We start from the raw sequence: 72,089 nt of genomic DNA on the forward strand, positions 1-72,089 counted from the left end.
GGATTTCTGTGGGTAGCCGATGAAAATACATCGCTCACTTCGAGGTTCGAGCTTGTTGTGAGTTTCTTTTCTCACAAAAGCCTCACAAACTCAAACCTTGATGTGTGTTAACAAGGGAACCTTCCCTGTCCACGTCTCGTGAGGTGTTTTGGAAACCTTTTTAGTTGGGACTAGATTAAGGATATGGGCGGCAGTCTCTAAGGCATACCCCCATAATGAGATAGGTAACGAAGCTCGACTCATCATAGAACGAACCATGTCCAACAAGGTTCGATTGCGCCTCTCAGCCACACCATTAAGTTTTGGTGTCCTAGGTGGCGTCAATTGTGAAACAATTCCACATTCCTTAAGATAGTTGTGGAAATCGATACTAAGATACTCTCCTCCTCGATCGGATCAGAGCATCTTTATCTTCCTGCCGAGCTGATTCTCCACTTCTTTTTTAAACTCTTTGAACTTTTCAAAGGTTTCTGACTTATGCTTGATTAAGTAGACATACCCATATCTACTATAATCATCAGTGAAAGTCACATAGAAGCAGTTAGCATCCCTTGTGGCGGTTCTGAAGGGTCCACACACATCTGTGTGTGTGAGATCCAACAAACCCTCACCCCTTTCACATGAACCAGTGAAGGGTGACTTGGTCATCTTTCCAAGCAAACAAGATTCACAAGTTTCATCTAACTTTAAGTCAAACGACTCCAACACTCCATCCTTTTGGAGTTGAGCTATGCGCTTCTTGTTAACATGTCCAAGACGAAAATGCCATAAGCATGCTTTATCCAAACTATTGGACGAATCGATATGCAACACATTATTTCCTAAGTTATCTACAACCATCACAGTTTCATATATACCATTACAAGGTAATGCTTCAAAATAAAATGTACCATTATAATAAGCATTAATACTACCAGTTTCATTATTAAAAGAAAAGGTAAAACCTTGTTTATACAAACTATGAAAGGAAATAATATTTCTCGCCATATCAGACGAGTAGCAACAATTATTCAGTTCTAAATTTAACCCACTACTAAGCAATAAAGTATAAACTCCAATCTTGGTGACATACGACTTTTTCCTATTCCATATGATCAAGTTCATCTTCCCATGCTCCACATCCCTACTTCTTTTTAGTCCCTGCAAATCAGAACAAATGTGAAAACCACATCCGGTATCAAGGACCCAAGAATTAGCATGTGATGAGTTATTAGACAGAATAGTGTAAATACCTGCGAAGCCGGAGGGTTTGATCTTCCCATCCTTTAGGTCCTACAAGTATTTGGGGCAGCTTCGCTTCCAGTGCCCTTTTTCATGACAATAGAAACACTCTGCTTCCTTTGGGTTTAAGGAGGTTGTAGCAAGACCACCTTTGGACCCACTAGAAGAAGATCCAACATGGGACTTTCCCTTGTGGCTCTTTAAGGAAGCTTTCCTCTTCTTTTCCTTCCAATGTCCAATTTCCAGGACAGGGGCAGTAGCAGTAGGAGTAGAAACAACAGATTTTTCTTTAAGACTACTTTCAGCAGTCCTTAAAAGGCCTTGAATCTTTGCATCTTCTACAAGTGGGTCATGATAAACTCTCCATTCTTTATTTTGGTAGTAATCATGGAGGCTATGATTTCATACCTTTCCTGCCTAGCACTTTGATGGTACCTTTCCAGCAAGTCTTGGTGCATTTCATAAGGCCAAAAGTCCTCATAGGACTTCGGAAGCTCAACAGTCATGGTAGCAATCATAATACACGACACTTTGGTCACGTCACTCTCATGGGCCTTGTATTCAACAATCTGTTCGGGAGTAGCGGTAGATTCATCAATCTCCTTAAGTTCTTTATCCGAGACATATTTTTTGTCCTCGTAGAGAATGGCCATGCAGATGTTTCGAATCCAATCATTGAAGTTCGAACCATCAAAAATGACCCTCCCGCATAGGTTCATGAGGGAGAAAGAGCCTAAAGGGTTTGGGTTTGAAGCAGTGTTGGAAGACATCTGAAAGGAAAGAGAAAGTTTAGATTAGATAATGATCCTTAATATAGCACCCAAATGAAATATTAAGGCTAGGACCCAACACAATAATTTACAATTCGGAAGAGGGATGTCGTAATCCAATTGCAAAATATTTGAAGGTAGGTAAATGACGATTTAGCAATTTCCACCATGAAAAACGAAATAGATTATTAAGTTTTAAATGAATTGAAATTCCTAGATTCTTTTGAGATTCATTGAACTTTTCAATGGCATGTTTAAATCTCGATTGTTCCCTTCAAGTTTGTGACTGGGATACCGATGATCACAAACAAGGTGTGAATAACCATGCAAATGTGCTTGGTACACTTAATGTTACAAATAACCTAATCAATGTGTCGGTTAACCACTCACGCTCCATTGATCCATGATTTACATCAAGCTACCCTTTGCAACACATTGTTAGTCCCAAATTAGTATGTCGGTTAACCACACACGCTCCACTAACGACTTAACAAGGTGCAAAGTGCAATTTCATGGAATAGCACCATTTTCACATTATTCCTAAAGTAACTAAGATTGGGAATTAATAAAAGTTTAGTTACTTTATAATTTCATTATACTTATTAATGAGGATTAATGTCATATCCTACCCGTTCGACTAACGACCCTCCACCAGTCAAGGAAGCGGTGGGTGAGAGTGGAAACCCATTAAACCACCATTTTATAGGTAGTAACCTTATACCCCCCTTATAGACCGACTTTGTGAATGAGGCCTACTAACGGTAAGACTGACTTGTCTTATACGTATATATATATATATATATATATATATATATATATATATATATATATATATATATATATATATATATAAATATATAAGTATTAAACTTTAATATTATAATAGTATAGGGTTGAATTTTAAACTTTTAAAATTCTAGGGTTTGGAATTAAAGTTTCATAAATGTAACTTTTCAAGTTCCAAAACTTGAGGGAAAGTTTTGTAACTTGTCAAAACTTTTGAAATCCATAACTTATGAACTTTTATGTTCCATCAATGAGACCTTTAAAATTCCAAACTTGTGTACTGAAACCTTTCAAGACTCTTGAATTCTATAACTTACATGAGTTAATAGTTTCATAAATAATGACTTTTCATATTCCATAACTTGAGGACAAGTTATGGAACCTTTCAAGAAACACATAAAGATCAAATTAACTAATCCAATTATCATATAATTAATCATTTACCAATTTGACCTAATTTGATTCATACCACATAATAACTTCAAATTTTACAAATAACTAGTTTTCACAAAATCAAGTAATCATTTTAAAATTTGACAAGCATCATGTTATTGGATGGGGATAAACATTACCATATCATTAAAATCGAATTTTATGAACCAAAACAATTTGTGGTAATGATCCTAATCCAAAACAAGCCAAAAACTCGAGAATTCTGCCATCTGAAGATCCAACTCGTCGAGTACCATCATGGACTCGACGAGTTCATGGCAAAAATCATTCAACTCGTCGAGTTCAATGATGGACTCGGCAAGTTGGCCCTGGCAGAATCCTGAAATGCAGTTTTTTCAGCTTTGAAAATCACACAATTACATCAATACAAAAGAAAACACCCACGGCTCTGATACCACTGTTGGGTTTTATGTACTATAACATTTCTATGGTGCACATACAACCCTAATGCTTTGGATCTAAGTTTTCTCTAATTATACATGCAATATTGGTATCCAAAGCATGAAGCCTAAACTAGCATACAAAATTTAACATATGAATCATAAAATTAGATAAAAGGTTACCTCTTAATAAGACTTTGGCCTTGTGAGAACTTAGCACCCCAAGTGTTGTACCTCAAACAAGTCACAAACACCAATAAACAACTAAATGGATATGAGAGAGGCTAAGGAGACTAAAAATCGAATTCTCTTCTTAGAATACAAGTAGTGGTCGATTTTAGGGTTTAGGATAACATATTTATATGTGTAGAAATCCAAGAGTCATGTGTAACCGTAATCTACACATATAAGCTTATGATCCATGCATTTGATTTGGACTAACACTTCATGGACTATCCATAAGCTTAACCCATCACAAATCAATTATAGATCATTAGCCCAATCCATATGTATCAATTTAATTAGTCTCTTTTGATCACTAAATTAATTCTTGATCAATACTAATTAAATAATATGATTCCTCAATTAATATATTATACTTATAATATATTAAAAATCATAAATAACCTCTTACTCAAATATCCATATATCAAGTTGTTCTGGTGAAGGCAACCCGAAATGGAACATGCTACTATCGGGTCAAGTACATACCAATTATAGTTATGGGCTTAGACACCTAATATATATATATATATATATATATATATATATATATATATATATATATATATATATATATATATATATAGACACACACACACACGACAAAACGGTAAAATTTTTGTCGGTGGTATGTCGAAAATTGTCACTTTTGTCCAAAAATGTTTAGACAAGTACCAGAGGTCCAAAACTTTTATTTTGTTGTGAGTTTGGTCCAATTTTTGTTGAATTTTTTTTCAAATGATGATTTTGAGTTTTGTATTTTCTTTTTTTAATTATTCATATTACACAAATAAAAAGAAGGAAAAAAGATACCCACCCACCCCCATCTTGTATAGCTATCTCTCTCTCTCTCTCTCACATACACACACTCTCTCTCTCTCTTATAACCCATCTTTATAGTTTTAATTTTCTGAAAAATTCAATATCACCACCATAATCAAAAGATTTGAACAAGATTCGTACATACTTTTTCGCGCTCTCTCTCTCTCTCTATCTCTCTTCCTAATTCGTACACATACAGACAAAGCTGAACGAGATGGAGATCTGGGAACCAGATGAAGATGTAGATTTGAACTAGATTCAATACAAACTCACAAAAAGATCAAACTATTTTTCCATAGTCTGTGTATTTCATTAATATTTAACAGATAACACACAAACCCTATACTTTTCATAGAAAGTTTTTTGTTCATCTCATGGATAATATACAAATGCCAGAAATTAGGGAAAGAAATTGATATCTTTCCTTCAAACACGAACATGAATATACACTATAGAAGTCGATATCTTGCTTTCAAATCTCGTTTCGTCTTCAAATATCTAAGCATATATGATGCGGCAGAGAGACGGATTTCGACTTTTTGTTGATATTTTTTCGGCAAGGGACCCTATTTAGCTCAAACAAACAGGTTGTTGGTCTGGAACCTCAGACCGATTTGTCTTCCGTCAATTATCGTAGATTTGATATACAATGACAACAATGTAGAGCTAGCATTTGCAGCGCCGTCTTCACCGGTGTAAGTAAACAAACGATGTAAGATGTGAGAAAGGGATGAGCTGGGGTTTGCATCGATGATCCTTCTTCTCTGGTGCTAGGTTTCATAAAGAGGTGGTGGTCCGATTGTAAGAGCAGGGAGGCACAACAGTGGTAGTGATGGTTTTGCTGCTTCATCCTTGTTTCAAATCTCCATCTCCTCCGATCGAAGATGAAGTCTGGTGGAAGATTATGAGGGAAAGAGATGGTGAAATGGTTATGGTGATGAAGGACATGGCCTGAAGATAGTGGGGGTGTATGGTCAGCATTCTAAAAACAACTAATTTTAGGGTTTGATTGTTTTTGTTTTTTATAATAAGCAGGTTACTTTCTAATATCAGAGAGAGAGAGAGGTGGGGTTGGTATTTTATTTTTTCTCTTTTATTTATGTAATAAAAAAATTGAAAAGAGAAAATACAAAGGGAAAAATTTTCATTTTAAAAAGACAAAAAATGCAAAAATGGTCCCTGTGGTTTGTCATTTTTTGTGGATATGGTCCGAACCTTTTAAAAATTGTATTTTTGGTCCTTATTGAGAGGTTTGTTTGTGGAACAAGTCCCCAGAGTTAACTTACGTTTGTTTGTGGCTGTTAAACCCCTCACGTGCATTGCACACGAGGGCATAAATGTATTTTTACTTGAGGGACCATTTTTACAGCTCCTGAAATAAACCCACTTGTTACTGTCTTAGCGCCATATTACACAAAAAATATTTTAGTTACCTCTTCCACTTCCATCTTCTTCGTCATTCATTTTGAACGCAAAAACCCTAATCAAGATTTGGTCCAAGGTGTTTACTTGTTTTTGCTTTTCAACTGTAAATGGTGTTCGTAATGTGGGCGATTAGGCCAAAAGGCGAGACGTATGACATCACAAATGAATATGGTTAGTTTCACTTATCCTCTGTTTACGAAATTTTCTTGGGTTTCTTGATGATATGAAGAACAGAGCCAAAAATACAAACATCTGATAATTTTTTACTTAATGTTTTTTGTATCTTGTAGAGCGTGTACCAACAATGTTCACCATAAAGCTACACCATGGTGGAAATTTTACCAAGCTTCCAAACACGAAATATGTTAAAGGTGAAGTGCGATATATTGATTTAGTAGACATTGATGAGTTCTCATTTCATGAACCAGACGCAATGATGCTAGAGCTAGGTTACTCCGTACCCCCAGTAATATATTACCATTTTAGGATTCCTCATGAAGACTTGGATTTTGGTCTTAGAGCTTTAGGGAATGATAATGATGTCTTGAATTTGGCTCAATATATTGGAGATAACAAGGTCATTAAAGTGTATACAGAACATGGACAAACTAATTTGCTGGCCTATTTTATGTCTCCAAAAGGAAAGCAAAAAGGTATTATTAAGGAGTTCTGTGATGGTGATCTTCCAAAAGAAGCAAATGTACCTCAAGTACCAGCAAAGGATAAAACCCCAATAATAAATGAAGCTAATGATCAAACACAGTTGGCAGGGTATATGTCCTTGATACTCTTTGACAGAGTCCCTACACAAGTTTCACCAGAGTATAGAAGAAATGGAAGGGTGAACTCAATAGTTGGTCAAAGTTCTTGTGCCAAGAAGCTTCGTTTAGTTGAATTGGATGATGTTGTAGAAGATCAAGGTGGTGATCATGCTAAATTGGATGATGTTGTACAAGATCAAGGTGGTGAGAATCCTAAATTAGATGATGGGGTACAAGATCAAGATGGTGAGCATGCTAACATGGATGATGTGGTACAAGATCAAGATGGTGAACATGCTAACAAGGATGATGTGGTACAAGATCAAGGTGGTGACCATGATAACTTTGATTATGATGACTTTCATTATGAGAACTTTTCTCATGATCACTTTGATCCTTTTGATGGAGAGCATTATCAACCACCAAAAGATGAGAATGTTGAAGACCATCAGTCTGAACATGAAAAGTCTGCTGATAGTGATGATCTTGGGCAACAATCAGAAGAACATTATGATGAGTTTGTTGATGATGAAAACAATGTATCAGAAGTGGAGGTGGATATGACTGACTTTAACTTCAATCTTGATAGGGATGATGGATGTGTTCAAATGGATGGGTTTCATAACGGGGTTGGGACAAATGATGAACATGAGGACATAGAAGTCATTGACAATGATAAATGGGATTCTTTAGATGAAGGGTCAGAAGATGAGAGAAAAAGAAGACGTGTTCTTAAAAATTTGGCTAAGGAGAAAAGATGCAGTCTTGGCAATGTCCATAAGGTCAGCTTTTATGTTGGGCAAAAGTTTAAATCAAAGAAAGATTTGAAAGAAAAAATTGACATGCACGCATTAGAAACTAGGAAGAATTTATATTATAAAAAAATGACAAGCTTAGACTTTGGGCATTGTGTAGAGGCGTAGTCCCTGTCATGAATGCAAGTGGGGTGGTGGGCCTTAATACCAAAAATAAAAGCAAGGGCAAAGAGGTAAATTCAGATAAAGTAAACTGTAGTTGGTTCCTTCATGCTTCTAGGTCAAACACAGAATCTCCCTGGTTTGTAAGGACATTAAATGACAACCATACTTGCCTTCAAAGTAGGAAGATTAGAGCTTGCACTGCTACTTTTATATCCAAGCGAATCATGGACCAAATCGACACGAATCCAGGGATTCCTCTTCGAGCATTGCAGGAACAACTTCAAAAGGACTTCGAGGTTGGTGTTTATATTGACAAAGTATTCAGGGCCAAGGCTATTGCAACTAAGATCGTGGAAGGTGACTATACGAAACAATATGAGATCTTGAGGGACTATGTTCTTGAATTGCAAGCAACCAATGTTGAAACAACTGTCAAGATTGATGTTTACAGTGAACATAACCCATCAAACCCAACGAGGAGGTTTAAAAGAATCTACATTTGCTTAGGTCCTCTGAAAAAATGTTTTAAGGTTGGCCTCAGGGATCTTTTGGGTTTCGATGGTGCGCATATGAAAGGACCATTTCCTGGGAAGGTTCTAACAGCAGTTGGGTTGGACTCTAACAATGGCATTTACCCCATTGCTTATGCCATTGTTGAGACAGAGAACAAAAGTAGTTGGATATGGTTCTTGCAGTGTTTAGGAGAAGACTTGGATCTTGGTTCAAACTCAAACTTTACTTTTATCACAGATCGACAAAAGGTATCTCTTTCTTACTTGTATTATTAATTACTTATTATTATATAAACTAAATACTTAATTATTGTTATTGTTTTAGGGTTTAATACCAAAAATAGCCCAACTATTCCCATGTGCTGAGCACAGGTATTGTCTCAGGCACATACATCAGAACATGAGAGTGAAATGGAAATTGAAAGAGTACAAGTATCATTTATAGAGATGTGCAACTGCAACCACTATACCTGAATTTGAACATTGCATGAGAGAATTTACCTAAACCTAAACAAACCTTATGAACAAAATCACAAAAAACACCCAACTAGCCAACAACATAATCTTTAGAGCTGTGCACCAAGCTTGCATTCGGTTCATATTTCTCAATACTCCAGGAATAATGACTTTAGACCTTTCACACATGGGGGGGATCAAGCCATCCGATGAAGCAAAAAGCAGAATCCTTCAAAAGGGGGAAAAACAAATGTTATTAGATTACAAATCAAAATGGGTGCAAACGGATTTCTTTACCTTTTGAGGGAAAGCATAGAAACGTCTGCCTGGGTTCTTCGGTGTCCATGAGCATTTAACAACAACAAACTTACCACAAAAACAGAGAACCATCGTGTGATTAACTGACAAGACGACCGATAACAAAGAGATACGAGAGAAGGAAGAACAACTTGAAAGTTGCAGAACAACGTTTGGGGAAGAACTTGAACGTTGGGGAAGAACGTTGGGGAAGTCTCTATATACTAGTCCAGGAATTGTAAAAATGGTCCCTCAAGTACAAATACATTTATGCCCTCGTGTGCAATGCACGTGAGGGGTTTAACAGCCACAAACAAACGGAATTTAACTCCAGGGACTTGTTCCACAAACAAACCTCTCAATAAGGACCAAAAATCCAATTTTTAAAAGGTTTGGACCATATCCACAAAAAATGACAAACCACAGGGACCATTTTTGTATTTTTGCCTTTTAAAAAATTTAAAACAAATTGGACCAAACTCGCAACAAAATCAAAATTTTGGACCATTGGTGCTAGTTCAAACCTTTTTGGACCAAAGTGGAAATTTTTGACATACCATAAGGACTATTTTTGCAGTTTCGTAATATATAGACTAAACTGCACAAATGGTCCCTGTGGTTTGCTCCAAATTGCCACATTGGTCCAAAAATGTTTGGACTAGCACCATAGGTCCAAAGTTTTCATTTTGTTTCGAGTTTGGTCCAATTAGTTTTGAACTTTTTTATAATGACAATTTTGCCCTTACTTTTTCTTTCTTATATTTTTATTTATTTAAATGTTTTTCTGATTAAAAGAAAAAAAAAGTTTGCCTTTTCTATTTTATTTTTATAAATTTTTATAAAGAAATAAAAATAAATAAATAAATTATGCAATCTTTCTCTCTCTCTCTCTGTCTCTTTTCTTGGTATAAGAGCACAATTCCTCTTTTCTTTCATCGTAACAAAAAAAAATCACTCATTTGAAGAAAATAATCACCATAGCACGTTATCAATCCCACCCCTCCATGCATCAATTCATCATGAGTTCACCATCAACAGATCCATCACCAATTTGATTAGAACCAACTGTTATACAAGTGCAATTGATGTTTTAAAAGTAAAGAGTGGTTTAATCGATACTCTAAAGATGGAGAAGATAAGATGTAAGCTAGGTTTACTGAAGGAGAAGACTTCAAAAATCAACCCTTTCCCCTTCGATTTTGAGTTTCAAGTCTAAATGAGAAGAGTACAGGGAATTGAAGATGGAGAGATGGGATTTTTGTGTGCCGGTCAAACAAACCCACACACACGAGGATTTTTGTGCGCCGTTGATTAAATCACACATACCTTTTGTGCGTCGTTGATTAAATCACACATACCTGTTTTTGTTCGAAATTGATCTGTCGGTGAGAAGAAAGGGGGATTACCACTGTACGAAGGAAGAAAGTGTAGGAAACGTATCAATAGCGTCGGCGGTGAAGAAGGCACTCCAACTCAGATTTGTGCAGATGAAGAACCTTCGATATTCTGATTTGCCTTCGATCTACTGATTCGTATTACCACCTCCCTATTATCGGATATGGAAAAGAGATTGTGCTCCAACGCAGATCTATGAGAAGAAGAAAATGGTGTTACTGCCAAATCTATGATGACGGCGTTGTTTTACAAATACATGTGTTGACCGGTGGTGGTGGTGGTTGTGTTGGCTAGTGCTGGTGGTTGTTTTGTTGACTGATGATTATGTGTAAAGATGAAACAGATCCAATAGATAAGAGAGAAAGAGAGATCAACTGGGAAAGTGATGGTGATGGAAATGACAGTGATTGACACTGGTGACGACGGTGGCTGACGGTGGTACATCAACATTCATATATTACAGAAATTGGGGGTGCGTTGGTGTTTATATGAAAAATGGAAGAAGATGGGTTGTTGTAACATCCCAAAAAGTCAGAGTAAAATTTTCATTTTAAAAGCAACAAGCCATACAAATAATGTTGTTCCAAAACCAATCAAAGTGATTACATCATGTGAACATCATCGTAAAAATTGTAAGTAGTCAATTCGGAAACTCTGGGGGATGCAGTGAAGTTACGTTGGTTCCTTCCCTTTAGAACTGAAAGTACCTGAAATCATAAACATAGAACCGTAAGCATAAAGCTTAGTGAGTTCCCCAAACTACCACATACCATACATACAATAGAGATTGCTATACGCCAACCATAGTCTTACAATTGCCATTATGCCATGAGTCGTATCATGGTCTTTCTTTGCCAAGCAAGGAGGCATAACCGGGGTCTTACAAACAAGTGCCAAGAGCCACGTCCTAGTCTTTTATGCAAGTATCACAAAGACAACTAGCATTCTACATATAACTGCCAAGGTCTAGACCCTAGTCTTGCATACAATTTGTCGGGAGCCATATCCAGGTCTTTCATGCAATTTCTAAGTGCCACCACCTGGTATTTCTACATAACATAATCCAGTGGGTTGGCATTGGTGCCTTCGACCCACAAGTACAGTGAGGAGACTCACCTGACTCACAAAGCCGACTAGAACTCAACTCAATACCGCATCGACCATAGCTAACTACTCTCTCTCTCTCTTTCTCTCTTTCTCTACCAAATGATAGGCGCTAAAAACCTCCTACCAATCCACACAAGGTAAACCCTAAGTCTACCTTCTAGCAACCCATAATGACAACTATCCAGCCTCACATCGTGACCAATCCTTGGTCATGTTGTGACAGTCCCCTCAGTCCGATTCCAACTCGTCTCAACCCAACTCAGTCATGGAAAATCATCTGGGCTGACCTCACAATGTGAGCAGCCTTCTGTCACGTCGTGAGCCTTAGATAACTCAACAGAAAACGGGGTCTTCTATTCTTATGTCGTGAAACTGTAACACCCTTTATTCACGTAATTTCATTTTTGACCCTTAAGTATCTAAATTGTTGCAAATTGGTCCCATTGTAATTTAAGCGAGAAATGCATGATCTGTTGAGTACGTTGGGCATAGTCAAACGTACACAAGGCGTACGTGGATGGGGGTCAAAACCTAATTTTTAGGGTTTAAGCCCTATTTAAGCCTCATTAACTTCTCAAAACCTTTTCCCCCCATCAACCTCCACCTCCCAAATCGTCCCTTGCAAATCCTAATTCATTGTGTGATCATTTTTGAAGTTGAGAGTGCATTTTTGGTGTTCTTGAAGGAAGAAGGAGGAAAGGAAATCATCTTGGAAGCTCAAGGCATCTTGTATCCAAAAGTGTTTCACCCTCAAGCATCCTTTGGAGGTATAAAGTTTGAAACTTGATGAGTTATTTGTTTAGATCTTGTTAGCCTGGAGTTTGTGTTCATTTTTGGTCCAATAATCTTGGTGTTCATGATTATGGATTACTCCAACCAGAAGATTTGTCCTTTCAAACGTATTTAGGTGTTAGGAACCATAAAAACGTGATGTTGGTCCTTCTATCCCTTCCATGCAAGAGTTATGATGTCTTAATGGATTATTAAGTTAGGGTTTTAGCTTTTGGACTTGTCTAGCCATGGAAAGTCATAAAGGTGGAAAGTTTATGACTTAGAATGATGTTTTTGGGTCTAGATATGAGTTTGGATGAAAGGTATTTAGGGAATAAGCACTTAATGAGAAGAATTGGACCAAGGCAGAGTAGGTTGGGTGTACCAGAAGTACCTTGCATGCATTGGTTTTGAAACCCATAGTTTGGATTTAGTCACGACTACGCCCAACGTAGTGACTGAGTACATTGGGCGTACTCAGTCATTTTGACTTTCCTTGACTTTTTGACTTAATGACTTTGACCTTTGACCTGCGGTTTAACCAAGTTTGACCTAGGGGCATTTTGGATATTTTGAGTTGTAGTTTGAGTTGAGGTCACTGATTGTTGTATAAGTGACTTGTAGAGTTGGCATTGGGAGTAGCTTTCTTTTCTGCTATCTTTTCAGGTTGTGAAGTGAGTTTTCCTCACTATAATTATGGGTCGAAGGCACCAATACCGGCCCACTGGATTATGTATCCTGGTATATTGGATGATATTATGTTGGCTATATGATAGACTGGTAGATCTATATGATTACCTGTGTTTACTGGGTATGTGTTAGATTGGTAGACCTGTATGATTACATATATTTATTAGTTATTGATTCTTATTATATATGTCGACATGTTATGGTTGGTTGGGGTGAGGCGGTCCTGCTTTGTGCTGAAGGTCAAGATACCCGGAGAGCGGTCCGGATACGCTGTAGGCCCTGCGAGGTGGTCCACTCAGGCCGAAGGATCGGAGAGCGGTCCATAAAGGTTAAAGACTTGCGAGGCGGTCCAATCATGCTGAAGGCTCATGTATGCATGTTGTTATATGTTTGTGTGGTGGTATTTTGGGTAACTCACTAAGATTTGGCTTACGGATTAAGTGTTATGTTTCAGGTAATTCTGATGATTGAGGCAAGGTGAAGTCATGATCGTACACATCCTTTAGTGACATGTTTTGGAGATTTTATGATACTCTGATTTTGGGATATTTGTATTTGACATTTGGTTTTTAACTTGGGTTTTGATTGGAAACAATGATTTTACCTTAATTAAAAAATGAAAAATTTTATCGTGATTTTTGGGATATTACAAGTTGGTATCAGAGCAATGGTTTGAGCGAATTGGATAAGCACTCGTGTGAATCAAAGCTCAAACTATGGATCTATAAGGTTTTCAAAATCGATTTCCAAACTGTTTTCAATTTTTTTCAAAAGTAACGAGAGAAGGATGATGTATACGATCAGCCGAAGCAAGAAAGTATACCCCAATATACCCACACTGTTATTTGTTATGATGTTTATAATATAACTACATGCTAGTGGTAGGCTAGGGATCTTCACGAATTGCATGATAGAATTTCTTGATGTATGATGTCTGATAGCCTAGGAGGAATTCTTGTATGTTAGATGAAATTGACATCATTATTGTAGTTGCTTAGTGTGTGAATCATAGTTGTACATAACTAAGATTCAGGCTATCCTGGGAATGTTTGGTTTAGCCTTATTTCCAGTTTATTTTTTGGTTGTGGGCTTAGGGTAGAATCAAGTATTCGACTGTATTTGGAATCCAACGTTATGTATAATTAGCATGCACAAGCGGCTGCAGGGTTGGTGGAAGTTTTGTGAGTAAAGTTATAGCAGGTCAGTGTGAGGAACGATTAGCCACTCTTGAGAGAGTAGATACATGATGTATGTGTACCATTGATGCTTGGGCCTAGTGGTCCGAAATTTATGTGTAAGGATATGCCTAATTTTATGGTGACTTAGTGCCAGATGGTTTCACTGCTTGAATGTTGCTTGCTTTGTGCGTTGTGGGACTCATATTGATGTGAGTTAACTATTAAATAAATATGTTAAGTTACATGCTGCAAAGGTTAAATAATTTTAGAATGATTGATTCGACCCTATTGTGCAGCTCTCGTTTGAGTCTAACCGTTGTAGGGTTGGGTCTTTTAGTTGAAAGATTATTTAAGTTTTGTTGCATGTAGTAGTATTCATGAAGTGGTTAGATGACATTAATAACGGTTTTTCAGCAGCTGATGGCAGGGTGATGTGGGGATCCTAGGAGAGCCTAGGAAGTGATTTAGTGTGGTTGCTACGCTGTTTAGCGTGTATTAGGAGTATCATTATAAGTAAGTGATTTAGAGGACCCGAGATGCTTCTTGAGAAAATTATGGATATATGTGAAAGGTAGTGTTGGGCATGTACTACTGGAAGCACATGATCCATACTCGAATCGATTGAAGTAACGAGGATTCTAAGGAACTGGTTGAGGTTAGATAGCATGGTTGATACCATGATACATAACAGTGTTTCGGTATCTGTCGATCTTTTGGTCATGGTTGTTCAGGATGAGGATGAGTCTGGTGATTGTTTGGGCTTTAGTTTCCTTGTCAATTTGGATTTGAATGGTGCAGACCTAGGTGAGTTAATTGATTTTGAGGTCTCAAGAGCCTTGCTCGAGGTAGTGCCAGTTAAGTCGTGGGACTTAAGAAAGAAGCGATTGTTATGATCGGCTCGAGGATTGCAGCCGGAGGCTGAGTAATTGGTAGATGGATCGAAATGTCACTATCTTTGGCAGAGGCTATGTTCTTTCAACTTTTCGTATTCATAGGAGAGAGAGATCATACATGTGATTTTTAGATTTGGGATGTAGACAGAACATGGGGATATAAGGCTACGGTTTTCGCGGCAGTATGGTAGTGTGGGAATACACAAGAGGATTCTTGTGGTATGGTTTCCTTGAGATGAGATCATGGGTCTACTTTCTTTGGATATAGGCAGGTCAGGTTTTAGCTGATGGTTCCAGGCGATCAGGGAAGTGAATCGGGACTGACAACTTTTGTTGTCTCTAATGTATCCCGACTATGAGAATTCTACCTTTTGTATTTATGAATGATTCTCACGATGAATTGAAGGTTGGGGATTTGCAGGTGAAGAGTGTGTTAGTCCATTTATTTCTAGATAGGAAGTTAGTGTTATGAATGGACTGTCAAAATTGTTGCTTGTGCATCTGCATGGGATTCTTGATGATAGAAACATTCATTATTGGAGAGTTCCCAAGATCAATGTCTGAGATTCAGACTCTCTTTGAGTTTGCTTGATCTTTATATGGAAGATCATCTTGTGTGGTGTTATACATTCAAGGGTCAGGGAATCATATGTATTTGGGTGAGTCGGTTTGAGTTTTGGTCTGTTTGCAATGTTAGTTAGTGGTAGTTCGAACCCTAAGTGGGGGAGAGTTGGATATTCTGCTTGGAGAATCATCGATCTGTCAAGTTATGGTTTCAGAAGAATGGGTCATATGGATTTGCGGTTCGGGTATAGGAAAATTTGGTTCAGAGTTTGGTCAAGACGGAGGTGTGGAGCAAGTTTCCATCAGATGTATGTGTTCAGGAATGCAAGAGTCGTCTTTACGGCAAGAAGTTGTTGGACAAGGAGCTCGCTGTAGCCAGTGGTTCCTATCGGGGACGACGAGAAATAGGTCAAGAGGCGTTTGGGTCACTCAGGTTGAGTATTGATTATTGATGGATTTGTTAGCTTGTTGTATAGATTTATATCTATAGTCTAGGATAGGCAGTTGCTGATCGGTCAATCAGTTTCAGAGTTTGGTATGTTTTGGCTCCTCTTGGGCTTTGTCCAGTTGTGTATTGGATCAATGGATTAGTTGTCAATGCACTCTCGATCGTTGGTCTTTTCGTTCATGGTCAATAGCATAGGTTCTTTGGAAATTTAGAGTTTTATCAGTTAGAGTTAAAAGGATGCATCAACCTATTGTGAAGATCTGTACATTTTACATTTTGGTTTCTGGGTATGGGTACCCTCAATGGTTGGTTGTGAAATTATTATTCATATTAGGCTCGATTTTGGCAAATGTCCTTAGTTATTGGAAGTTCAGGTGTTGGGGCAGCGTTTATTAGTTTTCAGGTGTGGCTTTGGATCTGTGCAGAATTCAATTTTTTGTGTGTCGCGTCGGCAGGATTGGTAGCTGGATTGAGCTAACCAGGGTTTGACAGCATTTCTGATGGATTTGGAAGTTTATCGACCTAGTTGTGTATTCGTAGGATCTATTATGTTTCAATCAAGGTGTGGGATCTTAGTTTTGGATATTCATGAGGATGTTTTTGTTAGTGGTTGAGGTTCGTCATTTCAGTTAGATCTACTGGTACCACATCCGGTAGGTAAGGGTTGTGAGGAAGAAGGAGTGCAGTAGATCTAGGGTCAGTTACGTGTCTTCCCTTGGGGATATATGTAGGTTAAATAAGATAGCACGAGAACACTTGACATGAGTTATTAGCATGGTGCTTAATTGGTTTGTAGCCCTTAATTGGAACAAAAGTGTAACCGCCTATCTCATTCTCTAGTTGTGTGCGACCATGTCGTCGCCTGATTTTGCATTGGTAGACGTCTGTACTATGAAAGGAATTATGTGTGATAGAAATGTATGGCCATATTTGTGTTCGCTTAGCATTGATAGAGATGTTGATTGGGTTCACGCAAGTCGGCAGATTGATGGTTGGGTATCTTTAGGCCCCCGTAGTTGTTAGGGTGCAAAGTGACTATTGGATGTCATGTGTTTTTACTCCTTTGTATGTGTATAATGAGTTGTTTTTCCTTTATAAGGAACTGCGTGACACTCATTTTATGTAAGGAAGAACTTTATGAGAGATTAGTTTAGAGAGAGAATTATTGCAAACCTACTTCTACTCTTTCTAAAAACTAATGAGAGCTTAAACCCGGATTTATTTACTCTTGTGTTCTTCATGTTCACAATTCTTACATGATTCACTAGATCATTTCATATTCCGCATTCGTCATCATGATTAACACCACTACAATTGGTATCAGAGTGGGTGTTCTTGATTTGATCAATAATTGATCCATGATGACATTTTTGATTTGGTGATTTTTCATTGTGTTTTGACCTTCGTGTTTTGGATTCTAGAAATCGAATTGTACATTGATTCTATTCATAATTCGATTTTCTTCACTAGAATTCAAGTGATTTTTGCTTTCTCTCTCTAGAAACCCATTCAAAATCACTTTCTCTCTCTAGAAAAACCCAAGATCTTATTGATTGATCAAAGATGGTGTACTTCCGTTATGATTCTAGGATTGTGATCAATTAAGATGTCAAATACAAAGTCAATGAATATCAATTATATCGATTGTTGTTGAAAGGCGGGTTAATTTCATGGAATAGTTTGATTGCTTATGGAGGCTTGAAGGATGATCATGGAAGGTTGATATTTCAACCACTTTCGAAGATTGAATGCTTGCTTTAAATTTCCAGGCTCATGTTATCTTGTAGTGAAAATCAAAAGGATGAAAAAGAAAGATATTTGTTTAATAAGAGATACATTTCTCTTATTGAATACCCAAATGGTCTTCATGCTCTTAAGTTTGTTGAAGTTCAAGACTGTGGAATTCAATGTGATGTTCTTGATGTTCTTGAAGTTCATGATAAGAAGATTCAAGTTGATTCTCATGAAGATGAAAAAGTTTTTTGCTCAATTGGAGTTCAGACCAATGATATTTTGTGTTCTTGTGATTCGTTTGAAGGAATGATTCCTTATCGAAAGCCATCGATCCAAGAAATTCACAAGTATCAAACTCCAAAAGATTTGGTTCAAACTTGCAAAGTTGAAGTTGTCAAGAATGAAGTTGTTCTTGAAATCAAATCTTCAAGATGCAAAAAGATGAGAAAGAAAAAGAAGAAGAAGATCAAACGTAAGAACAAGCGGGTTTATTCACAAAAATCATCAAATGTTGTTATGAAGCCGAAATCCATGAAGCAAATTTGGGTTCCAAAGCAACAATCTCCATATCTTGCAATGAATTTGAATTAAAAACCAAAAAGTGTTGATGGTTCTTATGAAGATGGTGTTAGATCGTTGAAGAAAACGAAGAACGAGTTGTACAACACGCATTATGGGTGGTATAATGTTCAAATTTGAGATTTTCTTGTTCCAACAAAAGAACCAAGATCTTCAAAATTTGATTCGATCGTTGAAAATGGAACTCGAATCATCAAAAAGGTATCTCAAATTCTCAAATGGATTCCAAAACGTTCATGAATTCGATTTGTGCTTTGCGTTTTTCATTTTTGATCGATTTGTCTCAGTGGATCAAATCCGTTTCTACCCCATTGTTGATCCAATTATATTTCTGTTTAGATCAATCCAAAATCAAAATCATATTCTCATAATTTTTTTATTTTGAAATTCACTGTTCATAATATGTGTTTTAGCCCACATTTCATTCATTGATCTAAGATTTTGAAACCTATGATGTTAATCAATTCAATTTTCTAAGCCCAAATAACTTTGATCCAAGTCACATTGATTCAAATTCGTTCAGATACTGTTCATCTACCCAAATCAAATGTCCATTAATGTTCATCGATTTTTTCTTAAACCAAATCAGGTGTTTCGAAGGTCAACTCAAAAAGTCAAAATCAGATAGTTGGAGTTTGAATCGGTGATTGAAACAAGGGATGTGAATCGGTGATTTTTTCTTAAGCCAAATCAGGTGTTTTTGGGTTTGATAGTCAAAAATCGTGTTGCTTGGAGTCGACATCGCATTTGTGTGGTATTGTGTTAGAATAATTCGAATTGCACCTTGCAATTTCGACTGATGTAAGTTAAGGTCAAATCGAACTCGCATCTAAGAAAGTATTTCCAGTCCATGATCTAATGACAAGTATTTGGCTTCGAAATCTGATGTTTGGGTTAGGAGTTTGACTGACTTGGGGTCGAATTTACTTTTGATTGGGTGTTGATTTTTGTGAGGTGTCGATGATTGATACTTGTGTATCGATGTTATTAGTCGACTGAACTAAGAGGAACTGGAGCCGAACAATATTGGAATTAGAGTCAATTGTGACTAGAAACTGAATCGATATGAAAATTGAAGTTTTGGGGATAGTGGAATCGAAGTCAATGGTCGTAAGCTCTTAATTTCGAAGGTTGTTAATCGAGAATCGAATGAGAGAGTTCGATTGTATGCAAGATTGATTTGGAATCGTTATTTACTTGAGGGTCGACTGATTGTGGAATCAAAATCGAAGGGTCATTTACTGTTAAACGAAGGCTATGATTTCGATGTCAAGTGTTGATTTGGGATCGATGTCGATGGGCCTAAACTGAAGTCGAAGTTGAGTGATTGAAAGCGAAGGCTGAGTCTTGGAGGTTGATTGATAACGAAAGGGAAGAAGGATCGATTTTGAAGGGTTGAATATTGATTTTCAAATGACAGTGAATGGGAAAGTTTGTTGATTTTGATGTCGATGGTCGTAAGATCAATTTCGAAGCTTAGGAGTCGATGGTCGAGGATCGAGTGGCTGAAATCGAACATATCGAGGTCAATACCTTGAGGTCGATAGTCGAAACCGAGTGGTTCACTTGCGAAGGGTTGATAACGAGTGGACTCCTGTTCGATTTGTTGATGACGAATGGATAATGGGTATTTGCAATAGTGATAGGCGTTGCTGTACAATTCGACATGGGTAACTGGTAACAAGAATTGGGGAAGAACATGAATACTTTTCGATTTGAGTCACTCAAATTTCAAAGAAGTGACAGTTCCTACCCGATTTCGAAATGATGTAAACATTTTGTGAAGTGTGAAGAAGTTCGCATTGAGTCCCTGAAGTTTCGAAATGCTGGCAGAATTTACCCAACTTTGAAATTGAGATAAAAAATTCTGAGAAAGGGAGAATTTACATTTTAGACCCCTGCAGTTAATGCGAATTGTCACTTTATGCCCAGTTTCGCAATTCGGGTAAAGTTTCACATCTGAGACTGTTATTGGCGTAACGGATCCCTGCATAATTCTGATACTGGCAGTTTTTACCCGGATTTTCGAAATTCTTGCAACTCTCACCCAAAAGTCAAAAAATTTCATAAATTTGGAAATTTTTCGTGACTTTTTCGTGATTGTTTTTTCATGCAAGTTTTTTGCGGTTTCATTTTTGGCACACATCAAGGGGGAGTTTTGTGAAGATTATTCCTCGGGCGCTTCTCAACCTTAGTGGGTTTTATAATGACTTTTTGATTATCAAAAGGGGAGAATGTAGAGTGGGTATTCGAAGCTTCTCGGGTATTCATTTGCGGATTTGAAGACCGATATTACTACGAGGGGGAGCTAGTTTTGATCGCACGAGCTTGTTGGATATTGAAGCCGGGACATCCAATCCTAACTTGAAGGGAGAATGTTAGGGTGCAAAGTCACTCTTAGATGTCATGTGTGCTTACTCCTTTGTATGTGTGTAATGAGTTGTCTTTCCTTTATAAGGAAGTGAGTGACACTCATTTTATGTAAGGAAGAACTTTATGAGAGACTAGTTTAGAGAGAAAATTATTGTAAACCCAATTGTACTATTTCTAAAAACTAATAAGAGCTTAAACCCGGATTTATTTACTCTTGTGTTCTTCGTGTTCATAATTCTTACATGATTCACTAGATCATTTTTTATTCTGCATTCGTCATCATAATTAACACCACTACAGTATGTTGGATAAGGTGCCTAAGTCCATAACTATTTCTGGTATGTACTTGACCCGACCCGGCATGGTCCATTTGGGTTGCATGGCACCATGCAATTGGATAAACTACAATGAGAGAAATAACACTTATGGTTTATTAATATATTATAAGTTCTAATATATTAATAATATTATTTAATTAGTTTGATCAAGAATTAATTTAGAATTAATTAAGTGATCAAAAGATAACTAATTAAATATATGGGTAGATTATGTAAATCTTCCATATCTTATATAGTGGGCTAAGAGGCTCCATGGATTATCAAGTTGGGTTCCACCCATAGGATGCTCCATGGATGCTCCATGGGAGTTACAAACCCATGGGTCATGGAAATGAAGAGTCATGACACATTAGGGTTTACATGGTGTAACCCTAGATGTGTCAACACTATATAAGAAACCCATTCTCCACCAAAATCGGCGACACATAAGAAACAAGAGGGCTAGAGCCGATTTTGCAAGTGTAAGATTCTCTCAAAGTTTACTCCTTTGCATTTGGTGTTGTGTGAAGCATTTGAGGCATCACACTTGGGGTGCTAGGCTCACAAGGTTTCAAGGATCATAATCAACAACAAGGTAAGTTATTCTATCTTTCATTCAAGTTAAAAATGTTCCCCATGTATGCTAGATAGGAATATAACCTTGGAATTCAACTTTGCATGATTATTAGACAAACATAGATCCAAGGTTATTAGGGTTGCATGTACACTTAGGAAGTGTTAGAATGCTCAAAACCCATCAGTCTCAACCCCAAACCCAATTGCTAATGCCAAAAAAATCTCATCATGTCCTCCAACGTTTGTATTCTCGATCAATCCGAGATCTCCCTGGTCGAAGTACCTGTTTTCCAACCGGTTGCTAAAGTTGATAGCCTCCCGAATGACCATACCAAGAGACTCTGATCGAGAGTCTAGCCGACAAAAGCTATCCTAGCCTGAATTCCAATATGGCTCCAACTGTCATCCTGTTCCAACCAAGGATAACATAGCCAACCATCACATGGATGTAAGATAATCCACTTCACTCTAGGTGAATGTTATTTTGGATTAGGTGTCTAAGCCCATAACCATAATTGATATAAACTTGAATTGATAGTAGCAATCCTTTTGGGTTGCCCTCAAACCTAGTAACTGGACATAATGATTTTGGAGAGAGAGAGAGAGAGAGAGGTTGATTTATTATTTGAGTAATAAATTGAAATAAATGGTTTATTAATGTATTTTGAAAATAATATATTAATTAGAAATCATATTATTTAATTAATAATTAATCAGAAATTAATTGGAATTAATTTTGAGATTAATTGGATTAATTAAAAGTGCATGGTCTATTTGGTTATTTATTGAAAGTTGAGGAAAGAAGCCCATAGACCTCATCGGATGAGGTGGACGAAAATCACTTGTGCAAGCCCAAGGAATTTCCGTACAAGCCCTTTGGATGAGGGGAATGGGCTGCTTGGCAAAAATTTCTTCTCCTCTCTCCTTTCATCCTCTTGCTTGTGTTGGGTGTGATTCCATTAAAGGCACGACAATTATGGTGCTTGCTTCTAAAGGATCAAAAAGAAGGTGTTCATTGTCATTTACAACAATAACAATCAAGGTATACATTCCTAACCCTAATTTGGTATTTTCGAAAATAGCCTAGTGTTCTTAGGGTTCTTGATTTGTTGTTCATAGTTATATATTCAATAGAGAAAACATATATCTTTATTAGGGTTGCATGCACACTTAAGGGTTTAAGTTTATGGTTTTGCATAAAACTCATCAGTGGTATCAGAGCATATGTGACCTGCGAATTCGTTCGACCACGACGTGGTGGACGATCAGATCCATAAATATTGGATTTTTTTTGTGTATCTCATGAGTTGACTAGGATAATTACCTTAAATAATGTTTTAATTATGTAAAACTGAATAATTATCTAAGTAATTAGATATCCTTATCTTGAATTCATGATTGGTTTATTTTTAAATTGAAATTAATTTCTTATCCTTCAAAATTTAAAATATAAACCCTAATATTTTGAAAAGTTTAAAATACACCTTATACTATATGTAAAATTAAATGTTTACTTATTAATATATGTATAAGACTAAGTCAGTTGAACCGCTAGTACGCCTGATTCACGAAGCTAGTCTATAAGGGGGTATAAGGAATCTGCCTATAAAATAGTAGTTGAGTGGGTGTGCACTCTTACCCACCGCTTCCTTGATTAGTGGAGGGTCATTAGCCGAACGGGTTTGATAGGATAATTAATTCTCATTAATAAGTATAATGTGATTAAAAAGTAACTAAAGTATTTTACTTTGAATCTCAATCTTAGTTACTTTAGGAAAATGTGAATTTGTATGCTAACCCATGAAATTGCACATTATACTTTATAGTAGTTAGTGGAGCGTGTGTGGTTAACCGGCATACTGTTGCATAAGGTGTCTAAGTCCATAACTATTTTTGGTATGTACTTGACCCGACCCGGCACGGTCCATTTGGGTTGCATGGCACCATGCAATTGGATAAACTAAAATGAGAGAAATAACACTTATGGTTTATTAATATATTATAAGTTCTAATATATTAATAATATTATTTAATTAGTTTGATCAAGAATTAATTTAGAATTAATTAAGTGATCAAAAGATAACTAATTAAATATATGGGTAGATTATGTAAATCTTCCATATCTTATATAGTGGGCTAAGAGGCTCCATGGATTATCAAGTTGGGTTCCACCCATAGGATGCTCCATGGATGCTCCATGGGAGTTACAAACCCATGGGTCATGGAAATGAAGAGTCATGACACATTAGGGTTTACATGGTGTAACCCTAGATGTGTCAACACTATATAAGAAACCCATTCTCCACCAAAATTGGCTACACATAAGAAACAAGAGGGCTAGGCCGATTTTAGAAGTGTGTATTCTCTCTAAAGTCATTCCAAAAGCATTTGGTGTTGTGTGAAGCATTTGAGGCATCACACTTGGGGTGCTAGGCTCACAAGGTTTCAAGGATCATAAGCAACAACAAGGTAAGTTATTCTATCTTTCATGCAAGTTAAAATTTGTTCCCCATGTATGCTAGATAGGAATATAACCTTGGAATTCAACTTTGCATGATAATTAGACAAACATAGATCCAAGGTTATTACGGTTGCATGTACACTTAGGAAGTGTTAGAATGCTCAAAACCCATCAGTGGTATCAGAGCCAGGTTCGTTTGTTTTTTTTTTGTGTGCAAACAGCTTGAAAAAAAAATCGTTTTTCTGTTTTCTGCTCGTATGAAAGTTTGCACATTTGTTGCTGGAAATGGACTAGAAACATTACCCTAAACTGTTTTGATGTTTTAAAGCTTGTTTTAGATGGTGTAATGTTTATGCTAATCCATTTACAATGGCGATTATTAAAATTACAAGTTTTTTTAAGTGTAATTTTTGATTCTTGAAAGTGTTCATATTCATGTTCTTGAACTTATGAAGATTAGATGATCATAGGAATTGTTTGTAACCTTCATGGTAGTTTAATTCATGATCATAATGTGTTTTAATGGAGTCCATGACTTGTCCTCAAGTTATGGAAAACCAAAAGTCTCACTTTTATTAAAGCCATTAAAAGAACACAAGAGTTATAAAAATGAAGAGTCTTCATTTTTATTACTCAATTAATCCATAAGTTATAAGAAATGAAAAGTTTTGGAAGTTTACAAAACTTGCCCTCAAGTTTTGGAACATGTAAAGTCTTGATTAAAACTTTAGTTCCAACCCTTAGAATTTTAAAAGTTAAAATTCAACCCTTATACTTTATAATATTATAAGTTACTAATATATATATGTATAACGTCAAGTCGTCTTACCGCTAGTACGCCTCATTCACGAAGCCGGTCTATAAGGGGAGTATAAGGTTGTTGCCTATAAAATGGCAACTTAATGGGTGTCCACTCTCACCCACCGCTTCCTTGATCGGTGGAGGGTCGTTAGCCGAACGGGTAAGACAAGGACTTATAAATTCTCATTAAAAGTATGATGAATATTATAAAGTAACTAAATGCTTTTATTAAATTCCCAATATTAGTTACTTTAGGAAAATGTGAATAAGGTGCTAATCCATGAAATTACACTTTACACTTTGTTTAAGTCGTTGGTGGAGCGTGTGTGGTTAACCGGCACACTAACTTGGACTTAACAAGGTAGGTAAAGGGTGACTTAAGGTTTACCATAGCATCGGTGGAGCGTGTGTGGTTTACCGGCACATCGATTGAGTGATAAACCTTGAGGGTACCAAGTGATTTGCATGGTTACTTCACACCTCGTTTTGTGATCCTCGGTATCCCAGTCACAAAACTTGGAGGGCACACTCGAGATTGAAACATGCCTTTGAAAAGTTCATTGAATCTCAAAAGAATCTAGGAATTTCTAAGAACCAATTAAAAACCTAATATTTATATTTCGTTTTTCATGGTGGAAATTGGTGAATCGTCATTCACCTACCTTTCAAATATATTATAGCTTGGATTACAGCATACCTCTTCTAAGTTATAATATATTGTGATTGGATCCTAGCCTTAATATTACATTTGGGTGTTTTATTAAGGACTCTCTTAATATCTAAACTAATCTTGTCCTCTTCTTTCAGATATCATCAAACAATGCTGCTTCTGGCTCTAATCCTAATGGCTCCTTTACCCTTATGAACTTGTGTGGGAAAGTCACTTTTGATGGATCCAACTTCAATGAATGGATCAGAAACATCAGGATGATTACCCGCTACGAGGACAAAGAATATGTCCTTGACAAGGAGCTTAAGGAGATTGATGAGACCACTGCAACTCCCCGGGAGATCGCTGACTTCCGGGCACATGAAAGGGATGCTACAAAAGTGGCATGCATCATGTTGGCCACCATGACAGCGGAACTCCAAAAGTCCTATGAGGACTTCTACCCTTTTGAAATGCACCAAGATCTGATGGAAAGATACCATCAAAGTGCACGACAAGAGAGGTATGAAATCATATGCTCTATCATAACAACCATGATGAAGGACGGGGAATCCGTCACGAGCCACATGCAGAAAATGCAAAGGTATGTGGATCGGTTGCTGAAGCTTAATGTGAACTTCCCTGAGGAGCTTGCAATAGATATCATTTTGCACTCCTTACCATCGTGCTATGATCAATTCCGCATGACATATCACATGAATAAGGAAGAGGTCACACTCAGCAAACTTTAGGGACTCCTCAAGACCGCAGAAACAGGTCTTAAGGGTAAGTCGGTTGTTAACACTCCTACTCCAAACTCCGCCCCGGTTTTGGCAATCGGGAAAGGTAGAGGGAAGAAGAGGAAGAGCTCTTCGAAGGGTACCAAGGCTAGGACCCTTGATGGCTCTTCTTCAAGTGGAACCAAGAAAGGTTTTGTCACTCCTTCTTCTGACCCTAAAGAGGCTGAATGCTTCTATTGCCATGAAAAGTCACATTGGAAGCGGAACTTCCCAAAGTACCAGCAAGATGTGAAGGATGGGAAAGTTAAACCCAACCATGCAGGTATTTACACTATCTTATCTAATAACTCACCCCATTCTAACTGTATGCTATGACGTGTACTCGACCTGATGTAGCCTTTGCTTTGAGCATGGTTAGCAGGTATCAGGGGAACCCTGGCAAGGCACACTGGACTGCGGTAAAGAATATCCTCAAGTACCTACGGAGGACTAAGGACTGGGTCCTTACCCTCGGTGGGAGTGAAGACTTGAGAGTTGTAGGGTATAGTGATGCTAGCTTTCAGACTGATAGGGATAATTTCCACTCTCAGTCAGGTTGGGTCTTTACCTTAAATGGAGGAGCAATTTCTTGGAAGAGTTCCAAGCAAGAGACAGTGGCTGAGTCAACTTGCGAATCAGAGTATATAGCAGCTAGCGAGGCAGCAAAGGAGGCGATATGGCTGAAGAACTTCATTGGAGACCTTGGAGTTGTACCAGCTATTAAAGAGCCAATGGAAATTTTCTGTGATAGTGAAAGTGCAGTTGCCTTAGCCAAGGAACCAAGGGATCACGGGAGATCCAGACACATCGACAGAAAATACCATTTCATCAGACATCGAATAGAAGAAGGACTCCTCGTGGCAAAGAGGGTATCATCGGATGAGAATCCAGCAGATCCCCTCACGAAGGGACTGACTCGGGTTAAGCATCTCCAGCATGCTCGGAGCATAGGGCTGAAGGATGATATTAGATTTAGTAGTTAGATAACCTTGAAATTTGTAAAGTGTAATTGACATTAGATGATGAATAAAAGGTGTTTTATTTATGAGTAAAGTGTTGCTATCTCTTGTCGATCGTTTACTATATTTCTTTTGCATGTTTTGACTTCCAGAATAATTATGTTTGGTATATCATATTATTCGAACCTCCACAGTCAGTCATATGTCGGAAGTAGGTATGAATCAAGACTGTCATGATTGGTTGCAAAGGTCTAAGTTGTTGGACATGGCTACAACACTCATGAGTGCTCATAAGTTCTGAGCATTGGACTCAACCCACGTTCACTGGAATCACTTCATGGAATTTATCTCGAGTGATCGTGAGACGGTAATATCATATAAGTCTTCAAACCTAGAGATATGATTTGTTACTTATGAGTTGGTTATGCATTGATTGTACGTTAACGCATTGGTAACTCGATGTTATAAAACGTGCTTTTGTGTATAATGATGGGTTTGTGCCATAAGAACTTTCCTATGTGCACATGCAAACCCTAATGCTTGGATCTAGGTTTCTCTAATTGAACATGCGTTGTATCCAAGACTTACAATACTAGATCTAATGTAAACAATTGAATCTAATCATATGAAATCAGATCTAAAAGAATACCTTGAATTACTTGCTTGATACTTCTTCTTCTTGGAGCTTAGAGTCACAATTGTCACTCCTCTAATGGCTTACAAACACCAAATAGCAAGAAGATGATCTTGAGAGAGATAGGAGGGAGAGAAATCGGCCCTAGGGTTTCTTGCCTTGCATGAGTGCCCATTTCCCCACCCCAAGGGATCTATTTTATACTATGAGCTACTAGGGTTTCACCTTTAACCCTAATTGAATGACTTAGGCCCTAAGCAATCCAAGATCCTTCTAGATAATAGGCTTGGACGATTTTATGGTATCCAAACCCTAAATTTCGTCCACCCTCATATCCATAAGGGTACATAGCCCAAAATACAACTATCACACATTTGACAGTTTATGCCCCTTTATTCAATTAACCTCTTTAAGTCACCAAATTAATTCTCAATTAATATATGACTTATATTAATTAAATAACATTATTATTTCTTTAATATATTATTCTCATAATATATTAACAATAATATCTCTTCTCTCTTAACAAATCATCCTGTCAAGTTGCTATGGTGAAGGCAACCCAAAAGGACCATGCACAACCGGGTCAAGTACTTACCAAATATAGTTACATCCTTAGACACTAATCCAACACTCTCCCACTTGGATAAGTCTAGTAACTATATATGCAAATATAATCCGATTAGCAATCGTAGCTCTCAAAGACGCTGTCAAACTCTGATCTTATCAGTATCCTGTCCTTCAGATAAGGGATCGTATAATCCTCTGTTCTAGATACCGTGCGGACAATTACATGGAACATGGTCATACTTATTGTCCTGTAATTTGTTTCTCGATCTCATATTTACTTGACTTAGAACTTAATTGAACACATCAATTCAGTCCTGACCGGGCCCGACACATAAGTCAAATCAAATCATCGAGGGGCCCTGATATTGCTTTTACCCTCTTAGGATAAAAGGAACAGATAAACTTCGACTTATATGCATTTACTATCCACTAATCAAATTACACACAACAATATGTTTTATAACATCAAGTTACTGATGCGTTTGCGCATTATCAATGCATAACCAATTAACAAACAATAAACCATATATCTAGGTTTTAAGACCATATGATATTACCATCTTGTGATCACTCGTGATAAATTCCATGAAGTGATTCCAACAAGTGTGGGTTTATTCCAATGCTCAAATCAAGTTCATAAGCACTCATGAACGTTGTAGCAAACCTTTGCTATGTCTAATACACTTTAGACAATCTACACACCAATTCATGACAGTCTTCATTCATATCTACTTCCAACATATGAACGACTGTGGACTATTCGAATAATTCGATTATTATCAAATAACTTAATTATTCAGGAAGTCAAAACATGCAAAATGAAACAATAGTTAAACAATTAACATAAGACAGTAGCTTTACTTATAAATAATACTCCTTTATTTAATCATCAAATATCAATTACATTTATCTATTACATGTTTCCAAACTATCTAATCTAAACTAATATCGTCCTTCAGCCCAATGCTCCTAGCGTGCTGCAAATGCTTAACCCTGCTCAGTCCCTTCGTAAGCGGATCTGCTGGGTTATCCTCTGACGATACCCTCTTCACCACGAGGTGTCCTTCTTCTACTCGATGTCTAATAAAGTGATATTTTCTGTCGATATGCCGAGATCTACCATGATCCATTGGTTCCTTGGTCAAGGCAACCGCTCCTTCATTATCACAGAAGATTTCCATAGGCTCCTTTATGGCAGGCACAACTCCAAGATCACCAATGAAGTTCTTCAGCCACATTGCCTCTTTTGACGCTTCGCTTGCTGCAATGTACTCTGATTCGCACGTTGAATCAGCTACAGTTTCTTGCTTGGAACTTTTCCAAGCCACTGCTCCTCCATTGAGGGTAAAGACCCAGCCCGACTGCGAACGGTAGTTGTCCCTGTCGGTCTGAAAACTGGCATCACTATACCCTCGCACCTTTAAGTCATCACTCCCTCCGAGGACTCAAAACCATTCCTTGGTCCTCCGAAGGTACTTAAGTATATTCTTGACCGCAATCCAATGAGCTCTGCCCGGGTTCCCTTGATATCTACTGACCATGCTCAAAGCAAAGGCCACATCAGGGCGAGTACAAGTCATAGCGTACATGATAGAGCCAACTGCGGAAGCATAGGGTATTCGGCTCATCTCAGCTATCTCGGCTTCTGTACTCGGGCTTTGAGTCTTACTCAATTTGGCATTACTCTGTATCGGTAGTTCTCCCTTTTTCGAGTTTTCCATACTAAAACGTTTTAGTACCTTATCCAAGTAAGTATTCTGACTAAGTCCTATTAGTCTCTTACTTCGTTCTCTCACTATCCTTATTCCTAAAATATAGGAAGCCTCTCCGAGGTCCTTCATAGCGAAACACTTCCCGAGCCAGGACTTAACCTCCTGCAGAGTCGGGACGTTGTTTCCTATGAGCAGTATGCCATCGACATACAAAACGAGAAAGCTAACTATACTCCCACTGGCCTTGACATATACACATGATTCATCTTCACTTTGTACAAATCCAAACTCTTTGACTTTCTCATCGAAGCAAAGATTCCATCTGCGAGACGCTTGCTTAAGCCCATAAATGGACTTCTCAAGCTTACACACTCTATTGGGATGCTTTGGATCGACAAAACCCTCTGGCTGAGCCATGTAAACATCCTCAGCCAACTTCCCATTAAGGAAAGCGGTTTTTACATCCATTTGCCATATTTCATAGTCATGAAATGCAGCAATGGCTAGAATCACCCTAATAGACTTTATCTTCGCAACTGGTGAGAAGGTTTCATCGTAGTCAACTCCAGGAGTCTGAGTGAAACCCTTCGCAACCAATCGCGCCTTATAAGTGTGCACGTTCCCATCCACGTCGGTCTTCTTCTTGAAGATCCACTTGCACCCGACCGTCTTACGACCTGGTACATTGTCAACCAAATTCCAAACTTGGTTGTCATACATGGACTGAATCTCGCTGTCCATCGCCTCTTTCCATTTTACAGACTCTGGGCCTGCCATGGCTTCCTTATAGCTATTAGGTTCATCTAGATTTATTAGTGTACCATCACTAATATACGTGTCCCCTTCGGTAGTAATATGAAAACCATAAAACTGGGGATGAACTCTAACTCTTTCGGAACGTCTAATAGGTAAGGACTCGTCAATTGGTTCAACCGGAGTTTCCTCCTCGGGTTGAGCGCCAGCGTTAGAGGTTCCTTCATCGCTCGACTCTTGAATCTCTTCAAGATCGACTTGCCTCCCACTGTCTCCTTGGCTTATGAGTTCCCGCTCTCAGAAAACCCCTCTCCTCGCAACGAAGACAACATTGTCACTCGGTCTATAGAAGAGATATCCAAAGGATTTCTGTAGGTAGCCGATGAATATACATCGCTCACTACGAGGTTCGAGCTTGTCGTGAGTTTCTCGTCTTACGAAAACTTCACAGCCCCAAACCTTGATATGTGCCAATGAGGGAGCTTTCCCTGTCCACATCTCGTGAGGTGTTTTGGCAACCTTCTTTGTAGGTACTAAATTGAGGATATGGGCGGCAGTCTCTAAGGCATACCCCCAGAATGAGATAGGTAGTGAAGCACGACTCATCATGGAATGAACCATGTGTAGCAAGGTTCGATTACGCCTCTCAGCTACACCATTCAATTGTGGTGTCCTAGGTGGCGTCAATTGTGAAACTATTCCACATTCCTTGAGGTAGTCGTGGAATTCAAGACTTAGGTACTCTCCACCTCGATCAGATCGAAGCATCTTGATTTTCCTGCCCGATTGATTCTCCACTTCTTGTTTAAACTCTTTGAATTTTTCAAAGGTTTCTGACTTATTCTTGATCAAGTAGATATACCCATATCTGCTATAATCATCTGTGAAAGTCACATAGAAGCGATTTGCATCCCTTGTGGTGGATCTAAAGGGTCCACATACATCTGTATGTATGAGATCCAATAAACCCTCACCCCTCGCACAAGTGCCAGTGAAGGGTGACTTGGTCATCTTTCCAAGTAAACAAGATTCGCACGTGTCATCTTCCCTAAGGTCGAACGACTCCAACACTCCATCCTTTTGGAGTTGGGCTATGCGCTTCTTGTTGACATGTCCAAGACGACAATGCCACAAGGATGCTTTATCCATACTATTGGAAGAATCCATACACAACACATCATTTCCTAGGTTATCTACAACCATAACAGTTTCATAAATTCCATTACAAGGCATTGCTTCAAAATATAAAACACCATTTAGATAAGCATAAATCGAACCATTCTCATTATTAAACGAATATCTAAATCCTTGTCTAAATAAACCATGAAAAGAAATGATGTTTCTTGCCATATCTGGCGAGTAGCAACAATTATTTAAATCTAAATTTAATCCATTTCTAAGCACTAAAGAATACACTCCAATCTTGGTGACAGGCGACGTTCTTCTGTTTCCCATGATTAGATTTATTCTTCCAAGCTCCACATCCCTATTTCTTCCTAGTCCCTGCGAAAGATGGCTTGATCTTCCCATCCTTGATGGCTTGCAGATATTCCGGGCAGCTTCTCTTCCAATGTCCTATTTTGTGGCAATGGTGGCACTCTGCCTCCTTTGGGTTTGGGTTGGGCTTAGCAGGATCAACCTTGGTCCCACTAGAAGAGGAACCATCTTGGGACTTTCCTTTGCGGTGGTTCTTTGAAAAAGCCTTCCTCTTCTTGCCCCTTCCCTGTCCAATAGCCAAAACAGGAGCAACGGGTGGATTGGGAGTTGGTGCAACAGACTTGTCCTTAAGGTTACTCTCAGCAGTCCTCAGGAGCCCTTGGAGTTTGCTTAGGGTGACCTCTTCCTTGTTCATGTGGTAGGTCATCCTAAATTGGTTGTAGCATGAGGACAAGGAGTGAAGAACAATGTCGATAGCCAAATCTTCCCCAAAGTTGACATTCAACTTGCGAAGACGATCAACATACATTTGCATCTTTTGCAAGTGCACAGTTAGAGACTCTCCACTTCCCATTTTAGCAGTGATCATATTCGTTATGATCTCATAGCGTTCTTGCCTCGCGCTTTGGTGATATCTCTCCATCAAGTCTAGATGCATCTCATAAGGATACATGTCCTCATAGGATTTTTGGAATTCTGAGTTCATTGTAGCTATCATGATGCAATGGACCTTCGTTGCATCACGCTCATGGTTCTCAAAGACAGCCATTTCTTCAGGAGTAGCAGTTTCTGGATTGACCTTCTCGAGCTTCTCATCGAGAACATACTCTTTGTCCTCGTAACGCGCGATCGTGCGAATGTATCTTATCCATTCGCTAAAGTTTGTTCCATCGAAAGTCACTTTTTGACAAAGGCTCATTAGCGGGAATGAGCTAGCAGTAGCGTTGTTTGCGTTAGACATCTACAAATAGAAAGGAACAAAGTTTGATTAGAATTAAGCCCCTAATTAACACCCAAAAAGAAAATTAGGGCTAGGACCCAACAACATTATTTACACATTAGAAAAGGGATGCCGTAATCCAACATGCAAATAATTTGGAGGTAAGTGAATGACGATTCACTAATTCTTCACCATGAAAAACATAAGCTTTAAGTTTTAAATGTATTGAGAATTCCTAGATTTCATTGAGATTCATTGAACCTTTCAATGGCATGTTTAAATCTCGATATGCCCCTCTCGTTTGTGACTGGGATGCCGAGGATCACAAAGTGGGTGTGAATAACCATGCAAATGTACAAGGTGCCCCCACTGTTACAGTTACCTATTCAATGTGCTGGTTAACCACACACGCTCCATTGAACTATAACAAACAATGAGTCACCCTTTTCCACCTTTGCTTAGAACCCAATTAATGTGCTGGTTAACCACATGCGCTCCATTAATGTCTTAGCAAGGGTACAAAGTGTAATTTCATGGGATTGCATCAATTCACTTTTCCTAAAGTAACTAAGATTGGGAATTTTATAAAACATGTTTAGTTACTTTATATAGATTCATTATACTTATTAATGAGAGGAGGTTTGCCCTATCCTACCCGTTCGGCTAACGACCCTCCACCAATCAAGCAAGCGGTGGGTGTGAATGTACACCCATTAAGCGCCATTTTATAGGCAGCAACCTTATACCCACCTTATAGACCGGCTTCGTGAATGAGGCCTATTAACGGTAAGACTAGCATTTTAAATTATACATATATATATTAAGCTTGTAATAATATAATATTATAGAGTTGAATTTTAAACTTGTAAAATTCTTGGGATTGAAATTTAAATTATCCAAATTAAACATTTAATCATAAAATATAAAATTTCAAAGCTTGAGGACATGTTTAGAACTTTTCAAAACATAAGGATCAAATAGCAAATAATATAAATCAACTAATTAGATTATCTCAATTTGATCTTATTTAGAATTACTTGCAAGACAATTTACCAATTCAATTCAAATAATCAATTATAATCATATAAGGAAATTATTATTCAACTAATTGACAATTATCTTTTATTTGGTCAAGAATATACTCATATATATGATTAAAATCGGATTTTAATGACCCAAAACAGTTAAGGCAAGTATCTTCAAGTAAAACAGCAAGAAATCCCGAAACTTCCTCCTTCTGACGCTCGAACTCGCCGAGTTGGAGCTACTCGTCGAGTCCACAGTGGAACTCGCCAAGTTCATCAGGCAGTCTCACAAAAATCGAATTTTTTAAGCAACAAGCAATCAACCAATGTAACAATTCAATAGAAATCAATCAAAGCTCTGATACCACTGATGGGTTTGTGCCATAAGAACTTTCCTATGTGCACATGCAAACCCTAATGCTTGGATCTAGGTTTCTCTAATTGAACATGCATTGTATCCAAGACTTACAATACTAGATCTAATGTAAACAATTGAATCTAATCATATGAAATCAGATCTAAAAGAATACCTTGAATTACTTGCTTGATACTTCTTCTTCTTGGAGCTTAGAGTCACAATTGTCACTCCTCTAATGGCTTACAAACACCAAATAGCAAGAAGATGATCTTGAGAGAGATAGGAGGGAGAGAAATCGGCCCTAGGGTTTCTTGCCTTGCATGAGTGCCCATTTCCCCACCCCAAGGGATCTATTTTATACTATGAGCTACTAGGGTTTCACCTTTAACCCTAATTGAATGACTTACGCCCTAAGCAATCCAAGATCCTTCTAGATAATAGGCTTGGACGATTTTATGGTATCCAAACCCTAAATTTCGTCCACCCTCATATCCATAAGGGTACATAGCCCAAAATACAACTATCACACATTTGATAGTTTATGCCCCTTTATTCAATTAACCTCTTTAAGTCACCAAATTAATTCTCAATTAATATATGACTTATATTAATTAAATAACATTATTATTTCTTTAATATATTATTCTCATAATATATTAACAATAATATCTCTTCTCTCTTAACAAATCATCCTGTCAAGTTGCTATGGTGAAGGCAACCCAAAAGGACCATGCACAACCGGGTCAAGTACTTACCAAATATAGTTACAGCCTTAGACACTAATCCAACATATAATTCAATGAGTGGTAGAACAAACATATAAGTCGAAGTTTATATGTTCCTTCTTGGATTAGAAGCTGATATCTGGGCCCCTCGATGATTTTGTTTTGACCTATGTACCGGGCCCGGTCAGAACTAAGTTGATGTGTTCAATTAAGTTCTTTGTCTAACAAATCGGAAATCGGGAAACAAACTGCTGGACAATAAGTAAGACATTGTTCCATGTATTTGTCCAGCTGATATCTAGAACAGAGGATTATATGATCACTTATCTTAAATGGCGTATCATCATCTTCTCAGTTCCGAGAGACCTTGAAAGAGCTACGATTGCCGATCGGTTCCTGAAGTATTGCTGTTATAGTTATTAGACTTATCCAAGTGGAAGACTGTTGGATAAGGTGTCTAAGTCCATAACTATTTTTGGTATATACTTGACCCGACCCGGCATGGTCCATTTGGGTTGCATGGCACCATGCAATTGGATAAACTAAAATGAGAGAAATAACACTTATGGTTTATTAATATATTATAAGTTCTAATATATAAATAATATTATTTAATTAGTTTGATCAAGAATTAATTTAGAATTAATTAAGTGATCAAAAGATAACTAATTAAATATATGGGTAGATTATGTAAATCTTCCATATCTTATATAGTGGGCTAAGAGGCTCCATGGATTATCAAGTTGGGTTCCACCCATAGGATGCTCCATGGATGCTCCATGGGAGTTACAAACCCATGGGTCATGGAAATGAAGAGTCATGACACATTAGGGTTTACATGGTGTAACCCTAGATGTGTCAACACTATATAAGAAACTCATTCTCCACCAAAATTGGCTACACATAAGAAACAAGAGGGCTAGGCCGATTTTAGAAGTGTGTATTCTCTCTAAAGTCATTCCAAAAGCATTTGGTGTTGTGTGAAGAATTTGAGGCATCACACTTGGGGTGCTAGGCTCACAAGGTTTCAAGGGTCATAAGCAACAACAAGGTAAGTTATTCTATCTTTCATGCAAGTTAAAATTTGTTCCCCATGTATACTAGATAGGAATATAACCTTGGAATTCAACTTTGCATGATAATTTGACAAACATAGATCCAAGGTTATTAGGGTTGCATGTACACTTAGGAAGTGTTAGAATGCTCAAAACCCATCACAGTAGTGCTGGTCATGAGTCTTCAGGCCATTGATGGGATGACGGCAAGATCGACATAATACCGTGAGCTTATCGTTTAGAGGTGAGCAGGTGTCACGATGTATTGTGAACTAGTTGGTGTATGATTCATATGGGTGGAACCTAGTACTCTTTTGATTGAGACTCTTAGGTCTTATATCGTTGGTTTTCTTGGCATGTTTGGGTATTAGTGTTAGTGCATTGTGGGAGTCGGGAGATTCAGTCACCAGCTGGTTTGGATCATGTGGGTAGTTAAAGGTTGTTGGGAGTAAAATAACTACACCAAAAGTCTCTTGCAGGGTGTTTACATTATGAACCCTGTTTGTTTATGGGTTGTTTTATCAGAAGTTTGGTTACCAATGTTGGGTATCGATTATGGAATCTCAAGTCATGAAGTTCATTGTGAATGTACCGAGTAGTTTGTTATGTGGAGGCACACCTGAGCTCATTAGGGATTTGGATGCAACGTGGAATTCTTGGATGGACTATCATTATGCTTGTGGGGGTAGTGGGTGGATGATGAATGGCTTGTTAGGATGTTAAGTGTGTATTTAAGGTTTTGGGCACAACTTTCGAATTAGGGATTCTGCGAAATTCACGATCTATATGTTTTGAGTATTCTTTCCGCATGTTTCGGTGGTGTTCCTAGTCAGGGACTAAGGGTAGGTTTGACGAATGGATGATCATCAGTTTTAGAGTATGGTTTCTGAAGTTTAGAATTGATGGGTTTCCGGTTCCAGGAAGTATACTGATGGAGTTGGTTGTGGTTGTAGTTTTGAGAGTTCCTGGTTGTGTGGTTCTCACTGGAAGTTGGGTTTTTCAGTTAGGGAGAGATAAATAGCCGTTGCCATTGAGTAATTCCAAGTTATTGCGTTGTTTGTTGGTAGTTATGGGATTTTGTGTGGTCTCTCGAGTTTTCCTTATAAGATGTATGGATTTTGAAATGGTTAAAGGGAGTTTGTGGAATATGATGATGTTGTGCGTGTTCTGCTCCAATGGTTATTTAGCTGAGACTTGTGTTGGGAGTCACCTTTGTTTCCAAGTGGTGGATTCAACAATAGTGAATAGTCAAAGGTTGTTTTTCTAGTGGTATCAACAAGATAATTCGGGGTCGGAAGGGTTCCGTATGGTTTGGGTTGCGAAGTGAAGTCATTTTGACTGTGTTCCGAGATAGTTTTGCCTGCTTGGGAGTCAGTAAATGTATTGGATTTCTAGATTTCGAGAAGAGGAGTGATGGTTATTCCACATTGGTTAAGTTAGTGGGTCAAGGAATAATTACTGGTCAAGGTATGTGAGTTCCATTAAGATTGGGTTTGATTGTAGTATGGGAAGGCAGCCTCCTGTATGAGTTGACTACTTAGTTCAGATCGGGATTTTAGAAGGATTGTCTGAATGGCCTGGGGTGTAGCAGGGAGCAATTTTGATGACAAAATCTAATTTAAGTGGGGGAGAATTGTAACACCCTTTGTTCAGGTAATTTCATTTTTGACCCTTAAGTATGAAACTTATTGGAAATTGGTCCCATTTCCATTTAAGTGAGAAACGTGTGATCTGTTGAGTACGATGGGCATACTCAAACGTACGCAGGGCGTACGTGGCTGGGGGCCAAACCCAAATTTTTAGGGGTTGAGCTCTATGTAAGCATCATTAACTTCTCAAGACCTTTTCCCTCATCAGCCTCCACCTCCCAAATTGTCCCTTGCAAACCCTAATTCATTGGGTGGTCATCTTTGAAGTTGAGAGTGCATTTTTGGTGTTCTTAAAGGAAGAAAGAGGAAGGGATCTTGGATCCAGAAGTGTTTCACCCCCAATCATCCTTTGGAGGTATAAAGTTTGAACTTGATGAGTTATTTTCTTAGATCTTGTTAGCTTTGAGTTTGTGTTCATTTTTTGTCCCATAAGCTTGGTGTTCATGAGTATGGATTACTCCAACCAGAAGAGCTGTCATTTCAGACGTTTTTAGGTGTTAGGAACCATAAAAATGTGATCTTGGTTCTTCTATCCATTCCATGCAAGAGTTATGATGTCTTAATGGGTTATTAAGTTATGGTTTTAGCTTTTGGACCTTGTCTAACCATGGAAAGTCACAAAGGTGGAAACTTTATGACTTAGAATAATGTTTTGGGTGTAGATCTGAGTTTAGATGAAAGGTCTTTAAGGAATAATCACTTAATGAGAAGAATTGGACCCAGGATGAGTACGTTGCGCATACTGGGTTTGAAACCCGTGGGTTGGATGAGTCACGACTACGCCCAACGTAGTGACTGAGTATGCAGGGCGTACTCAGTCAGTTTGACTTTCCTTGACTTTTTTGACTTTTTGACTTTGACCTTTGACCTGGGGTTTGACCAAGTTTGACCTAGGGACATTTTGGGTATTTTGAGTTGTAGTTTGAGGTTAGGTCACTGATTGTTGTATAGGTGACCTGCAGAGTTGGCATTGGGAGCAGCGTTCTTTTTTGCTATCTTTTCAGACTGTAAGGTGAGTTTTCCTCACTATACTTGTGAGTTGAAGGCACCAATATTGGCCCAATGGATTATGTATCTTGGTATACTGGATGATGTTATGATAGCTATATGATAGACTGGTAGATATGTATGATTACATGTGTTCACTGGTTATATGTTACGTTGTTAGATATGTATGGTTACCTATACTTACTGGTTATTGACTGTTATTGTATATGTCGACATGTTAACGTTTGTTGGGTTGAGGTGGTCTCGCTTTGTGCTGAAGGCCAAGATACCCGGAGAGTGGTCCGGATATGTTGTAGGCCCTACGAGGTGGTCCAGATAGGCTGTAGGCCCTGCGAGGCGGTCCAGTCATGCTGAAGGATCATGTATGCATGTTGTTATATGCTTGTGTGGTGGTATTTTGGGAAACTCACGAAGCTTTGTCTTACGTTTAAGTGTTATCTTTTAGGTAATTCTGATGATCGGGGCAAGGCGAAGGCATGGCCGTACACATCCTTTAGTGACATGTTTTAGAAATTTTATGATACTCTTATTTTGGGATATTTGTATTTAACATTTGGTTTTTGACTTGGGTTTTGATCAGAAACAATGATTTTATCTTAAATGAAAAATGAAAATTTTTATCATGATTTTTGGGATGTTACAAAGCCCTTATATCTCACGTCGTGAGCACAGTTTGAAGCCAAAATCCAAAGATTTAAGTACTTAATCATATAAGCCTTTTACTCTAACTTTCTAGAAGGTCTTATAACTCCAAAATACACTTAAAAGTCGATGCTTTATGGATATGTATGTCCAATACATGTCTAGATCTCATTTGGATCAAAAGTGTAGAAAATGTCATCAACCTCTCATGCAAGGATTCACAACCCAACCATACACTTGATCTGAACTTCATGACACCCTAAGGACCCTTATAACCCATAAAGTTTCCAACTTTATGGTTTCCATTCATTCAAACTTTCTCACCAAGGAGAAAAGTGGGACAAAACTTAGATCTAGCCATATAAAACAACAAAGGTGGAAACTTTGACACTTACAAGGGTACAAAAACAATATGAGGTAATGATGATGTTGATTCCTTGTAAGCCTCACCAACATATCACCTTCTTATTCTTCTTCTTATTCTCTTCTTCAAGCCAAGAAATGCTCCAAAAAGGTCAAGAATCAAGCAAGGAATGAAGGTTAGGGGTTTTTAGGTGAAAGGGTGTTAGAGGTAGGAAATGAACCCTAGAAATGGCTTAGAGAGGCTTAAATACAAAGGAAAGCCTAAAAGATAATGGGCTTGGGTTGCAGCAGTTCTAACGTCATGAGCCTCTATGTCTCACGTCGTGAGATCAGTCTCGAACACAATTTACATATTAACCCATCTCACATCGTGACCACTCAAAGGTCACGTCGTGAGGCTCCATTTCTTCCAAAAATCGACATTTTGACTCCTTGAAACCCTAAATCGATTCATCCAAGAAAACGAGTGTTACAACTCTCCCTCGATTAAATTAGATTTCGTCCTCGAAATCACTCCTTACTACCTTCCAGACACGCCAGGCAACTTGGACAATTCTTCCACAACCCCGATACAGACTGAGAAGTCGAATCATACAGGCGAATGTCTTCCAATACTACAATCAAAACCCAAATATTAGTAGAACTCACATACCCTGACGAAGAATGACTCTGTGAGCCACTTAATTTAACCGATGAAGACTAACCATAACCACTCTACCCAAAATCCAAAAACCCAATACCTTTTCTGATATCCATACGAACAGGCCTATTCTGAAACACAACCAATATGACTCCACTTTGGTAATTTGAACCGAATGAAACCCCTTCCGACCCTTAATTATCTCACGGATACCAGAGAACCAGAATTGTTGACCACTCGTTGATGGTGGCAACCTCGCACCGGTTTGTATTATCATCCAGGAAACAAGTCTCTGTTGGATAAGGTGTATAAGTCCATAACTATTTATGTTATGTACTTGACCCGACCCGGCATGGTCCATTTGGGTTGCATGGCACCATGCAATTGGATAAACTAAAATGAGAGAAATAACACTTATGGTTTATTAATATATTATAAGTTCTAATATATTAATAATATTATTTAATTAGTTTGATCAAGAATTAATTTAGAATTAATTAAGTGATCAAAAGATAACTAATTAAATACATGGGTAGATTATGTAAATCTTCCATATCTTATATAGTGGGCTAAGAGGCTCCATGGATTATCAAGTTGGGGTCCACCCATAGGATGCTCCATGGATGCTCTATGGGAGTTACAAACCCATGAGTCATGGAAATGAAGAGTCATGACACATTAGGGTTTACATGGTGTAACCCTAGATGTGTCAACACTATATAAGAAACCCATTCTCCACCAAAATCGGCGACACATAAGAAACAAGAGGGCTAGAGCCGATTTTGCAAGTGTAAGATTCTCTCAAAGTTTACTCCTTTGCATTTGGTGTTGTGTGAAGCATTTGAGGCATCACACTTGGGGTGCTAGGCTCACAAGGTTTCAAGGATCATAATCAACAACAAGGTAAGTTATTCTATCTTTCATTCAAGTTAAAAATGTTCCCCATGTATGCTAGATAGGAATTCAACTTTGCATGATTATTAGACAAACATAGATCCAAGGTTATTAGGGTTGCATGTACACTTAGGAAGTGTTAGAATGCTCAAAACCCATCAGTGGTATCAGAGCCTAGGTTTGTTTGTTGTTTTTTTTTTGTGTGCAAACAGCTTGAAAAAAAATCGTTAAATTACAAGTTTATTTTAAGTGTAATTTTTGATTCTTGAAAGTGTTCATATTCATGTTCTTGAACTTATGAAGATTAGATGATCATAGGAATTGTTTGTAACCTTCATGGTAGTTTAATTCATGATCATAATGTGTTTTAATGGAGTCCATAACTTGTCCTCAAGTTATGGAAAACCAAAAGTCTCACTTTTATTAAAGCCATTAAAAGAACACAAGAGTTATAAAAATGAAGAGTCTTCATTTTTATTACTCAATTAATTCATAAGTTATAAGAAATGAAAAGTTTTGGAAGTTTACAAAACTTGCCCTCAAGTTTTGGAACATGTAAAGTCTTGATTAAAACTTTAGTTCCAACCCTTAGAATTTTAAAAGTTAAAATTCAACTCTTATACTTTATAATATTATAAGTTACTAATATATATATGTATAACAACAAGTCGTCTTACCGCTAGTACGCCTCATTCACGAAGTTATAATATATTGTGATTGGATTACGGCATACCTCTTCTAAGTTATAATATATTGTGATTGGATCCTAGCCTTAATATTAGATTTGGGTGTTTTATTAAGGACTCTCTTAATATCTAAACTAATTTTGTCCTCTTCTTTCAGATGTCTTCAAACAATGCTGCTTCTGGCTCTAATCCTAATGGCTCCTTTACCCTTATGAACTTGTGTGGGAAAGTCACTTTTGATGGATCCAACTTCAATGAATGGATCAGAAACATCAGGATGATTACCCGCTACGAGGACAAAGAATATGTCCTTGACAAGGAGCTTAAGGAGATTGATGAGACCACTGCAATTCCCCAGGAGATCGCTGACTTTCGGGCACATGAAAGGGATGCTACAAAAGTGGCATGCATCATGTTGGCCACCATGACAGCGGAACTCCAAAAGTCCTATGAGGACTTCTACCCTTTTGAAATGCACCAAGATCTGATGGAAAGATACCATCAAAGTGCACGACAAGAGAGGTATGAAATCATATGCTCTATCATAACAACCATGATGAAGGACGGGGAATCCGTCACGAGCCACATGCAGAAAATGCAAAGATATGTGGATCGGTTGCTGAAGCTTAATGTGAACTTCCCTGAGGAGCTTGCAATAGATATCATTTTGCACTCCTTACCATCGTGCTATGATCAATTCCGCATGACATATCACATGAATAAGGAAGAGGTCACACTCAGCAAACTTTAGGGACTCCTCAAGACCGCAGAAACAGGTCTTAAGGGTAAGTCGGTTGTTAACACTCCTACTCCAAACTCCGCCCCGGTTTTGGCAATCGGGAAAGGTAGAGGGAAGAAGAGGAAGAGCTCTTCGAAGGGTACCAAGGCTAGGAACCTTGATGGCTCTTCTTCAAGTGGAACCAAGAAAGGTTTTGTCACTCCTTCTTCTGACCCTAAAGAGGCTGAATGCTTCTATTTCCATGAAAAGTCACATTGGAAGCAGAACTGCCCAAAGTACCAGCAAGATGTGAAGGATGGGAAAGTTAAACCCAACCATGCAGGTATTTACACTATCTTATCTAATAACTCACCCCATTCTAACTCTTGGGTCCTTGATACCGGTTGTGGTATTCATATCTGTTCTGATTTGCAGGGACTAAGAAGAAGTGAGAATGTGGAGCATGGAAGAATAAACTTAATCATGGGGAATAGGAAAGCTTTACCTGTCACCAAGATTGGAGTTTATACTTTATCGCTAAGTAGTGGGTTTAGTTTAGATTTGAATAAATGTTGTTATTCGCCAGAAATGGCAAGAAATATTATTTCCTTTCATGCATTGTATAAACAAGGTTTCACCTTTTCATTTGATAATGAAGTTGGTTCGATTAATGCTTTCTTTAATAATGTTCTTTATTTTAAAGAATTACCTTGTGATGGTGTGTATGAAACTGTATCTGTGGTTGATAACTTAGGAAATAATGTATTGTGTATTGATTATGTTAATGATAATAACTTGGATAAAGCATCATTATGGCATTGTCGTCTTGGACATATAAGCAAGAAACGCATAGGACAACTCCAAAAGGATGGAGTATTGGAGTCATTTGACCTAAAGTCAGATGATACTTGCGAATCATGCTTACTTGAAAAAATGACAAAGTCACCCTTCACAGGTTCTTGTGAGAGGGGTGAAGGTTTGTTGGATCTTATACACACGGATGTGTGTGGGCCCTTCAAACATGCCACAAGGGATGCTAATCGTTATTATTTGACTTTTACTGATGATTACAGTAGATATGGATATGTCTACTTAATCAAGCATAAGTCAGAGACTTTTGAGAGGTTTAAAGAGTTTAAACAGGAAGTCGAGAATCAATTGGGCAGGAACATTAAGATGCTTCGATCCGATCGAGGTGGTGAGTATCTTAGTTCAGAGTTCCTCGACTATCTTAGGGAATGTGGGATTGTCTCACAATTGACACCTCCCAGGACACCGCAGTTGAATGGTGTAGCTGAGAGGCGTAATCGAACCTTGTTGGATATGGTTCGTACCATGATGAGTCGAGCTTCGCTACCAATCTTATTTTGGGGGTATGCCTTAGAGACTGCCGCCCATATCCTTAATCTAGTTCCCACAAAGAAAGTTGCCAAAACTCCTCATGAGATGTGGACTGGTGAAGTACCCAAACTAGACCACATTAAGATTTGGCGTTGCGAGGCTTTCGTGAGACGCGAGACTCATGATAAGCTCGAACCTCGAAGTGAGAGGTGTATTTTCATCGGCTACCCACAGAAATCCTTTGGTTACCTCTTCTACAGACCTAGTGAGAATGTGGTCTTTGTAGCTAGGAGGGCTTTCTTTCGAGAGAGAGAGTTCATAAGCCAAGGAGACAGTGGGAGGCAAGTTGACCTTGAAGAAATTCAAGAGTCAAGTGGTGAAGGAACTTCAAACCCTAGCACTCAACTTGAGGAGGAAACTTATGTTGAGCCAATTGACAAGTCTGTACCTCTGAGGCGTTCCACAAGGGTTAGGAATGCACCTGAGCATTACTATGGATTCCATATTACTGCGGAAGGTGATACACTTATCAGTGATGAGACACTGATAGGTCTGGATGAACCTAACAGTTATGCGGAAGCCATGGCAGGCCCTGAGTCAGACAAGTGGAAAGAGGCAATGGATAGCGAGATACAGTCCATATATGACAATCAAGTTTGGAACTTGGTTGAGAATGTACCAGGTCGTAAGACTATAGGGTGCAAATGGATCTTCAAGAAGAAGACCGACATGGATGGTAATGTACACACTTATAAGGCACGACTGGTTGCAAAGGGTTTCTCACAAACTCTGGGAGTTGATTATGATGAGACCTTTTCTCTAGTGGCCAAGATTAAGTCTATTAGGGTTCTGTTAGCCATAGCTGCATTTCATGACTATGAAATATGGCAAATGGATGTCAAAACCGTTTTCCTTAATGGAAAGTTGGCTGAGGATGTTTACATGAGTCAGCCAGAGGGTTTTGTCAATACAGAGTACCCTAATAAAGTGTGTAAGCTTGAGAAATCCTATTATGGGTTAAAGCAAGCACCTCGCAGATGGAATCTTTGCTTTGATGAGAAAGTCAAAGAATTTGGCTTTTCTAGGAGTGAATATGAATCTTGTGTATGTGTCAAGGCTAGTGGGAGTATAGTTAGCTTTTTGGTATTGTATGTGGATGACATACTACTCATAGGAAATGACATCCCAACTCTGCAGGAAGTTAAGTCCTGGCTTGGGAAGTGTTTCTCTATGAAGGACCTAGGAGAAGCTGCCTATATTCTAGGGATAAGGATCTTGAGAGACCGGAGTAAAAGACTAATTGGACTTAGTCAGAGTACCTACTTGGATAAGGTGCTGAAGAGATTCGGGATGCAGGACTCCAAGAAAGGAGAGTTACCCATCCAGAGTAACGCCAGATTGAGTAAGACACAAAGCCCTAGTACTGAGGCTGAGATAGCAGAAATGAGTCGAATACCTTATGTTTCGGCTGTAGGATCGATCATGTATGCTATGACGTGTACTCAACCTGATGTAGCCTTTGCTTTGAGCATGGTTAGCAGGTATCAGGGGAACCCTGGCAAGGCACACTGGACTGCGGTAAAGAATATCCTCAAGTACCTACGGAGGACTAAGGACTGGGTCCTTACCCTCGGTGGGAGTGAAGACTTGAGAGTTGTAGGGTATAGTGATGTTAGCTTTCAGACTGATAGGGATAATTTCCGCTCTCAGTCAGGCTGGGTCTTTACCTTAAATGGAGGAGCAATTTCTTGGAAGAGTTCCAAGCAAGAGACAGTGGCTGATTCAACTTGCGAATCAGAGTATATAGCAGCTAGCGAGGCAGCAAAGGAGGCGATATGGCTGAAGAACTTCATTGGAGACCTTGGAGTTGTACCAGCTATTAAAGAGCCAATGGAAATTTTCTGTGATAGTGAAAGTGCAGTTGCCTTAGCCAAGGAACCAAGGGATCACGGGAGATCCAGACACATCGACAGAAAATACCATTTCATCAGACATCGAATAGAAGAAGGACTCCTCGTGGCAAAGAGGGTATCATCAGATGAGAATCCAACAGATCCCCTCACGAAGGGACTGACTCGGGTTAAGCATCTCCAGCATGCTCGGAGCATAGGGCTGAAGGATGATATTAGATTTAGTAGTTAGATAACCTTGAAATTTGTAAAGTGTAATTGACATTAGATGATGAATAAAAGGTGTTTTATTTATGAGTAAAGTGTTGCTATCTCTTGTCGATCGTTTACTATATTTCTTTTGCATGTTTTGACTTCCAGAATAATTATGTTTGGTATATCATATTATTCGAACCTCCACAGTCAGTCATATGTCGGAAGTAGGTATGAATCAAGACTGTCATGATTGGTTGCAGAGGTCTAAGTTGTTGGACATGGCTACAACACTCATGAGTGCTCATAAGTTCTGAGCATTGGACTCAACCCACGTTCACTGGAATCACTTCATGGAATTTATCTCGAGTGATCGTGAGACGGTAATATCATATAAGTCTTCAAACCTAGAGATATGATTTGTTACTTATGAGTTGGTTATGCATTGATTGTACGTTAACGCATTGGTAACTCGATGTTATAAAACGTGCTTTTGTGTATAATTCAATGAGTGGTAGAACAAACATATGAGTCGAAGTTTATCTGTTCCTTCTTGGATTAGAAGCTGATATCTGGGCCCCTCGATGATTTTGTTTTGACCTATGTACCGGGCCCGGTCAGAACTAAGTTGATGTGTTCAATTAAGTTCTTTGTCAAACAAATCGGAAATCGGGAAACAAACTGCTGGACAATAAGTAAGACATTGTTCCATGTATTTGTCCGGCTGATATCTAGAACAGAGGATTATATGATCACTTATCTTAAATGGTGTATCATCATCTTCTCAGTTCCGAGAGACCTTGAAAGAGCTACGATTGCCGATCGGTTCCTGAAGTACTGCAGTTATAGTTATTAGACTTATCCAAGTGGGAGACTGTTGGATAAGGTGTATAAGTCCATAACTATTTCTGGTATGTACTTGACCCGACCCGGCATGGTCCATTTGGGTTGCATGGCACCATGCAATTGGATGAACTAAAATGAGAGAAATAACACTTATGGTTTATTAATATATTATAAGTTCTAATATATTAATAATATTATTTAATTAGTTTGATCAAGAATTAATTTAGAATTAATTAAGTGATCAAAAGATAACTAATTAAATATATGGGTAGATTATGTAAATCTTCCATATCTTATATAGTGGGCTAAGAGGCTCCATGGGTTATCAAGTTGGGTTCCACCCATAGGATGCTCCATGGATACTCCATGGGAGTTACAAACCCATGGTTCATGGAAATGAAGAGTCATGACACATTAGGGTTTACATGGTGTAACCCTAGATGTGTCAACACTATATAAGAAATCCATTCTCCACCAAAATCGGCGACACATAAGAAACAAGAGGGCTAGAGCCGATTTTGCAAGTGTAAGATTCTCTCAAAGTTTACTCCTTTGCATTTGGTGTTGTGTGAAGCATTTGAGGCATCACACTTGGGGTGCTAGGCTCACAAGGTTTCAAGGATCATAATCAACAACAAGGTAAGTTATTCTATCTTTCATTCAAGTTAAAAATGTTCCCCATGTATGCTAGATAGGAATATAACCTTGGAATTCAACTTTGCATGATTATTAGACAAACATAGATCCAAGGTTATTAGGGTTTCATGTACACTTAGGAAGTGTTAGAATGCTCAAAACCCATCAGTCTCAACCCCAAACCCAATTGCTAATGCCAAAAAAATCTCATCATGTCCTCCAACGTTTGTATTCTCGATCAATCCGAGATCTCCCTGGTCGAAGTACCTGTTTTCCAACCGGTTGCTAAAGTTGATAGCCTCCCGAATGACCATACCAAGAGACTCTGATCGAGAGTCTAGCCGACAAAAGCTATCCTAGCCTGAATTCCAATATGGCTCCAACTGTCATCCTGTTCCAACCAAGGATAACATAGCCAACCATCACATGGATGTAAGATAATCCACTTCACTCTAGGTGAATGTTATTTTGGATTAGGTGTCTAAGCCCATAACCATAATTGATATAAACTTGAATTGATAGTAGCAATCCTTTTGGGTTGCCCTCAAACCTAGTAACTGGACATAATGATTTTGGAGAGAGAGAGAGAGGTTGATTTATTATTTGAGTAATAAATTGAAATAAATGGTTTATTAATGTATTTTGAAAATAATATATTAATTAGAAATCATATTATTTAATTAATAATAATCAGAAATTAATTGGAATTAATTTTGAGATTAATTGGATTAATTAAAAGTGCATGGTATGTTTGGTTATTTATTGGAAGTTGAGGAAAGAAACCCATAGACCTCATCGGATGAGGTGGACGAAAATCACTTGTGCAAGCCCAAGGAATTTCCGTACAAGCCCTTTGGATGAGGGGAATGGGCTGCTTGGCAAAAATTTCTTCTCCTCTCTCCTTTCATCCTCTTGCTTGTGTTGGGTGTGATTCCATTAAAGGCACGACAATTATGGTGCTTGCTTCTAAAGGATCAAAACGAAGGTGTTCATTGTCATTTACAACAATAACAATCAAGGTATACATTCCTAACCCTAATTTGGTATTTTCGAAAATAGCCTAGTGTTCTTAGGGTTCTTGATTTGTTGTTCATAGTTATATATTCAATAGAGAAAACATATATCTTTATTAGGGTTGCATGCACACTTAAGGGTTTAAGTTTATGGTTTTGCATAAAACTCATCAGTGGTATCAGAGCATATGTGACCTGCGAATTCGTTCGACCACGACGTGGTGGACGATCAGATCCATAAAAATTGGATTTTTTTTGCGTATCTCATGAGTTGACTAGGATAATTACCTTAAATAATGTTTTAATTATGTAAAACTGAATAATTATCTAAGTAATTAGATATCCTTATCTTGAATTCATGATTGGTTTATTTTTAAATTGAAATTAATTTCTTATCCTTCAAAATTTAAAATATAAACCCTAGTATTTTGAAAAGTTTAAAATACACCTTATACTATATGTAAAATTAAATGTTTACTTATTACTATATGTATAAGACTAAGTCAGTCGAACCGCTAGTACGCCTCATTCACGAAGCTAGTCTATAAGGGGGTATAAGGAATCTGCCTATAAAATAGTAGTTGAGTGGGTGTGCACTATTACCCACCGCTTCCTTGATTAGTGGAGGGTCATTAGCCGAACGGGTTTGATAGGATAATTAATTCTCATTAATAAGTATAATGTGATTAAAAAGTAACTAAAGTATTTTACTTTGAATCTCAATCTTAGTTACTTTAGGAAAATGTGAAGTTGTATGCTAACCCATGAAATTGCACATTATACTTTATAGTAGTTAGTGGAGCGTGTGTGGTTAACCGGCATACTAATAGTGACTATAAAGAGTGATAATGGGCATCTCGGAAATTATCATTGATTAATGGAGTGCGTGTGGATAACCGACACATTAAAAGGAGATGATAAATGACATCGAGAGTGCCAAGTTAATTTGCATGGTTATTCACATTTGTTTTGTGATCCGCAGCATCCCAATCACAAATGGAAGAGCATAATCTGAGATTAAACATGTCATTGAATAGTTTCAATGAGTCTCAAAAGATCTAGGAATTTCACTAAACTAAATTTCCTTCAAATTTTGTTTTTCGATGGTGAAATTGGTAAATCGTCATTTACCTACCTTTATATAATTTACAATTAGATTACGACATCTCTTTTCTAAGTTGTGAATTATTTAGTTGGATCCTAGCCTTACTATTTCACTTTTGGGTTGTTATATTGAGGATTGTTCTTATCTAACTAAAACTACCTTTCTTTTATAGATGTCTACTCCAAATGATGCTTTTCATTCCTCCTCCTCCTCCAACCATAACTTTTCCTTGTTGAACATCTGCTCAAAGGTGCAATTGGATGGAACCAAATACAATGAATGGATGTGCAACATAAAAATGGCCCTTCGTTTCGAGGACAAGGAGTATGTCCTTGAGAGACCATTAGATGAGATCGATGAAGAGAAGGTCACTCCTGATGAAATGGTCACATACAAAAAGCACTACAATGATGCAACAAAAGTTGCTTGCATCATGGTGGCCACAATGACTCTTGAATTGCAGAGATACTATGAGGATTACTGGTTGTACGAGATGAACAAGGACCTTATGGAAAAGTACCATAAGCAAGCTCGTCAGGAAAAGTACGAGGTGGTAAAGTCCCTCATAGCTAGCAAGATGAAAGAAGGAGAATCTGTTAGCAGCCACATTCAGAGAATGCAACAATACATGGACAGGCTTGTCAAGCTAAATGTGAATTTTGATAAAGAGTTGGCAACCGACATAGTATTGAACTCCTTGCCAAGTTGTTATGATCAGTTCATATTGACCTATTATTTGAACAACAATGAAACTACTTTGTCTCAATTGCACAACCTCCTGCGAACAGCTGAAACAAGGATGAAGGGAAAAAGTGTTGCCTCTACTCCTGCTAGTGCTCCCGTTCTGGCCATTGGTCAAGGGAAAGGGAAAAAGAGGAAAGGTCCTCCCAAGCAAAACTAGAAGGGAAAGTCACAAGCTGGGTCGTCAAGTAATGGACCCAAAGGCTAATCCAGTTCTGATGCTCCCCTTTCTCTAATCCCAAAGAGGCCACTTGCTTCTACTGCAACGACAAATGGCATTGGAAACGAAGTTGTCCAAAATATCTGCAAGACATCAAAGACATCAAAGGGAAGCCGACTTCTACAGGTATATACACTATCTTATCTAAAAACTCATCATATTCTCGTTCTTGGGTCCTTGATATATGATGTGGATTTCACGTTTGTTCTGATTTTCAGGGGCTAAAAAGAAGTGAGGATGTGGAGCATGGAAGAATAAACTTGATAATGGGGAATAGGTGATCTTCACCTATCACCAAGATTGGAGTTTATGGTATTGTGCTTAGTGATAGAGTTAGTTTAGATTTATTGAATTGTTGCTACTCGTCAGAAATGACACGAAACATTATTTCCTTTCATGCATTGTTTAAACAAGGTATAGATATTCTTTTAATGATGAAAATGGTTTTATTTATTCTTATAAAAATGGTATTTTTTATTTTGAAGCTTTACCTTGTGATGGTGTGTATGAAACTGTGATGTGTGTAGACAATTTAGTTAATAGTGTATTTCATATTGGTTCGTCTAATGGAACTGACAAAGCGTGCTTGTGGCATTGTCGTCTTGGAAACATTAACAACAAACGCATTGCCCAAGTCCAAAAGGATGGAGTGTTGGAATCATTTGACCTAAGTTCAGATGATGAATGTGAATCTTGTCTTTTGGGAAAGATGAAAAAACCACCTTTCACTGGTTCTTGTGAAAGAGGTGAAGGTTTATTGGATCTCATACACACAGATGTGTGTGGGCCCTTCATATCTACTAAAAGGGATGCTAATCGATTCTATGTGACTTTTACTGATGATTATAGCAGATATGACTATATCTACTTAATCAAGCATAAGTCAAAAACCTTTGAAAAGTTCAAAGAGTTTAAACATGAAGCGAAGAATCAATTGGGCAGGAAGATAAAGATGCTTAGATCCGATAAAGACGGTGAGTATCTTAGTATCGAGTTCCACGACTACCTCAATGAATGTGGAATAGTTTCACAATTGACACCTCCTAGGACACCACAACTTAATGGTGTGGCTGAGAGGCGTAATCAAACCTTATTGGACATGGTTTGTTCCATGATGAGTCGAGCTTTTCTTCTAATTTCATTCTAGGGGTATGCCTTATAGGTTGTCGCCCACATTCTTAATCTTGTCCTAAATAAGAAGGTTGCCAAAACACCTCACGAAATGTAGACAGGGAAGGTTCCCTCGTTAGCATATATCAAGGTTTGGGGTTGTGAAGATTTTGTTAGACGAGAGACTCACGATAAGCTTGAACCTCGAAGTGAAAGATGTATTTTCATCGGCTACCCACAAAAGTCCTTTGGTATTTGTTCTATAGACCTAGTGAGAACGTGGTCTTTGTAGCATGAAGGGGAGTCTTTCGCGAGAGAGAGCTCATATGCAAAGATGACAGTGGGAGTACCATTGATCTTGAAGAGATTCAATAGTCAAACGATGAAAGAACCTCTGAAGACACTAGGGTTTAACCTGAGGAAGAGATTCCAGTTGAAACAGTTGACGAATCATTACCTCTTAGACATTCCACTAGAGTTAGAATGCAACCTAAGTTGTATGGTTTCCATATTACTGCGGAAGGTGATACGTTTATCAATGATAATACACTGGTAAATTTGGATGAACCGGCTAACTACAAGGAAGTAATGGCAGGCCCTGAGGCAGCCAAATGGCAAGAGGCAATGGACAGTGAGATCAAGTCCATGTATGACAACCAAGTTTTGAATTTGGTTGACAATGTACCAGGTCGTAAGACAGTTGGGTGTAAATGGATCTTCAAGAAGAAGACTGACATGGATGGAAAGGTACACACTTTGAAGGCCAAACTGGGTGTGAACGACTTTACTCAAACCCCAGGGGTTGACTATGATGAGACCTTCTCACCAGTGGCTAAGATTGAATCTATAAGGATAATGCTCGCCATAGCTGCATTTCATGACTATGAAATTTGGCAGATGGATGTCAAAAGCGCTTTCCGTAATGGGAAGTTGGCTGAGGATTTTTACATGAGTCAGCCAGAGGGTTTTGTTGATGCAAAGTTTTCTAATAGAGTGTGTAAGCTTGAGAAATCAATCTATGGATTGAAACAAGCTTCTCGTAGATGGAATCTTTTCTTTGACGAGAAGGTCAAGGAGTTTGGCTTCTCTAGAAGTGAATATGAATCTTGTGTATATGTCAAAGCTAGTGGGAGTACAGTAACCTTCCTGGTATTGTATGTGGATGACATACTTCCTATAGGAAGCGAGATTCCAACTTTGCAAGATGTTATGTCTTGGCTTGGGAAGTGTTTCGATATGAAGGATGAAGGAGAGGCTGCTTATATTCTAGGGATAAGGATTCTAAGAGACATGAGTAAAAGGCTAATTGGACTTAGTCAAAGTACATACTTGGAAAAGGTGCTAAAACGTTTTAGTATGGAAAATTCCAAGAAAAGAGAACTGTCTATACAGAGTAATACCTAACTGAGTAAGATTCAGAGCCCGAGTACCGATGTAGAGATAGCAGAGATGAGTAGAGTTCCATATGCTTCTGTCGTTGGATCTATCATGTATGTTATGACATGTACTCGCCTTGATGTATCCTTTGCTTTGAGCATGACCAATCGTTATTAGGGTAATCCAGGTAGAGCTCAATGGATAGCAGTTAAGAATATTCTCAAGTATCTACGAAGGACTAAGGACTGGGTCCTTGTACTTGGTGGCAGTGATACATTGAGAGTAACTGGGTATAGTGACGCCAACTTTCAAACAGACTGAGACAACTTTTTTTCACAATCTGGCTCGGTGTTTACCCTAAATGGAGGAGCGGTAGCCTAGAAAAGTTCTGAACCATAGATAGTGGCTGATTCTACCTGTGAATCAGAGTACATAGCAGCGAGAAAAGCATCAAAGGAGGAAATTTGGTTGAAAAACTTAATCGAAGACCTTGGAGTTGTTCCATCCATGAAGGAGCCAATGGAAATTTTCCGTGATAATGAAGGAATGGTTGCCTTAACAAAGGAACCAAGAGATCATGGCAGATCAATACATATCGACAGAAAATACCATTTCATCAGACATAGGGTAGAAGGAGGTCACCTCATAGTGAAGAGGGTATCATCAAAAGAAAATCCTAAAGATCCCCTCACAAAGGGTCTGCGTAGGGTCAAACACGTTCAACATGCTAGGGGCATTGGTCTGAAAGATGATATTTGTTTTAGTAGTTAGATAGTTATTTTGAAACTTGTAACAAAGTAAATGTAATTGACTTTTGGTGATCAAATAATAGAGAATTATTTATGAGTTTTTTTACTACCTTTTGTCAATTGCTTATTATTGTGTTTCATTTTGCATGTTTTACTTCCCGAATAATTCGATTATTCAAAACGTCCATAGTCGTTCATACTTTTGGAAGTAAAAGTGAATTAAGACTGTCATAATTAGATTGTAGATTGTCTAAAAGGTTTTAGACATAGAAATGGCATTGCTGCAATATTCATGAGTACTTTAAAATGGAGATTTAAGTATTGGATTAACCCACGCTCAGGAAATTACTTCATGGAATTTATCACGAGTAATTATGAGACGATAATATCTTATAAAACGTATTGTTGTGCATGATCTGATGAGTAAATGGTGCAAGCATATAAGTCAAATTTTATTCGTTCCTTTTCCTTAACGGGAAAAGCAGTATCTTTGGGCCCCTCGGTGATTTGGTGTTTACTTATAGTGTCGGGTCCGGCCAGGACTTAATTGATGTGTTCGATTAGAAGTTCTATCTCATTACAAATCAGAAATCAGGAAACAATGTATTGGACAATGAGATTGATATTGTTCCATGTCTCATGTCTGAATGATATCTTGCATAATAGAGGATTATATGATCACTTATCTTAGGACACGTAGCTGAATGGGTCATAGTTCGACAGCGGCTTTTGGAAGCTACAATTTGCTTATCTGTTTAGAAGTTATACTGGAAATTATATTTATTAGACTTATCGAAGTGGGAGACTGTTGGATTAGGTGTCTAAGCCCATAACTATAATTGGTATAAACTTGAATTGATAGTAGCACAATCCTTTTGGGTTGTCCTCAAACCTAGCAACTAGACAGGATGATTTTGGAGAGAGAGAGAGAGAGAGGGGTTGATTTATTATTTGAGTAATAAATCAAAATAAATGATTTATTAATGTATTATGAAAATAATATATTAATTACAAATCATATTATTTAATTAATAAATAATCATAAATTAATTAGAATTAATTTTGGGATTAATTAAAAGTGCAGGATTTGTTTGGTTATTTATTGGAAGTTGCGGAAAGAAGCCCATGGACCTCATTGGATGAGGTGGACAAAAATCACTTGGGCAAGCCCAAGGAATTTTCGTCCACGCCCCTTGGATGAGGGGAATGGGCTGCTTGGTCATCAAGCAAAGGGTTGTACGGTTTCCTCCTTAAACCCAAGCTTTGGCACCAAGTTATCTCAGCTATATAAAGATACATAGCCTTCACAAATTCGTATGATTCCTTCCCTTAAGAAGTTTAGGCCGAATTTCTTCTCCTCTCTCCTCTCATCCTCTTTCTTGTGTTGGGTGTGATTCCATTAGATGCACGACAATTGTGGTGATTGCTTCTAAAGGATCAAGAAGAAGGTGTTCATTGTTATTTACAACATTAACAATCAAGGTATACATTCCTAACCCTAATTTGGTATTTTCGAAAATAGCCTAGTGTTCTTAGGGTTCTTGATTTGTTGTTCATAGTTATATATATTCAATAGAGAAAACATAGATCTTTATTAGGGTTGCATGCCCATTTAAGGGTTTAAGTTTATTGTTTTGCATAAAACTCATCATGCTACCAGCTCAACTGTAGTCTTACATCACTACCGGCCCCAAATCGTCTGACATCCTTCCTCGATCCCCTAGATGTTGTGGTCCTTCCACCGTCTCGCAACCTATCCTGCCATGGTCTAGTCCTACCTCAAGAAAACTTCCATCCAAATAGAAGATTCACAACTGCTCACTGACCAGATGAATGTTACGGGCCACCCCACAGTCTTACAACACTTCTACAAATACTTGTCAACCTAGTGAATGTTACGGCCACCCCGCAGTCTTACAACACTTCAACCACTACCTATTAACCTAGTGAATGCTATGGCCACCTCGTAGTCTTACAACACTTCTACAACAGCCATGGACCCAACCCATGGCCTTGCCATCCTTCTACCACACCATACTTAATATTTAGTCGTAACCTTATCCGACTATACCTCAATAAGGTGTTCGGGTCATGCTTCGAACCCCAAATACTTTATCAGACAATAACAGGCAGAGAGGCCCTAACACACCCTCAACCTGAACCCAATTACATGTCTGTCATGCGCCACTACTGATGTACCACACATTTGCGTGAAATGTCCTGAATCCCCATTTCTTGAGCAAACCTCAATCTAAACCGTAATTAGAACTGGCTCTCCACTTGACTAGGATATGTAACTCCTTATTGTTCCACACTTGGAATTATCCCCCTTAATCCAAACGGTTCTCCCCCACTTGGTTTCAACTGCGCTCTGTCAACCTCGTAGTCGATGGATTTCCGAACCATCTCGTAGCCTCACTACTCCACTACTATTCTCCTGAACTTACTAGAATTTAGATTCCAATACTATACGAACTAAGGTACCCACATCCCATAATATATCAAACACCTCGCTATTCAAGTAAGGAGACATTACTACTTCCAAAGCGTTTTCCCAATATTCAATTCGAACCCTTGGGCCACCTCAGCCGATGAAAAAGAACAATAAACTCTTACCGGAATGGACATATTACCAATCCAATAACCCACTTGCCGAAAAATCAATGCACTCAGAACATCTCCAACATATACAATTTAAATTCTCTTGACAATCCCAACGTCTGAACAACCCATGCAACCAAAGCATCACCCACACTCAGGAGTGATAGGTCGCTACCTCTCTTTCGCTCCTAGCGGCAACGATTAGACCAAAAATCCTATCAACAATCAGCTGACAACCAACCTGAGCAACACAAGCATTACTGAACTCTGACTTCGTTGTCCTAGAAGGGGTTGTTTTTTTTTGATAAAAGTGTATATGTGGCATGATGTACCGGTTGTTTGAGGTTAAAGAGACTAAAAAACAGGTCCTAACCCACCTTATACCCCCATAAAACACCAAAAAAAATTAAGGGTTAATTAGACCAATTTCGGAAACATTTTAAGGCTATAGTATCATTTCTTCTAAAAATAAAATAGTTAAATGAAGTTACAATAAAAATAAATTTAATAAGACAAGTTACATGCAAATAATATATTACGAGATTTAGTATAACATTTATAATTGAATAATTGGTTTTAATACATCAAAGTTTTTTTTATCAAGCTTATTGTGTTTTGATATTAGATGAGTTAGGGCCTGTTTGATTTGATGCTTACCCGGTCCAGTCAGACGTTTTTGTCTGACTCGGTCCGATCAAATACAGTCAGACTGTTTGATTTGTATCTGAACCGATCCATATTTCTGACTCGGTCCATAAATAATGGCTGATTCGGTCCACCAAAAAATCACAGCTGACTGAGAAAAATCTCTTGTTTGCCCTTATCCCAAATCACGTGTGCTCTTTAACGCATCTTCTTCTTCATCGCTAATGTCATGAACGAATGCAATTCTTAAGCTTCATCGCTTCCCCCTCAACTGTCGGCCTCCTCCTCCACCGTCGCCTTCCTCTATCCCCGTCGTAATCGTTGTCGCCGACCTCGTCCTCCGGCGTCTCTCTCCTTCATTGTTAGTTTCGTCTCTCGTCTCCACTTTATCTCAGCAAAACGATTTCCATATCGATTGTTCAAAGACCTAACTGTTGATTGGTATTGTTCCTCTCACTAAAGCCCTAGTTGTTTCATAACGTAACAAATTTCTCCATTTGAATTCCCAATCAGTGATCAATGTCATCAGTTCTTAAGTGTTTCATATATATTTTTAGTATTCTGGATCGTTTTCCTGCTTCAAGTTGCTTAATATTTCAATTATGCTTATGATTTTTTATTGTTGGTTGCTTATTAACTAATGTTCTAATGTTGAATCAGCTACAAGAACAGAGATCATTGATTTCTTATGAGTTGGATTTGAGGGGGTCCAACTAGTAATGTGGAGAAACTGATTATGATCTTATAAGACAATATAGTCTTGTGAGTTATGATGAACAACTTGATTATGATCCTAAATGGTATTTGTATTTCTCAGTTTCTAGACGGACAAAAATTCTTCTTCCACGGGAGCTCCTACAACCAATTTGAAGGATCTTCACATGAATCCAAATGATTTGAAAGATGCAGCATCTACAACACTTTGATGTTTGTATGCTAGAGCTTCACATGATTTTGATAATAGTGTTTGATCTTGTTGTAAGGATAGAACTCTACAATGTGTAATTGATAAAACTATATCTATAATTTGTCAAGTTAAACGTGAAGATGCAAGAACTCAGTTGTGTAATTTAATTTTTTGTTTGTTATAAGATTGCATTCTGTTTTATTTTTGATTCATGGAACTTGGAACTTGAAAGGTGTTTGCTCTTATGAATGTATTTGTTCTACTTTGGAATATTCTATTCAAATTAGGACTTAGATATGACAATGTTTTGCTTATTATAAAAAAAATGTTATCCCAAATGTAATATTTATAAAAAAAATTAATGTTATAAATTAAATGGTAAATCATAAAGGAATTATTATAAAAAATGTTGTTTGAGGGTTATATAGTCATTTTGCACGGTCAGTCAGAAGCAATATCAAACAACAAGCTTCAGTCAGAAGTTAACTCAGCCAAGAACTTCTAACCCAGTTAGCTTCTAACTCAGTCAGATCTAACCCAGTTAGCAACTATCAAACGACCCCTTAGTCCAAATATTTTTTTCTATAATTCATTTTGACACCGCATAAGTTAAAAAACAATTTTTCAAAAAAAAAGGATAATTTGTTTTAAGTTTTAAACAAAAGGGTCCCAAACACCCCCCAAAATTAATTCAAATTTTGATGACTTTCTAGGTTCTTATATTCCTACCGGATTCAAATTGCATCTCTCAAAAGACCTAGACAAACCTGCATCAATTTCAAAATTAAAATTTCCAAAATCAAGTCGTTGTTGCTATAAATCAATTCAAACCAATCTCCTCCCTATTTTTGCTCCAATATGTATTGCTGATGTATAAATTATGCGAGTGTACTTTTTTTATTATTGCAGTTAGAATTGCTCAATGTTATGTAATTTGTTTCCATTCTTTCAACAACGATGTGAACTGAAACAACATCGATAATTTGATGTGTTTAAATCGAATTGGAGAAGCATTAACGAAACAAAGTGATTTTGAGATGTAATCGAGCAGGTTGCACATTGCTTTTGAAATTTAACGGAGCTATAAACCCTTCTCATTATCGATTTTATATACATGAGTGGATTTTTCTAACAAAAGCTTCCACCTATATTTTATATGTTATCGATGCTTTGTTTTGTTTCAATCATTATATTTATAACTAGGTTATAGCCCGTGGAAACCACGGTTAACAAGTTAAACGAATATTGATAATTTAGAAGCATAATCATTAATCAATATTTTCAAAGAGTTATTAATTTACAAAGTTAGATATGTGTCTGAAACTTTATAATGGTTGATTCAAATCAATATGTTAATGAAAAAAAATATTGTATAATAAAATATAAAACTGAATAGGCTAATAAAACAACCACAAAAAATCATGTAAATACAATTGTTATATGACAAATTAAAAACTAAGTTATTGTGATGAGCATATATGAAAGTGATACATATTAGGCTAAATTTCATGATCAGACAAATATAAGTAAAATAGATATTTATTTTTATTGATTTACATTCCAAAAAGGTGAATCCTCGTTTAAAAAAAAGCATATTTTTTTTTATTACTATGAATATAGTACAGTTACTTATCAAACACATGCATACACACATATTTCATATTACTATGAATACTTCCATTTTTTTATTACCTGCAATTTGCCAAACATATACATAAACACATTTATCATTTTTATCTTTCTTTGTCTTTTGTGATTTGTATTGAATAGCAATAAAGTATTGTTTTTTTCTTTTGTGAGTTGTAAATAACAACAAACTATATTTTTTGTCATTATACTAAATGAAAGAAATACTATTGTACTTTTATTTTTTGTTTATTATAGTATCTTACTTTATTTTCTTCCTATTACTGCATTGCACTTTGTAAATTATCCAAAAATAACTTGTGTGGATTATTTTCTTCACAGTTAACAGATTATGGATTCCCAATTATAACATTTTACTTTGATAAATGACCAAACTGGTCCCTGTTTTTTAAAATTTTAAAGAAAATGTCCCTATTTCAAAGAACATTGCTATAGTTTTAAAGGAATGGTCTATGTATTATAAAATTGTTTTACATGAATTATCCCTGTTTAAGATCTTAGACATGGGAGATTTTTGTAATATAAAAAATAATACACTATTGGTTCCTATTTTAAAACGCATCAAACCTGCAAGTTCAATGCTATTTACAAATTTAAAACATAAAGTTTATTGCTATTAATAGATAAAAAAATTAGCATTCCTACATACGCTAATGAAATACTAAGATACTTTTTTCATATATTTTTTTTACGGTGAACATTTCTGAAATACCATCGTACTTATTATTTATATTAAAATCATCATATTTTTATTCCTATTTATTACAGGGACCATTTCTGAAATACCATAACACTTAATATTATTTTTCTTATTTACTTTAACATAGACCATTCTTTTTTTTTCTTTTCGTTAAAAACATAGTACAAAACAGTAGCTATATAAAAAAAGTCAAAGTATATATATTATTTTTTTATAAATTTTTTTGCTTAACCAGATACAAGTTTTTAAATTTTTTGGTCCATGTAGTCATTTTTTGTTTGAGTGGCAGATTAGTCATTAAAAAAGCAATATAGTATGTTATTAGTGAAGTGGCATAGGATGGTCATTTTGTATAGGGGCATAATGGTCCATGTGGTCATTGTTTCAATAAAGCTTCTTAAATTTTTTTAAAAACGCATTAGACCTGCAAGTTCTTGCTATTTAATATTTAAAAATGCTAGTTCATTGTTGTTAATAGACATCAATTGTTTTTAATGCATAAGATTAGTCTCACTATTCCAATATTATACCATGGGTAGATTCATATAAATCTGAGAGTTCTTAGTTCATGTAGCATTTCAAATGTTTACACTCATTTAATATCTCATAACAATAGGTTGTTTCTTCACTAATTTGTTAGTCACTTCGTCTCTACAAAAAACAAATCAAACCGAATGACATACAAATAATCTTGCTAAGCATAATTTTTTCCTTTTTTGTTTCAAACATATATGCCATTTAGTCAAATAAGAAAATACACAAAAAGCATGAAGGAAAAAGGTAATTGATACATATTGGTTACCTGTTTCCGATAATTATGATCCCCGTTTCTTGTAATACATTAAAACTATAAAAGTAGACAGTTGAAGACCATTAAGTCTTTCTTTTACTCCTCTCGTCAATAACTTTTCCAAATATCTCTTATCTCGCTTCAACAACTGAAATGTGATTTACATTGTAGTGTGATAATGATTTGTCGCTTCAGTGCTGCTTATATTCTTACTTAACGTGTGTACCTGCAGAATCTAAAAAATAAACCATTAAAAATAATAATAATAATAATAAATAATTGAAGTAATTCTTGTTGAAAAGCTCGATGGTGATACATTGTCCAAAAGAAAACCAAAAGGGCTAAGTGGCTAAGTGTTAACCTGTTTTTTTTTTCAGCTTGATTCCTGATGCTATGCTTGAGGTCTTACTGATTCTTGTTGGATTTTTGAGGGTGCAATGTCTTTCTTGATTGCGTAAAGGGAGAATTAATGTCTAGGGCTTTTACTTTAAGCCTTTTGTCCTTTATCATGTAGAAATCAAATCAAAGTGTCAAACCGCACCTTTTTATACAAAATCGGTGAAAAAAATTTTGAAATTTTTTTTTTTTTTAAAAAAAAAAAAATTGATTTTTTATTTTTTTTCAGCGAATTTTAACAAAACCTGTGATTTTTTATAAAAAAAATTCAAAAATATTTTTTGTGATCTCTAAGTATTTTTTTTATGCATTTTTATGATTTTTAGGGTTTTTTTGTTTTCCATAGAACCTAAACCTATATATATATATATATATATATATATATATATATATATATATATATATATATATATATATATATATATATATATATATATATATATCGAAACTATTCTCTTAGGCAATTTTAAGTTTGGATATGATTATGATTCCGAATTTTTTGCCATCGAACTCAAATTTGATTGCTGAATTTTGGGATATCAGTTCAAAGAGGGAGGTAATGTTTTGAATAAATACCGATTTTGGTGAAAAATCTCATAATAATCGGTATTAGTTACATTTAATGATTACTGAATTTGTTGTTATTGATTTTAAATGAAATCCGAAATTGTTTGAAATGTGAAATGTCTCTTATGATTACAAGTGACATTTGCTGACTTGGAAGGCTATGGAGATGACATGTGTCAATAGGAACTATTGTTTTATTAGTAAGGATGGATAGTATTTATGTATAGTGTCGGTGAATTGTAAAATAAACACATCTGAGAGAAGCAAGAGATTGATGCATATAAGTAGGGTTGTAAACGAACCAAACGAACACGAACGGGACTTGTTCATGTTCGTTCGTTTAACCAAACAAATGAACAAACATGAACGGTTAAACGAACGAGTTTTCTTGTTCATGTTCGTTCGCTTAACAAATTACATTGTTCATATTCGTTCGTTTATGTTCGTGAACATGCTAAACGAACATAAACAAACGAACATAAACAAACATATATGAACATAAATGAACATATAATATAGTAATGTAATCAAACACAATTAAACATATATGAAGATAAAAGGAACTTATATGAACGAACATGAATAAACGTAAACGAAGAACATAAACGAACGTTCACGAACATAATTGAACGAACGAGACCATTGTTCATGTTCGTTCGTTTAACTAAACGAACGAGAATTTGTGTTCATGTTCGTTCGTTTATTAAATAAACGAACTTCCCGCCGAACGGTTCACGAACAGTTCGTTGAACGTTCAGTTCGTTTACAGCCCTACATATAAGTATTTTGTATCTCTTTGTATTGTTGAATTTTTCAGCCGGACAATCCATTAGGACGTCTAAATAAGATTTTCAAAATTTGGTCCAGAATCTCAAAGTAAAAATATATTGTAAACATTAACATTTGTGACAATGTTTGAACATTGTAGATAAGAGCACATCAAGTTACAGTGCTATACATTGTAGCTTGAAGACTTTGTTCCACTGCAACACTGCTTCTCCCATACTCCCTTTCCCTTACTATCTCTTTAACTCCCTCACAAGCTTCCTAAAGAAATCATCCATTCAAAACAACACAGCTCCATGCCCCATTCTTTCCCACAATCCTTCTTTCTAACCTTAGAAGCAACCATCACCACCACCTACTGCCGACGTCAGCTTCTCCTTCGTCGGCCACCTATCGGAGATCAAAACCAATAAACATCGTTTTTTCTTCTTCAACCATTCATCACTGCTCTTTATCCCTATGGTTTTAAAAACATTTTCCGTTCTGGGTAAAGATGAACAAGATCAGGAAAAAGGGTTTTACTATTAGCCTTGCTACTGATTTTTTAGAAGCCAAGGGTTTGTTTCTTTTATTTTGGTTGTTGACTTGTTTTTTTCTACAAGATTTTCTAATAGGTAGCTCTCTCTCTCTTTCTCTCTCTCATGTGTTTGTTGATTTTGTAGATTCAGATTTACGGTCATATTACCGTCTTGGTGGAGGTTATATAGGGGTGTGGCTTCACTTGGTGAGTTTCTGGAAGTTGAACAGAGATTTGGGGTAGAGGTGCTCTTAACTGGTGATGCACTTATGGATTTGAATTTGAATGATAATGGTAACAATGATGTATGAATATTATTTGCTAATGAGAGAGTCTTACCACCACTACATGCCTCCAATGTAGATTAACTGATAATCTCTTCTTTTGTTAGTTTCCTGTGTTGTTCTTTTCTGGTTAGAATCTACCGAGTGTGGTGGTTGACATTGTCAACTTGAAAATTGGAATACCAATTTTGTGTAATTATAACATTGTAACCATCTATTTGCTCATAAAATGACTGCTTAATGAAAGAATACATACAATCTTTGGTTTCTAAGGAGTACTTACAAAATTACTTTTGGTTTTACTGCCTTTTTAGCTAAGTATTACCATTTGTGTTAGATAACTGTAGAGAACGAGCTAGAAACAACAATTTATAACATATGTCTGATTCATGACAGTAAAAATGAGGGGTTAATTATGTTTGTCGGGAAGATGGAAACAATCGTTTATCAAGAAAGTTTTTTTCTATTGGTAACTTCTTCTTTTTTGATTCTCTTATATGGCATAAAAAAATGAGGGGTTAATTATGTTTGTGTGAGATGTACCCTTATTATATAATTCTGAGGCATTTTACATGACTCAACATGTTTTTTTTTCATCTTTTAGTTTGAATGTTTATGTTGATGATTGATGTTTTCGGTACTCATTTCTATAGGAAAAAGGTAACACCCGAACCATCACCAATCAATGGAACATCAAATCTGGTAGTTCTCCCATGTCAATGTAAGATTGGTGTTTATGAGTTATGTTCCCTAAATGTAAGTTATTCCAATTATTGTTTTATTGGGAATGGATGGTTATAAATTTTGATTTAACTTATGTTAAATGAACATAATTGCACAGGAACATCACACTCGGTTGTAATGCTTCCAAGGTGGAGTTTCTACTTTTGAGAAGAATTTTGTAAGTCATAGCATAATCTGAATTCTCATACTCAACATTCTTAAACAGGAAAAAAAACCAACCAAAAGTAGTATGAAATTTCAACACATGTTTCACACATGAATTTGGTCCAGAATTATAGTAGGGTTATGGTTATTGATGCTTTTTTTGATTCAAAAGCAAAAAAGAGCCAACCAAAAACAAGATTGTTGTTTTTATCACGACTATTATAAAATTAGGGGTTTCAAGTTTATAAATTATAGCCGCGTGTTTTTTTTTTCAAAACTGATTTGTTTTATTGTTATTATATCAAAATCGTTGCTTTTCTAGGATCATAGTTGTTAATTGTTAATTTGATTTTCATCATTGGTAATTGATAGTTTTGTAATCGAATTGAGTTGGAATGTCAGGTTTACCATTTATTGCATATTTTAAGACAAACATACTCATTAGCCCACAATAATTAAGATGGATTTCTTAGTTTTGGAAAATAGTTTATTTTGACCTCAAACTTTCTTACCTGTGCTTTGATAGAACAAAGAAAGAGTTGGCATTTTGATAAATCATTTCTAAAATTTTTGATGTTGCTCATTTACATGATTTAATTCTTATGGAATTAACACTGTCCGCTATGATTCTTCACACTCTAAGGCTTACATATACTAGAATTATGCTCAAACATTACAATTGGCCGAGGAAACCTTTATTGGTTAATTATTTGATAGTCTTACAATAGATGATGCTATGTTTCTTCAGTTTTTTTGGTTCAAGGTCGAATTTGGGATTGTTGAACTCTAATAAGGTACATGTTGCTTTATATTTTTTTTGATAATGCAGTCAGATGTTTTTTAACTTTTAATTTTTGAATTTTCTGGTTTTCACTTTCTAGCCACATTCTTTTAGTATTCGACAATCGACATGACTCTGAGTTTCTTTTATTTTGTAAATATAAATTTCCTTTGCTGAAAAGTATGGACCAAATGGGATAGAATGTTGTTCTAATGAATGGGAAATATGTTGTAGCTCATGAAAGAATGATGACAAATTTCTCTTCGCGCGGGAACGAAGAATGACATAATTCTACTAGAGAAGCTCTTTATGTTTATGATAATTGAATTGAAATCTTTTATCATGATTTTCTTACGATTATGTTCCATTCTAGGACAAGGTGGCCGTGGGACTGTTTTATACTCATCGTTTATGTTAATTGGTTCTCAATTTTGTATAATGTATGCTATAATTGGGTAGATTTTTCTAAGTACAATGCCTTAATAAGTAAAAGTTGATGGTTCGATGTTGTAATAACATCCTACTTTCATTTCTTCAAACAACATTTTATTTTGAAAAATATACCTGATTATATCATTGTTTTGCCACACATTATAACATAACCCAAATGTCATATCACAGTTTTTTTTAAGCTCCCGCCGCAACGCGCGGCCTTTAAACCTCGTTAAAACACATTAAGGAACTTTGCTCCCACCCATATCATGTTTTATATGACCATAGGCCATAGTTATACTAACAGATTGCTATTTTTCAATGTACATAGATTTACTCAAACTTGGCTATCTAAATTGATGTGTGGTACCTAACTAACCATGTATTACATAGGGACATCTTTTTTTTTCTTCCTCATTAGTCATGTATGGATAAAGCATCTAAACAAGTAATGAAACTTAAACATTCAACCAGGTGCGCGACTTCCCCTTGTGTGGATAACTTACGTTTAACCAAACATTTAAACGACAAATTTATTAACTTACACTCTTTATGTTCGAAGAAAGTGGGAGATGGTAAGAAAAAAATAATACATTATTTTGAGGTGACATTTGGTTGGGAGATATCCTATTAAAAACAACGATTTTCTAGGGGGGTATTGGTTGAACTCAAATAATAGAACATCAAGAGATGTGTAGCATGTTTGTATGCGACACCAAGTAAGGTGGCGGTTGAAAATGAACAAATGCCGGAACTTATTGAGTTTTTCCAAATATTGTCTTTTTTAGTCAAAATGATAGGTTGTGATGAGAATTGGAACTGGGAAGGGTATACACGGTTTTTTTAGAAACGACAAATTGTTCATTGGAATTCTACTCGCAATATTTCAGCGAGCACCCCGGGTTTGAGCTCCTTTACAGGGCAAATCCAGACCTCATAGGGGTTTCCAGGAATTTTTTTCCCACATGTAACTTTTTTTAGGACATCAAGGATTGAACATATCACCTCCACTCCCACATGGGTATACACGGTTGACTCTGCAAGGAAGCTAATTTAAAAATGCACTCTTATAGTGGACGACACATCAACTACTTGGAATAACCTTGTACCAATAAAGGTTAATGTTTTTGTTTGGAGATTAACATTTAACAAACTATCGTTAAAAGTAAACCTTGATAAGTAAGGTATTGACATTCATACGCATTTTGTTAAACTTATGGCGTGCGGGTTGAATTATCGAATTCAGGGGCGGAACACAACCATTACAACTAGGGGGCCGAAACCTAAATTATAAAACAAAACAAAACCATATAATTTAATATGGTTCAAAGTTATAATGCATCGCACAATCAAAACAATACAACTAATAAGATATATTCTTACATTGTTAATCAAAGTAGAACTTATTTTCTGGTTTATTATGTAATCGTATTTTAAAACAAAACCATACAAATACATGAATATTGATTTTGTATTTTTAACATGGTATCTTTTATATAACTTAAAATAAACAAATATTATTTGTTTATATATGGAAAGGTTTGTTGTTGTTGGGGGTCAAAAATGGCATCGACCAAGTCCTCGCACGATGGCCTGGAGTGCCGCAATCGAATGACTGGTCCTGGAGGGCTGAATGCGCTATATGGGTAAGGTTGCGCTCTTTCTAACACCAATTGGATTTAGATCAACCGGTAGCGCTGATGCTTAACAAGTGGTATCAGAGCCAGTGGCGAGGGTTCGATTCTCTCAGGGAGCAATTTCTGAGGAGGGGATTGTTGGGGGTCAGAAATAACATCGATCAAGTCCTCGCACAATGGCCAGGAGTGCCGCAATCGAATGTCTGGTCTTGGAGGGCTGAATGCGCTATACGGGTAAGGTTACGCTCTTTCTAACACTAATTGGTTTTAGATCAACCGGTAGCGCTGATGCTTAACAGTTGTTAATGAAATTATTTCAATTTTTACTTAGCGGATTATTTGGATTTGAATTCACTAAATAGAGATGATTGTACATAAAAGAGTTGCAAATATATAATTTAAGTCTTCAAATAAAATAATAGAAGAAAACTAAGGTAACTCGTTTCATTACCCATCTTATTTGATGCACTAAATTCAACCACATTATTAATTCTATTAATTATATATCATTTTCGTCGTAATCTAAAACCTCATTTAAAATTGATATACTCTTATCTAAAAGTAATGACAGGGTCAACAACATGTGAGTGGGATGAGTTATGTAATTAACAGTAGATGTAAAAGAGTTTTATACAAAAGGAATCGCGCGCGCGCACACACACACACACACACACACACACACACATATATATATATATATATATATATAGAAGGATAAAAAGCTGGGGGCCATGGCCTCCCCCAGTCCCTCTTGTGTTCCGCCACTGATCGAATTATATGTTCTTTTTCATGCTCTCTTGCGATTGGCGTTTGGTTGCAATTGGCTCGATGGTGGGAGATCACTACACCGAGTGTGACAATTTATAAGGATTTTCATATTCAGGAAGCACAACTTCGATTTACATCTTGTCAAAGAAAATGTTTTCAAGTTTATATATTGTTTATGTTATGGGTGATTTGTAGGTTTCGTGATAAAGTACTCTTTGGAACTCTTAAACCGAAAAGGAGAATTAAGTTTAGTTTCATTGTCACATTTTTTTTGTTTAACGAATTGAAGTAAACTTACAATCAATTGATTGGGTAGGATGGCTTATAGTCCTTGTAATGTTATAAATTCCTTCCAAACTCCTTTTACTAGTCTGCTTAGATAAAATGAGTTGTGTTCTTTTTTTGACCGAATGAAATATTTAAATCCAAGCAAATGACAATTGTTTCCTTCTTTTTAGAAATGATGATGGGTATTTATCTAATTAAGAAACGTTTTAAATCATTGGTTATTTTCTAAAATAATGTAATAAACGTAATTACATTTAACCACAACATGATTAATGTTTAATCATAATATTAATTATATATAACAATATTAAAAGTTGAGGATCCACAACAGCATAAAAAATCCGTTAGAGAAACATTTATGCATAGCAACTATGAGACAAAGAATTACATCACAAAACATTTTTCTATTTTGTAACCCATTAAAAATTAAAATTAAATCCATCAGGCATCGACACGAAATGTCCAAAGCGAAAAATCCAGAAAAAAAAAAGCAAATACATTAATAATGGCAACATCAGATTAATAGAAATGAGGAGAAATGAAAGGCTAAAATTTGGTTGAAATGAATGGATGTGAGAGGGTAAATATGTAAAATACAACCACAAAATTCGTCTTAATCCATAAAACCATTATCACATCATTTTGGGCGTGTTTGACACGGAGCTTTTGGAAGCGTTTGGGAGCTTCTAGTTTTTAGCTTTTGACAAAACGCTCTAGTTTAAACAAAAAGCTTCGTTTGGCAGTACGAGCGTTTAACTTTTAGTTTAAACAAAACGCTCCAAATCTAAAAGCTACTTCATGTAGCGTTTAACAAAACGCTACTGAACTTTGAAATCAATTTCCATAATTACCCTTAAAAATATATTTATATATTTATTTATTTTTAATCAATTGTCCTTTTATTTAATTTTATATATTTCAAAAGCTACCAGCTACTTTTACCAAACACTCATATAACAAATAAAAGATACAGCTTCCCGCTACCAGCTACCCGCTACACGCTACCAGCTACCCGCTACCAGCTAACCGCTACCCGCTTCCAGCTAACAGCTATTTTTGCCAAACACGCCCTTTGTCTATTAAGAGATTGTTATCTACGTATCAAGTAAAAAAGAAAACACAAACATATATTGAAGTATCCACATTAACATGGATCCTAAAAACATAACTAACATAGTAACATAACATGTAAGTTCTTGCTTAATTAGTTTATAGTTATGCAATCGATTAACACCAAAACATTAGATGAACACAATAACATGAAATATATGTTGCAAGTGCATTTAAAACAAATTATGTCCCAACGAAAGCCCTTAATTCATATTGACATCACCGATAAGCGGTGTCAACCACCAAGCCAACGAAACTTTAATGTTTTTAATTCTGATTTATTATATATAACAAGTATAATTGATGTATTATTATTATTATTATTATTATTATTATTATTATTATTATTATTATTATCAATATTATACGTATTTTGTAGTTATATATGGACTTAAAATACATATTATTTTATATAAACATCCAACATTCTAATATAAATACAAAATAGATACATATACACCTACTACATACGTTTAAATAACTAATAAATACATTCAATAATATATTTATTTCGTATAAAAACACATTATATACATACAAATATGAAAATACGATATAAATACGTTCACAAATATCTTAATATGTTTCTATATATATAGAAATGTTCTTATATGTATGAATCACGTTTTTATACATTTGAATAACGTATTTATACATATTTAAATGTATAAAAACATTTTTTATACATATAAAAATGCATCGATATGCTTTTTTATGTAATTATATGTATACATTATGTATAATCCCGTTTTAGCGTATTTATATGAATACATTATATATAGAAATGTTTTTATATGTACAAAAAATATAAATTTATATAGCATTTTTATATAAGCGGTGTCAAAATAGGTACCACTTAACCAAAGTGAAAAAATGGTACCACTTGATCTATTATGATGTGACATCATATGTTATAAGTAGTTGTTAAATTTGATCATAAAGTGTTTTGTTCTGTTTCGTAAAATGGTACCACTTGATTGATTGCTTATGTTTTGTAATGGTGTGTAGTTCGCAGACGTACTTTTATTTTAGGTGAAGGGGTCGGATACCATACAATTTTACATTCAAAAAGACACTCAAGATAATTTCTAAAACTAAGTACACATCAATCCACTTATTTGAAAGTCAAAATGCTTTAATTGGGTAGCTACATTTTACGCCAATAAAGGTATTTGGTTTAATTTGTGGAAAATGCATGATTTATGAAAGATATGTATAGTATGCAAATATATACTTGAGAATTGCACGATTCACGATGATCTGCATAAATTAGTCGACTATATGTAGGAATTTGATTTCTTAAACATGTTTTTACATAAAGGAATGTGTGGATATTTGAAAAGTAGATTCTTGTATATAATTAAGTCTGATGTGTTAAGTATCATGTAGGGATGTTGGGTTGAGTGTAATAAGTAAAAACTCATTATGTGATAACATCATGTATTTTGCATGTATGTATACGTTGTGTTGTTAGATTGATGGGTCGTTCCCCTTGTAATAGGCATATAGCCACGATCGAGCCCATATACAGCCATGATGGTCATTTAAGATGTCAAAATAAGATTAACACTTGTGTGATATGTTGAATTGTCCTACATCAGTTGGTAACTGTACGTCACCCCCACATATGTATTAAAATGAATGGCTAATGTCATAAAAACCCGCAAGTTTGCAAGTTTTTGTCGGCCAAAAGTAGAATTTTATGTCCATTTATGCCTCACATTTTAATTAATTCTTCATTTTTGCCCTTCTACAAGACCATTCCCATTGGCAACCAAATCCTTGGTTGGTTGTCATATTTCAATTAAAAAATCCTTCAAAACCCAAGGCTAGGTTGCTCCACATCAGTTGTCATTTTCATTTCTTATTTATTTATTTATTTTAACACTTTTGCACTTTAAACATTATGTTGTAATTAATTTAATTTTATTTTTATTAAAAAAATAAACAAAACACACTAAAATACGTAAAATAATTTTGTCTACAAATAAAGACCA

This window comes from Lactuca virosa, chromosome 2 (assembly GCF_052849685.1).
Source record: "Lactuca virosa cultivar CGN04683 chromosome 2, Lactuca_virosa_CGN04683_v6, whole genome shotgun sequence".
Lineage (NCBI taxonomy): Eukaryota > Viridiplantae > Streptophyta > Magnoliopsida > Asterales > Asteraceae > Lactuca > Lactuca virosa.